The 69671-nt window shown below is 48.8% G+C and overlaps 3 protein-coding genes and 1 pseudogene across 8 annotated transcripts; 3 read left to right on the top strand and 1 right to left on the bottom strand.

The window, feature by feature from the left end:
* The first annotated feature begins 17938 nt into the window (after positions 1-17938).
* On the top strand, positions 17939-18656 carry LOC100583217 (annotated as a pseudogene).
* Positions 18657-26668: 8012 nt separating this feature from the next.
* Positions 26669-43552, top strand: UBE2L6 (ubiquitin conjugating enzyme E2 L6). 2 transcript variants are annotated; one of them, XM_003275314.3, is made up of 4 exons: positions 26669-27149; positions 34578-34673; positions 40577-40763; positions 42696-43552. In XM_003275314.3, exons 3-4 carry the CDS (start codon positions 40652-40654, stop codon positions 42845-42847), a joined length of 264 nt encoding a protein of 87 aa, XP_003275362.1. In that variant the 5' UTR covers positions 26669-27149; positions 34578-34673; positions 40577-40651; the 3' UTR covers positions 42848-43552. The 2 variants fall into 2 exon arrangements, with proteins under 2 accessions (XP_003275362.1, XP_003275361.1); XM_003275313.3 differs by lacking the exon at positions 26669-27149 and adding an exon at positions 27156-27408.
* A 497-nt stretch (positions 43553-44049) lies between these two features.
* On the bottom strand, positions 44050-52833 carry SMTNL1 (smoothelin like 1). The gene is made up of 7 exons (XM_003275315.4): positions 51749-52833; positions 51376-51508; positions 51212-51263; positions 49126-49281; positions 48815-48929; positions 48510-48661; positions 44050-45213 (listed from the first exon to the last, which is right to left on the bottom strand). The coding sequence occupies exons 1-7, from the start codon at positions 52532-52534 to the stop codon at positions 45069-45071; spliced, it is 1539 nt and encodes a 512-aa protein (XP_003275363.3). The 5' UTR covers positions 52535-52833; the 3' UTR covers positions 44050-45068.
* An 8285-nt stretch (positions 52834-61118) lies between these two features.
* TIMM10 (translocase of inner mitochondrial membrane 10) lies at positions 61119-66500 on the top strand. Of its 5 annotated transcripts, none has more exons than XM_030810831.1 (4): positions 61119-61157; positions 63547-64483; positions 64907-65022; positions 66215-66500. In XM_030810831.1, the coding sequence occupies exons 3-4, from the start codon at positions 64952-64954 to the stop codon at positions 66414-66416; spliced, it is 273 nt and encodes a 90-aa protein (XP_030666691.1). In that variant the 5' UTR covers positions 61119-61157; positions 63547-64483; positions 64907-64951; the 3' UTR covers positions 66417-66500. The 5 variants fall into 5 exon arrangements, with proteins under 5 accessions (XP_030666691.1, XP_003275360.2, XP_030666692.1 ...); XM_030810832.1 differs by lacking the exon at positions 61119-61157 and having other exon boundaries at positions 62805-63843; positions 64129-64483; XM_003275312.3 differs by lacking the exon at positions 61119-61157 and having other exon boundaries at positions 62802-64483; positions 64848-65022.
* Positions 66501-69671: the final 3171 nt, after the last annotated feature.

Raw genomic sequence — 69671 nt, 5'->3', positions numbered from 1 at the left:
GTTCTGAAGTAGTTTTCTCCGAGAGTCTTCTGGGAAGCCAACTGCCTAGGCCTGGGTCTTGGCAAGGGCAGGCTGTGGGGTAACTTGGGAGCTTCCCGCATCACTGTGGAGTTGGTCCCTGGCTGCTAGGGACAGATCGTCTCATTCCCAGGAATGTGCTGGGGGGAGCTGCAAAGTGTCCTGAAGGGTCTGGACAGCCTAGGAATTTCTGTCCTGCCTCTACAAGGTGTTATATCCCTAGACCTCAGTCTCTTCTCCTCTGTAAAATGAAGGGCTTTCATTTTTGCCATATTATTACCACCCCATGTACTATTATTTAGCTACATGTTGTTTAATGGACTCATTTTTGTTTAATTGAATACACATAAAAAGGAAACGACATCTCCTCTATAAATGGAGAACTGGCAGCACTCTCCATAAATAGAACGGATCAGGGCCAACCAGGCACAGGACCTTGAGTCTGTTGGCTTTTCGGGAACCAATGGAAATGTTATAATTGTAATTTCTTTTCAAATTAGGAGGAAAAAATAAATATAATAGCAATGCATAAATAATAAGGTCTGGTGCTGTGGCTCACACCTGTAATCCCAGCACTTTGGGAGGCCAAGGGCATCGACCACTTGAGGTCAGGAGTTTGAGATCAGCCTGGCCAACATGATGAAACCCTGTCTCTACTAAAAATACAAAAATTAGCCAGACGTTGTGGTGGGCGTCTGTAATCCCAGCTACTCGGAAGGCTGAGGCACGAGAATTGCTTGAACCTGGGAGGTGAAGGTTGCAGTGAGCCGAGATCATGCTGCTGCACTCCAGCCTGGGCAACAGAGTGAGACTTTGTCTCAAAAAAAACAAAAAACAAACAAACAAACAAAATGCCGGGAATGGTGGCTCACACCTGTAATCCTGGCACTTTGGGAGGCTGAAGGGGGTGGATCACTTGAAGGCAGGAGTTCAAAACCAGCCTGGCCAACATGGTGAAGCCCCGTCTCTACTAAAAATACAAAAAATTAGCCGGGCATGATGGTGGACGCCTGTAATCTCAGCTACTCAGGACGCTGAGGCAGGAGAATCACTTGAACCTAGGAGGCGGAGGTTGCAGTGAGCTGAGATCGCACCACTGCACTCCAGCCTGGGCGACAGAGCGAGACTTTGTCTAAAATAGTAATAATAATAATAATAATAATAATAATAATAATGAATCTAGCCAGGATTGTATTCTTATTTATACCAATGCAATCATAAGATATAATTTAAAAAAAGTTTTTTGGCTGGGCACGGTGGTTTATGCCTGTAATCCCAGCACTTTGGGAGGCCGAGGCGGGCAGGTCACCTGAGGTCAGGAGTTTGAAACCAACCTGGCCAATATGGTGAAACCTCGTCTCTACTAAAAATACAAAAATTAGCTGGGGGTGGAGCCAAGATGGCCGAATAGGAACAGCTCCAGTCTACAGCTCCCAGCCTGAGTGATACAGAAGACGGGTGATTTCTGCATTTCTGTTTGAGGTACCGGTTTCATCTCACTAGGGAGTGCCAAACAGTGGGTGCAGGACAGTTGGTGAAGCGCACTGTGCGCGAGCCAAAGCAGGGTGAGGCATTGCCTCACTCGGGAAGCGCAAGGGGTCGGGGAGTTCCCTTTCCTAGTCAAAGAAAGGGGTAATAGACGGCACCTGGAAAATCAGGTCAGTCCCACCCTAATACTGCGCTTTTCCAACAGGCCTGGAAAACGGCACACTAGGAGATTGTGTTCTGCACCTGGCTCGGAGGGTCCTATGCCCATGGAGTCTTGCTGATTGCTAGCACAGCAGTCTGAGATCAAACTGCAAGGCAGCAGCGAGGCTGGGGGAGGGGCGCCCGCCATTGCCCAGGCTTGCTTAGGTAAACAAAGCAGCCAGGAAGCTCGAACTGGGTGGAGCCCACCACAGCTCAAGGAGGCCTGCCTGCCTCTGTAGGCTCCACCTCTGGGGGCAGGGCACAGACAAACAAAAATTCAGCAGGAATCTCTGCAGACTTAAATGTCCCTGTCTGACTGACAGCTATGAAGAGAGTAGTGGTTCCCCCAGCACGCAGCTGGAGATCTGAGAATGGACAGACTGCCTCCTAAAGTGGGTCCCTCACCCCTGAGCAGCCTAACTGGGAGGCACCCCCCAGTAGGGACAGACTGACACCTCACTCGGCTGGGTACTCCTCTGAGACAAAACTTTCAGAGGAACTATCAGACAGCTGAATTTGTGGTCTCACGAAAATCCACTGCTCTGCAGCCACTGGTGCTGACACTCAGCCAAACAGGGTCTGGAGTGGACCCCTAGCAAACTCCAACAGACCTGCAGCTGAGGGTCCTGTCTGGTAGAAGGAAAACTAACAAACAGAAAGGACATCCACACCAAAAACCCATCTGTACATCACCATCATCAAAGACCAAAAGTAGATAAAACCACAAAGATGGGGAAAAAACAGAGCAGAAAAACTGGAAACTCTAAAAAGCAGAGCACCTCTCCTCCTCCAAAGGAACGCAGTTCCTCACCAGCAACGGAACAAAGCTGGATGGAGGATGACTTTGATGAGTTGAGAGAAGAAGGCTTCAGACGATCGAACTACTCTGAGCTACGGGAGGAAATTCAAAACAATAGCAAAGAAGTTAAAAACTTTGAAAAAAAAACTAGACGAATGGATAACTAGAATAACCAATGGAGAGAAGGGCTTAAAGGAGCTGATGGAGCTGAAAGCCAAGTATCGAAAACTACGCGAAGAGTGCAGAAGCCTCGGTAGCAGATGCGACCAACTGGAAGGAAGGGTATTGCTGATGGAAGATGAAATGAATGAAATGAAGCAAGAAGGGAAGTTTAGAGAAAAAAGAATAAAAAGAAATGAACAAAGCCTCCAAGAAATTTGGGACTATGTGAAAAGACCAAACCTACGTCTGACTGGTGAACCTGAAAATGACAGGGAAAATGGAACCAAGTTGGAAAACACTCTGCAAGATATTATCCAAGAGAACTTCCCCAATCTAGCAAGGCAGGCCAACATTCAGATTCAGGAAATACAGAGAACGCCACAAAGATACTCCTCGAGAAGAGCAACTCCAAGACACATAATTGTCAGATTCACCAAAGTTGAAATGAAGGAAAAACTGAGCTTCCTTCCTTCCTTCCTTCCTTCCTTCCTTCCTTCCCTTTCCCTCTGCGGCCCAGGCTGCAACCTACTCAGCTCGCTGCTGCCCGCGCCGCGGACTGCCTGGGACTGCCGCCGCGCGCCACCGCTGCCTGCTTTTTCTCGTTTGGCTGCAGGCGCGCGGTCGCCATGTTGGCCACGCTGCTCACCAGCTCCTGACGCCCAGTGCTCTGCCCGCCTCAGCCTCCTGAGCCCCTGCCCGGCCACTGCCCCGTCTGGGAGGTGGGGAGCGCCTCTGCCCGGCCGCCCCGTCCGGGAAGAAGTGAGGAGCGCCTCTGCCCGGCCGCCCCGTCCGGGAAGTGAGGAGCGCCTCTGCCCGGCCGCCCCGTCTGGGAAGTGAGGAGCGCCTCTGCCCGGCCGCCCCATCCGGGAAGAAGTGAGGAGCGCCTCTGCCCGGCCGCCCGTCTGGGAAGTGAGGAGCGCCTCTGCCCGGCGCCCCATCTGGGAAGTGAGGAGCACCTCTGCCCGGCCACCCATCGTCTGGGAAGTGAGGAGCGCCTCTGCCCGGCCGTCCCGTCTGGGAAGTGAGGAGTGCCTCGCCCCCACCGTCTGGGAAGTGAGGAGCGCCTCTGCCCGGCCACCACCGTCTGGGAAGTGAGGAGCGCCTCTGACCGGCCGCCCATCTGGGAAGTGAGGAGCGCCTCTGCCTGGCCACCTATCGTCTGGGAGGTGAGGAGCGCCTCTGCCCGGCCGCCCTATCCGGGAGGAAGTGAGGAGCGCCTCTGCCCGGCCGCCCCATCTGGGAGGAAGTGAGGAGAGCCTTTGCTCAGCTGCCCCGTCGGGGAGGAAGTGAGGAGCGCCTTTGCCCGGGTGCCCCGTCCGGGAAGAAGTGAGGAGCGCCTCTGCCCAGCCGTCCCGTCTGGGAAGTGAGGAGCGCCTCTGCCCGGCCACCCACCGTCTGGGAAGTGAGGAGCGCCTCTGCCCGGCCACCCACCATCTGGGAAGTGAGGACCGCCTCTGCCCGGCCACCCACCGTCTGGGAAGTGAGGAGCGCCTCTGCCCGGCCGCCCTGTCCGGGAGGAAGTGAGGAGCGCCTCTGCCGGCCGCCCCGTCTGGGAGGTGAGGAGAACCTCTGCCCGGCCACCCATCGTCTGGGAGGTGAGGAGCGCCTCTGCCCGGCCGCCCCGTCTGGGAAGTGAGGAGCGCCTCTGCCCGGCCGCCCCGTCTGGGAAGTGAGGAGCGCCTCTGCCCGGCCACCCCGTCTGGGAGGTGAGGAGCGCCTCTGCCCGCCCGTCTGGAAGTGAGGAGCGCCTCTGCCCGGCCACCCCGTCTGGGAAGTGAGGAGCGCCTCTGCCCGGCCACCCACCGTCTGGGAAGTGAGGACGCCTCTGCCCGGCCACCCACCGTCTGGGAAGTGAGGAGCGCCTCTGCCCGGCCACCCACCGTCTGGGAAGTGAGGAGCGCCTCTGCCCGGCCCCCCCCTGAGCCCTCCCCCCCCCCGTCGGGAAGTGAGGAGCGCCTCTGCCCGGCCGCCCCGCCTGGGAAGTGAGGAGCGCCTCTGCCCGGCCACCCACCGTCTGGGAAGTCTGGCGGCTGGGAAGTGAGGAGCGCCTCTGCCCGGCCGCCCCGTCTGGGAAGTGAGGAGAGCCTCTGCCCGGCCACCCCGTCTGGGAAGTGAGGAGCGCCTCTGCCCGGCCACCCCGTCTGGGAAGTGAGGAGCGCCTCTGCCCAGCCGCCCCGTCTGGGAAGTGAGGAGTGCCTCTGCCCGGCCACCCATCGTCTGGGAAGTGAGGAGCGCCTCTGCCCGGCCGCCCCATCAGGGAAGTGAGGAGCGCCTCTGCCCGGCCACCCACCGTCTGGGAAGTGAGGAGCGCCTCTGCCCGGCCGCCCCATCTGTGAAATGAGGAGCGCCTCTGCCCGGCCACCTATTGTCTGGGAGGTGAGGAGCGCCTCTGCCCAGCCGCCCCGTCGGGAAGAAGTGAGGAGCGCCTCTGCCCGGCCGCCCCGTCCGGGAGGAAGTGAGGAGAGCCTTTGCTCGGCCGCCCCGTCGGGGAGGAAGTGAGGAGCGCCTTTGCCCGGGCGCCCCGTCCGGGAAGAAGTGAGGAGCGCCTCTGCCCGGCTGCCCCGTCTGGGAGGTGAGGAGAACCTCTGCCCGGCCACCCATCGTCTGGGAGGTGAGGAGCGCCTCTGCCCGGCCGCCCCGTCTGGGAAGTGAGGAGCGCCTCTGCCCGGCCGCCCCGTCTGGGAAGTGAGGAGCGCCTCTGCCCGGCCACCCCGTCTGGGAGGAGAGGAGCGCCTCTGCCCGGCCGTCCCGTCTGGGAAGTGAGGAGCGCCTCTGCCCGGCCACCCACCGTCTGGGAAGTGAGGAGCGCCTCTGCCCGGCCACCCACCGTCTGGGAAGTGAGGACTGCCTCTGCCCGGCCACCCACCGTCTGGGAAGTGAGGAGCGCCTCTGCCCGGCCACCCACCGTCTGGGAAGTGAGGAGCGCCTCTGCCCGGCCACCCACCGTCTGGGAAGTGAGGAGCGCCTCTGCCCGGCCACCCCGTCTGGGAAGTGAGGAGCGCCTCTGCCCAGCCGCCCCGTCTGGGAAGTGAGGAGCGCCTCTGCCCGGCCACCCATCGTCTGGGAAGTGAGGAGCGCCTCTGCCCGGCCCCACGCCCCACCCGTCTGGGAAGTGAGGAGCGCCTCTGCCCGGCCACCCCGTCTGGGAAGTGAGGAGCGCCTCTGCCCGGCCACCCCGTCTGGGAAGTGAGGAGAGCCTCTGCCCGGCCACCCATCGTCTGGGAAGTGAGGAGCGCCTCTGCCCGGCCACCCCGTCTGGGAAGTGAGGAGCGCCTCTGCCCGGCCACCCATCGTCTGGGAAGTGAGGAGCGCCTCTGCCCGGCCGCCCCGTCAGGGAAGTGAGGAGCGCCTCTGCCCGGCCACCCTGTCTGGGAAGTGAGGAGCGCCTCTGCCCGGCCGCCCCATCTGTGAAATGAGGAGCGCCTCTGCCCGGCCACCTATCGTCTGGGAGGTGAGGAGCGCCTCTGCCCAGCCGCCCCGTCCGGGAAGAAGTGAGGAGCGCCTCTGCCCGGCCGCCCCGTCCGGGAAGAAGTGAGGAGCGCCTCTGCCCGGCCGCCCCGTCCGGGAGGAAGTGAGGAGCGCCTCTGCCCGGCCGCCCCGTCTGGGAAGAAGTGAGGAGCGCCTCTGCCCGGCCGCCCCGTCCGGGAAGAAGTGAGGAGGGCCTCTGCCCGGCCGCCCCGTCTGGGAAGTGAGGAGGGCCTCTGCCCGGCCGCCCCGTCTGGGAAGTGAGGAGCCCCTCTGCCCGGCCGCCCCGTCCAGGAAGAAGTGAGGAGCGCCTCGGCCCGGCCGCCCCATCCGGGAAGAAGTGAGGAGCGCCTCTGCCCGGCCGCCCCGTCTGGGAAGTGAGGAGCGCCTCTGCCTGGCCACCCCGTCCGGGAAGAAGTGAGGAGCGCCTCTGCCCGGCCGCCCCGTCCGGGAAGAAGTGAGGAGCGCCTCTGCCCGGCCGCCCCATCTGGGAAGTGAGGAGCGCCTCTGCCCGGCCGCCCCGTCCGGGGAGAAGTGAGGAGCGCCTCTGCCCGGCCGCCCCGTCCAGGAAGAAGTGAGGAGCGCCTCTGCCCGGCCGCCCCGTCTGGGAAGTGAGGAGCGTCTCGGCCCAGCTGCCCCGTCTGGGAAGTGAGGAGCGCCTCTGCCCGGCCGCCCCGTCTGGGAAGTGAGGAGCACCTCTGCCCGGCCACCCATCGTCTGGGAAGTGAGGAGCGCCTCTGCCCGGCCACCCATTGTCTGGGAAGTGAGGGGCGCCTCTGCCCGGCCACCTATCGTCTGGGAAGAAGTGAAGAGCGTCTCTGCCTGGCCGCCCCGTCTGGGAAGTGAGGAGCACCTCTGCCCAGCCGCCCCGTGTCTGGGAAGAAGTGAGGAGCGCCTCTGCCCAGCCGCTCCTTCTGGGAGGTCTACCATGGAGGCCAGAAGCAATGTGGGGGATGGATGTTGTGGCTCACGCCTGTGGTCCCGGCACTCTGGGGGGCGAGGCAGGTTGATCACTTCGGGCTACGAGTTCGAGACCAGTCTGGCCAACTTGGCGAAACATGAAAAATACAACAGACAAACCAACCAACCAACCAACTCAGTGACAACAAAACAGGTCTACCCTGGAGTCATACTCTAATTTTTTCTATTTTCCTCCCTTTCTGATCCTTTATCCCACTTTCTTTTTCTTCCTCTTCCTTCTCCCTCTTCTTTGTCAAATAGAGGATTGAGTTATTATCACTGATCCACATAAAGTCCCTCTCTACCTTATTTTAACTCCCACCCCCCATTTCTATTCCCCGACTTCCAAAAAAAAAAAAAAACTGTTAAGGGCAGCCAGAGAGAAAGGTCAGGTTACCCACAAAGGGCAGCTCATCAGACTAACAGCTGATCTCTCGGCAGAAACTCTACAAGCCGGAAGAGAGTGGGGGCCGATATTCAACTTTCTTAAAGAAAAGAATTTTCAACCCAGAATTTCAAATCCAGCCAAACTAAGCTTCATAAGTGAAGGAGAAATAAAATACTTTACAGACAAGCAAACGCTGAGTGATTTTGTCACCACCAGGCCTGCCCTAAAGGAGCTCCTGAAGGAAGCACTAAACATGGAAAGGAACAACCGGTACCAGCCCCTGCAAAAACATGCCAAATTGTAAAGACCAAAGCTAGGAAGAAACTGCATCAACTAACTAGCAAAATAACTAACTAACATCATAATGACAGGATCAGATTCACACATAACAATATTAACTTTAAATGTAAATGGGCTAAATGCTCCAATTAAAAGACTCAGACTGGCAAACTGGATAAGGAGTCAGGACCCATCAGTGTGCTGTATTCAGGAAACCCATCTCACGTGCAGAGACACACATAGACTCAAAATAAAGGGATGGAGGAAGATCTATCAAGCAAATGGAAAACAAAAAAAGGCAGGGGTTGCAATCCTAGTCTCTGATAAAATAGACTTTAAACCAACAAAGATCAAAAGCGACAAAGAAGGCCATTACATAATGGTAAAGGGATCAGTTCAACAAGAAGAGCTAACTATCCTAAATATATATGCACCCAACACAGGAGCACTCAGATTCATAAAGCAAGTCCTGAGTGACCTACAAAGGGACTTAAACTCCCACACAATAATAATGGGAGATTTTAACACCCCACTGTCAGCATTAGACAGATCAACGAGACAGAAAGTTAACAAGAATATCCAGGATTTGAACGCAGCTCTGCACCAAGTGGACCTAATAGACATCTACAGAACTCTCCACCCCAAATCAACAGAATATACATTTTTTTCAGCACCACACCACACCTATTCCAAAATTGACCACATAGTTGGAAGTAAAGCTCTCCTCAGCAAAAGTAAAAGAACAGAAATTATAACAAACTGTCTCTCAGACCACAGTGCAATCAAACTAGAACTCAGGATTAAGAAACTCACTCAAAACTGCTCAACTACATGGAAACTGAACAACCTGCTCCTGAATGACTATTGGGTACATAATGGAATGAAGGCAGAAATAAAGATGTTCTTTGAAACCAACGAGAACAAAGACACAACATACCAGAATCTCTGGGACACATTCAAAGCAGTGTGTTCAGGGAAATTTATAGCACTAAATGCCCACAAGAGAAAGCAGGAAAGATCCAAAATTGACACCCTAACATCACAATTAAAAGATCTAGAAAAGCAAGAGCAAACACATTCAAAAGCTAGCAGAAGGCTAGAAATAACTAAAATCAGAGCAGAAGTGAAGGAAATAGAGACACAAAAAACCCTTCAAAAAATTAATGAATCCAGGAGCTGGTTTTTTGGAAAGATCAAGAAAATTGATAGACCGCTAGCAAGACTAATAAAGAAGAAAAGAGAGAAGAATCAAATAGATGCAATAAAAAATGAAAAAGGGGATATCACCACTCATCCCACAGAAATACAATTTACCATCAAAGAATACTACAAACACCTCTATGCAAATAAACTAGAAAATCTAGAAGAAATGGATAAATTCTTCAACAAATACACCCTCCCAAGACTAAACCAGGAAGAAGTTGAATCTCTGAATTGACCAATAACGGGTTCTGAAATTGTGGCAATAATCAAGAGCTTACCAACCAAAAAGAGTCCAGGACCTGATGGACTCACAGCCAAATTCTACCAGAGGTACAAGGAGGAACTGGTACCATTCCTTCTGAAACTGTTCCAATTGATAGAAAAAGAGGGAATCCTCCCTAACACATTTTATGAAGCCAGCATCGTCCTGATACCAAAGCCTGGCAGAGACATAACCAAAAAAGAGAATTTCAGACCAATATCCTTGATGAACATTGATGCAAAAATCCTCAATAAAATACTGGCAAACCGAATCCAGCAGCACATCAAAAAGCTTATACACCATGATCAAGTGGGCTTCATCCCTGGGACGCAAGGCTGGTTCAACATACACAAATCAATAAATGTAATCCAGCATATAAACAGAACCAAAGACAAAAACCACATGATTATCTCCATAGACACAGAAAAGGCCTTTGAGAAAATTCAACAATGCTTCATGCTAAAAAGTCTCAATAAATTAGGTATTGATGGGACATATCTCAAAATAATAAGAGCTATCTGTGACAAACCCACAGCCAATATCATACTGAATGGGCAAAAACTGGAAGCATTCCCTTTGAAAACTGGCACAAGACAAGGATGCCCTCTCTCACCACTCCTATTCAACATAGTGTTGGAAGTTCTGGCCAGAGCAATCAGGCAGGAGAAGGAAATAAAGGGTATTCAATTAGGAAAAGAGGAAGTCAAATTGTCCCTGTTTGCAGATGACATGATTGTATATCTAGAAAACCCCATTGTCTCAGCCCAAAATCTCCTTAAGCTGATTAGCAACTTCAGCAAAGTCTCAGGATACAAAATCAATGTACAAAAATCACAAGCATTCTTGTACACCAATCACAGACAAACAGAGAGCCAAATCATGAGTGAACTCCCATTCACAATTGCTTCAAAGAGAATAAAATACCTAGGAATCCAACTTATGAGGGATGTGAAGGACCTCTTCAAGGAGAACTACAAACCACTGCTCAATGAAATAAAAGAGGATACAAACAAATGGAAGAACATTCCATGCTCATGGGTTGGAAGAATCAATATTGTGAAAATGGCCATACTGCCCAAGGTAATTTATAGATTCAATGCCATCCCCATCAAGCTACCAATGACTTTCTTCACAGAATTGGAAAAAACTACTTTAAAGTTCATATGGAACCAAAAAAGAGCCCGCATCGCCAAGTCAATCCTAAGCCAAAAGAACAAAGCTGGAGGCATCACGCTACCTGACTTCAAACTATACTACAAGGCTACAGTAACCAAAACAGCATGGTACTGGTACCACAACAGAGACATAGATCAATGGAACAGAACAGAGTCCTCAGAAATGATGCCACATATCTACAACCATCTGATCTTTGACAAACCTGACAAAAACAAGAAATGGGGAAAGGATTCCCTGTTTAATAAATGGTGCTGGGAAAACTGGCTAGCCATATGTAGAAAGCTGAAACTGGATCCCTTCCTTACACCTTATACAAAAATTAATTCAAGATGGATTAAAGACTTAAATGTTAGACCTAAAACCATTAAAATCCTACAAGAAAACCTAGGCAATACCATTCAGGACATAGGCGTGGGCAAGGACTTCATGTCTAAAACACCAAAAGCAATGGCAACAAAAGCCAAAATTGACAAATGGGATCTAATTAAACTAAAGAGCTTCTGCACAGCAAAAGAAACCACCATCAGAGTGAACAGGCAACCTACAGAATGGGAGAAAATTTTTGCAACCTACTCATCTGACAAAGGGCTAATATCCAGAATCTACAATGAACTCAAACAAATTTACAAGAAAAAAACAACCCCATCAAAAAGTGGGTGAAGGACATGAACAGACACTTCTCAAAAGATGACATTTATGCAGCCAAAAAACACATGAAAAAATGCTCATCATCACTGGCCATCAGAGAAATGCAAATCAAAGCCACAAGGAGATACCATCTCACACCAGTTAGAATGGCCATCATTAAAAAGTCAGGAAACAACAGGTGCTGGAGAGGATGTGGAGAAATAGGAACACTTTTACACTGTTGGTGGGACTGTAAACTAGTTCAACCATTGTGGAAGTCAGTGTGGCGATTCCTCAGGGATCTAGAACTAGAAATACCATTTGACCCAGCCATCCTATTACTGGGTATATACCCAAAGGACTATAAATCATGCTGCTATAAAGACACATGCACACGTATGTTTATTGTGGCACTATTCACAATAGCAAAGACTTGGAACCAACCCAAATGTCCAACAACAATAGACTGGATTAAGAAAACGTGGCACATATACACCATGGAATACTATGCAGCCATAAAAAATGATGAGTTCATATCCTTTGTAGGGACATGGATGTAACTGGAAAACATCATTCTTAGTAAACTGTCGCAAGGACAAAAAACCAAACACCGCATGTTCTCACTCATAGGTGGGAATTGAACAATGAGAACTCATGGACACAGGAAGGGGAACATCACACTCCAGGGACTGTCGTGGGGTGGGGGGAGGGGGGAGGGACAGCATTAGGAGATATACCTAATTCTAAATGACGAGTTAATGGGTGCAGCAAAACAACATGGCACATGGATACATATGTAACAAACCTGCACATTGTGCACATGTACCCTAAAACCTAAAGTATAATAATAATAAATAAATAAATAATTAAAAAAGAATACAAAAAAAAAAAGCACACTGCTGGGTAACAAAGAATAAAAAAAAAAAATTAGCTGAGCGTGGTGATGCACACCTGTAATCTCAGCTACTCAGGATAGGAGGCTGAGGCAGGAGAATCGTGTGAACCTGGGAGGCAGAGGTTGGAGCAAGCTGAGATCACACCACTGCACTCCAGACTGGGCAACAGAGTGAGATTCCATCTCAAAAAAAAATTTTTTTTTTTAGGCATTGTCTCACTCTGTTGCTCAGGCTGGAGTGCAGTAGCACAATCACAGCTTACTGCAGCCTCGACCTCCTGGGCTCAAGCAATCCTCTTGCTTCAGCCTCCTGAGTAGCTGGGACTACAGGCACATGCCACCACACACAGTTTCTAAATTTTTTTTTTAGAGATAGAGTCTCACTATGGAGAAAGAGATTCACCAAGGCAAAAGTGCTTAGGGCCCATGAAAGTCCAAATGCAGCCCTGGAATGAATGCACCTGTAAAATAAACGCAGCGAAAACAGAATGGTGTTACTAAATTCTAGCTGATTCTGCCTGCTGACATCTCTGTAGTAAAGCTTCCTCCTTCCGTGTTAAAAATGGAGTTAGCATGTGTTAGGTATTAAAGAATGGAGAGCATTAAACTGACACTTAGTCCTTGAGAAATCAAGGAGGATCCAAAGAAACTGGAAAAGAAAAAACATTCTCAATCTGTGATTTTTTTGTTATTTAATACCACCTAAAATTGCTTGACACCCCTTTGGTGGATCCACCCTCTACTTGGGAGACACAGGATTTGATGATGTTGACAATGACAATTATGTCTATTATATGATTGTGGTCCAGGTTTGATGTGAGTGTTTACTATATGCCAGGCCCTGGGCTGAAAAATTTAATATGCAAATCTCATTTTATCCTCACAGTGACATTGGAAACAAGGTACCATTATCTCCACTTAACAAATAAACTACAGCTTAAAGAGGTTAAGTAACTTGCCCAAAGTCACTCAGAAAATGTCAGACCTTTAGGGCCAGGCACGATGGCTCACACCTGTAATCCCAGCACTTTGGGAGGCCAAGGCAGGTGGATCACTTGAGGTCAGGAGTTCGAGACCAGCCTGGCCAACATGGTGAAACCCCATCTCTACTAGAAATAAAAAAATTAGCCGGGCGTGGTGGTGGGTGCCTGTAATCCCAGTTACCTGGGAGGCTGAGGCAGGAGAACTGCTTGAACCTGGGAGGAGGAGGTTGTGGTGAGTCGAGATTGCCCACTGCACTCCAGCCTGGGCAACAAGAGCGAAACTCTGTCCTCCACCAAAAAAGAAAGAAAATGTCAGAGCCTTAAATCCAACTTTGGTTGACCTTAAATCCCATGTTTTTACTCACTAGGTTATAGTTCCTATTTTTAGTTTCCTCTTTTCAATTAGTTTTCTTTTCAATTACTTCTTTGAAAAAAAGAATACAAAAATTGTACTTGTTTATAGTTTTGAATGGATACTTATTCTATTGAAAATTTCTATTCAAATTTTTGCCCGGTGCAGTGGCTTATACCTGTAATCCCAGCGCTTTGGGAGGCCGAGGCAGGCAGATCACTTGAGGTCAGGAGTTTGAGACCAGCCTGGCCAACGTGATGAAACCCTGTCTCTACTAAAAATACAAAAATTAGCTGGGCTTAGTGGCCTGGGCCTGTAATTCCAGCTACTCAGGAGGCTGAGGTGGGAGAATTGCTTGAATCACTTGAATCTGGGAGGCGGAGGTTGCAGTGAGCTGAGATGCCACCACTGCCTTCCAGTCTGGGCGACAGAGCAAGACTCCTTCTCAAAAAAAAAAGAAAAGAAAAGAAAAAGAAAATTTCTATTTAAATTTTGTGGTATGAAAAATTTACAGTAGAAAGTAAGTCTCCTTTCTACTCCATCCCTAGACACCTGGTTTCCCTCTTCAAACTGATAAATCACTCTTATCCATTTCTTAAGCATCCGACCAAGTTAGACCATAATTGTTCAAAGATAAGTTTCAGAAAAAGGTAAAATAATGACTCTCATATAGATACAATACAGACACGCGTTAAAGATTTCATTCTACTCTTTTATCAATGAGAGAACCAGACAAATGTTAGAATCAAAGAGATGTTAGAATCAAAAGAGATTCTGAAAACAGACACATTTATAGATTAAGAGTATTGAAATGAATACATAAATAAAGGCAAACTGGTTCTTCCATGGGGTGAGGGGAAGGAAGTCAATGAAGCCTCTGTAATAACTCAAAGACAGTGAAAGGCAGACAAAGTGAAAGGATATGCTGTATGTAGACAAAATTGTTTTCCTCCCAAATCGATAACCACTCTGTCAGATGTTTATGTATCTTTCCTAACATGCAAACATAAATGTATATATGGTAGGGTGTTTGTTGTTGTTGTTGTTTATTTTTTTGAGATGGAGTCTCGCTCTGTCGCCAGGCTGGAGTGCAGTGGGGCAATCTTGGCTCACTGAAACCTCTACCTCCTGGGTCCCGGTTCAAGCAGTTCTCTTGCCTCAGCCTCCTGAGTAGCTGGGATTACAGGCACGTGCCACCACACCCAGCTAATTTTTGTATTTTTAGTAGAGATGGGTTTCACCATGTTGGCCAGGCTGGTCTTGAACTCCTGAACTCATGATCTGCCCGCCTCGGCCTCCCAAAGTGCTGGGATTACAAGCGCGAGCAACTGCGCCCGGGCTTGTTCTGTTTTTTGAAACAAGGGCCTGCTCTGTCACCCCATCTGGAGTACGGTGACACGATTACGGCAACACGATTACGGCAGACTGCAGCCTCAACCTCCCAGGATCAAGTGATCCTCTCACCTCAGCCTCTCAAATAGCTGGGACTATAGGCACGTGCCACTATACCTGGCTAGATTTTAAATTTTTTTAGAGCCAGGGTCTCACTGTGTTGCCTTAGCTGGTCTGGAACTCTTGGCCTCAAGCAATCCTCCTGCCTCGACCTCTCAAAGTGCTGGGATTATAGGTATGAGCCATTGTGCCCAGCCTGTGCTGTTGTCTTTAAACACACAGGTATGGTGCCATGCCATCTACAGTGTCTGAAAAGCCATTTTCCCCCCATTTATTAATATATTTCTTGACTTTTTTAGAAAGTCTCTAAGATCCTAACTCTGTAATTCAGCCTCCTCCAACCCAGATAGAGCTGTCAAAAAAGATGTTTATAGCCAGGCACGGTGGTCCACACTTGTAGTCCCAGTTATCCTGGAGGCTAAGGCAGGTGGATTGCTTGAGGCCAAGAGTTCAAGGCTGTAGGGTGCTTTGGTTATGCCTGTGTGCCTGTGAATAGCTGCTGCACTCCAGCCTGGGCAACACAGTGAGACCCCACCTCAAAAAAAAAAGTTTGTCTGGCCGGGCGCAGTGGCTCACGCTTGTAATCCCAGCACTTAGGGAGGCCGAGGCGGGTGAATCACGAGGTCAGGAGATCGACACCACGGTGAAACCCCGTCTCTACTAAAAAATATAAAAAATTAGCCGGGCATGGTGGCGGGCACCTGTAGTCCCAGCTACTCGGAGAGGCTGAGGCAGGAGAATGGCGTGAACCCGGGAGGCGGAGCTTGCAATGAGCCAAGATCGCGCCACTGAACTCCAGCCTGGGCGACAGAGCGAGACACTGTCTCAAAAAAAAAAAAAAAAAAAAGTTTGTCCCATTCAAGTGTGGTAGATGACAATAATTCTCCCCCATGAAGTACCTGAGAGAGACCTGAGCAGCAACCAGGCACTGCCGCACCTTCTAGGACAGGTGCACAACTATGCCTGCAAAGGCCACAGATGTTGTGGAGCATAAGAAACCCTGACCCTAAGGAAAGGAAAGAATCAGAGGTAGGAGGTTAACAAGTGAAAAGAGACTCCAGAACACCTGTTACCTTACAAGGCCAAATGACTAAAAAAAGCAGGTGATGCTGGCCAGGCCAGGAAAAATAGGAGGTGATGAAGACTGTGGCATACAGGGGTATGCATTCCTGGTGTAGAGGGGCAGCCCTGCTGAGCTCCAGCCAAGCTCTGCCCTGAGGGAATGTTGGCCTTGTATTGCCAAGATCCTCATGTTTTGTTTGTTTGTTTTTGAGACAGGATTTTGATCTGTTCTCCAGGCTGGTGTGCAGCGGCACAATCATGGCTCACTGCAGCCTGCAACTCCTGGGCTCAAGCAATCCTCCTACCTCAGCCTCCCAAGTAGCTAGAAATATAGGCATGTGCCTCCGTGCCTGGCTAATTTTTTTTATTAATTTTGTAGAGACAGGGTCTCTATATATTACCCAGGCTGGTCTCGAACTCCTGGCCTCAAGCCGTCTTCCCGCCTTGGCCTCCCAAAGCACTGGGAATATAGATTGGCATGAACCACCACACCTGGACTTAATTTTTCAAGAGAAGCCAGAAATAAATATTTTACTTTCTTTTAAAAAATGTTTTTCTTTTTAGGATAGCAAAGAAATAAACATTTTAATGCAAAAATCTTTTAGGTTAAAAAAGAGAGAATCTTTATTATTTAATTGAAATGTTATCTTTTTTTTTTTTTTTTTGAGACAGAGTCTTACTCTCTCGCTCAGCACAGTCTCTGCTCACTGCAACCTCTGCCTCCCAGGCTCAAGCAACTCTCCTGCCTCAGCCTCCCGAGTAGTTTGAATTACAGTCACACGCCACTACCACCCAGCTAATTTTTGTATTTTTAGTAAAGACGGGTTTTCACCATGTTGGTCAGGCTGGTCTTGAATGTCTGACCTTAAATAATCCATCCGCCTTGGCCTCTCAAAGTGCTGGGTTTAGAGGCGTGAGCCACCGTGCCTGACCGAAATGTTATCCATTTTTAAAGAGATAGTTCATTCACATTATTCCAAAAATTAAAGGAAATAGGATATAAAGTAAAAAATCCCCTCCATCTCCTCCAACCCGATCACCGAGTTACCCTCTCCAGAAGTCATCACTGTCACCAGTATCTTGTATTCTTCCAGAAATGTTCTAAGCGTATGAGGCAAATGTTATTTTTCCTTTATTCACACAGATTATAACATACTTTTCACAGGATACTATATTTTGTCTTTTCCCCTTAAAATTTATCTTTTTTTTTTTTTGAGATGGAGTCTCGCTCTGTTGCCCAGGCTGGAGTGCAGTAGCACTATCTCTGCTCACTGCAAGCTCTGCCTCGTGGGTTCTCGCCATTCTCCTGCCTCAGCCCCCCAAGTAGCTGGGACTACAGGTGTCCGCCACCACGCCCAGCTAATTTTTTGTATTTTTGGTAGAGACAGGGTTTCATTGTGTTAGCCAAGATGGTCTTGATCTCCTGACCTCGTGATTCGCCCGCCCTGGCCTCCCAAAGTGCTGGGATTACAGGAGTGGGCCACCGTGCCCGGCCTAAACTTTATCTTAAGAGCCTTCTCTATCAATACATAAACAGATTCCTCATTCTTGCTTACAGCTGCCTGATATTTATTTATTTTTATTTTATTAAAAAAATAGAAAAAATAAAAATAAAATAAATAGACCCGGGGTTTCACTATGTTGCTCAAGCTGGCCTTGAACTCCTGGGCTCAAGGGATCCTCCAGCCTCAGACTCCCAAAGTGGTAGGATTACAGGCTTGAGCCACTGCTGGCATGCCTGATATTTCTTTGTATGAACGTACCATCATTATTTAGCCAGACCCCTTTTGATAGACGTAGAGATTGCTTCCAAAGTTTTGCTATAATAAACAGACATATTTATAGTATTTCACACATTGATAATATATCTATTGGACAAAATGCCTAGAGGCAAAACTGATAGGTCAAAGGAATGCATAGTTATGATTTTGATAGATACTGACAATTTACTCATCATAGAGATTGTACACACGTACATTTCCTTTTTTTTTTTTTTTTTTGAGACAGAGTCTAGCTCTGTCACCCAGGCTGGAGTGCAATGGTGCAATCTCATTTACATTTCTATCAGTAATATATGAGAGTGACTGTTTTCCCACACTCTCCCAAAGATATGCATTATCAAACTTAAAAAAACCTCTTTTTTTTCTTTCCGTGCCTAATGCAGCCATGGCTCATGGTCGCAAGAAGCATCTGAACCACGACAGCAACTCCCAAACACTGGATGCTGCATAAATTGACCAGTGTGTTTGCTCCTTGTCTATCCACCAGTGTCCACAAGTTGAGAGAGTGTCTCCCCTTCATCATTTTCCTAAGGAGCAGACTTAAGTATGCCCTGACAGGAGATGAAGTAAAGATTTGCATGCAGCGGTTCATTAAGATTGATGGCAAGGTCCGAACTGACATAACCTACCCTGCTGGATTCATGGATGTTATCAGCATTGGCAAGGCAGGAGGGAATTTCTGTCTGATCTATGACACCAAGGGTTGCTTTGCTGTACATCATATTACACATGAGGAGGCCAAGTACAAGTGGTGCAAAGTGAGAAAAATCTTTGCGGACACCAAAGGAATCCCTCATCTGGGGACTCATGATGCTCGCACCATCTGCTACCCTGATCCCCTCATCAAGGTGAATGATAGCATTCAGATTGATTTGGAGACTGGCAAGATTACTGATTTCATCAAGTTCGACACTGGTAACCTGTGTATGGTGACTGGAGGTGCTAACCCGGGAAGAATTGGTGTGATCACCAACAGAGAGAGGCACCCTGGATCTTTTGACGTGGTTCATGTGAAAGATGCCAGTGGCAACAGCTTTGCTACTCGACTTTTCAACATTTTTGTTATTGGCAAGGGCAACAAACCATGGATTTCTCTTCCCTGAGGAAAGGGTATCCGCCTCACCATTGCTGAAGAGAGACAAGAGACTGGTGGCCAAACAGAGCAGTGGGTGAAATGGTCCCTGGGTGACATGTTAGATCTTTGTACGTAATTAAAAATAATGTGGCATGATTAATTAACATTTTTTTGTCAGTCTGGTGAAAAATGGTACTTTGGTGTGTTTTTCATGTGTATTTCTCCTATTATGAGCATAATTGATCTTTTCACACATTTAGGAAAAATTAATATGTTCTTTTCATTGAATTATCTTTTACATGCTTTGTTTTCTTTTTTTTTTTTTTTTTTTTTGAGACAGTCTTGCTCTGTTGTCCAGGCTGGAGTGCAGTGGCGTAATCTCAGCTCAGTGCAACCTCTGCCCCCTGGGTTCAAGCAATTCTCCTGCCTCAGCCTCCCAAGTAGCTGGGACTACAGGCATGTGCTACCACACCCAGCTAATTTTTGTATTTTTAGTAGAGATGGAGTTTCACCACGTTGGCCAGGCTGGTCTTGAACTCCTGACCTCAGGTGATCTGCCCACCTCGGCCTCCCAAAGTGCTGGGATTACAGGCATGAGCCACCACCCACGGCTCTGTTTTTTTTTGAGACAGTCTTGCTCTGTCTCCAGGCTGGAGTACAGTGGTGTGATTTCCGCTCACTGCAACCTCTGCCTTCTGGGTTCAAGCAATTCCCCTGCCTCAGCCTCCTGAGTAGGTGGGACTACAGGCATGCACCACCACACCCAGCTAATTTTTGTATTTTTAGTAGAGACTGGGTTTCTCCACGTTGGCCAGGCTGGTCTGAAACTCCTGACCTCAGATGATCCACCCACGTTGGCCTCCAAGAGCTATTGATATTTTTATTCATTTGTAGGTGCTCTTTATATATTAGGGAGATTAATCCTTTGCTTGGATTAAGTTTCCTAGTTTGGTACTTCAGTTTTTTTTTTTGTTTTTTTTTTTTAAAGAGATGTGGTTTCACTTTGTCACTGAGGGTAGAGTGAGGTGGCATGATCATGGCTCACTGCAGTCTCAACCTCCCAGGCTCAAGCGATCCTCCCATGTTAGCCTCCAGAATAGCTAGGACTACAGGTATGCACCACTGCTCATGGCTAATTTTTTTTTTGAGATGGAGTCTCACTCTGTTGCCCAGGCTGGAGTGCAGAGGCATGATCTCGGCTCACTGCAGCCTCCACCTCCTGGGTTCAAGCGAGTTTTGTGCCTCAGCCTCTTGAGTAGTTGGGATTATAGGCGTGTGCCAGCATGCCCGGCTAATTTTTGTATTTTCAGTAGAGACGGGGCTTCACCGTGTTGCCCAGGCTGGTCTCGAACTCCTGACCTTAAGTGATCCACTTACCTCAGCCTCCCAAAGTGCTGGGATTACAGGCGTGAGCCACTGCACCCAGCCAAATTTTTAAAAGAAATTTTTGTAGAGCTAGGATTACAAGCATGAGCCACTATGCCTGACCAGTTCTCTCATTTTTAAAAATGTTGCATTTATGGGGTTCAAGATATGCTACTCTAATATGACCAGAATATGTCATCCCCAAATACGCTTGTCTATCACTGGAAACTCTCATAAAGAGAAAAAGCAGGGACTCAAATCTGCATAACAAATCTTACCCTTGTTTATGGTGTTTTTCCTGGCCACCTCACTTTTCTTCTTTGCTTCAGCAGGCAAAGGTATTTAGGGCACCTCTTGGAGATTTACTCATTTCCCTCAGCATCTCCCATGTGTTCATAAGGTGTATATGTTAATAAACTTGTTTTTCTCTTAATCTGTCGTTTGTTACAGGGGTCTGCCCCAACAAAGAACGATGAAGGGTAGTGAAAAAGGTACTTTTGTTCCTCTATGACATCATATTTTAAAACATGTATAAGCCACATAGAGCCTGCAAAATCAAACTTGTTTCTGGGCCACCAGTTTGCCACCTGTACTTGCTAATCGTAGGAAAATAGATGGGAAAACCAAGGCAGGGAGGATATAAATTGCATGGGCCAGAGTCATGCAGCTGTGACCATGGAACTCACCATATCCTGGTTCAGGACAAGGGGATGCTTCCTGAATGCCAGCTGTTCCTGATGGCAATCCAGCAGTGAGGTGGAACCCCGCTGCTCCCACCAAATGGCCCAATTTGGAAAAATTCATGGACTAGACTGAGGCTGAGCCTGTTGGGAAGAACCTGCAGAGCAGTAAGTAGACCAGGACTAAGTTCCCCTGAGTTCTAATCCATGACCTGGGGCAAGGCATTTCCCCTATCTGGGCACCTGTTTTCTTATCCCACCCAGTGGGATGTGGTGGGGAGTGGTTATATAACACTGCAGTTGACCCTTGAACGTGGGCTTGAACTGTGCAGGTTCACTTACAGGTAGATTTCCTGATGCCTCTGCCACTCCTGAGACTGCAAGACCAACCCTTCCTTTTCCCCCTTCTCCTGAGCCTTCTCAGCATGAAGACAACAAACATGGAAAACGTGATGATCCACTTCCACCTAATGAACAGTAAATATATTTCATCTTCCCTATAATTTCCTTAATAACATTTTCTTTTCTCCAGCTTACTTTAAGAATACAGTATATAATCTCTATAACATACAAAATATATGTCAATCAACTTTATGTTCTCAGTAAGGCTTCTGTTCAACAGTAGGCTATTAGTAGTTAAGTTCTGGGGGAGTGAAAAGTTATCTGTGGATTTTCAACTGAGCACGGGGGTCAATGCCCCCAACCCCTGCATTGTTCAAGCGTCAACTGTAGATGATCTCAAAGCTCCCTTCCAGTTCTGAGATTAAGGAGGGCTAATCTGAATGTCCTGGGGCAGCCACATTTTAGAACACTTCTATCGGATATTTTCTGCTTAAGGAAAACAACTTATATGTGCACATCACTTTGCAGGAATCAAAGTCTTCCAGGTAAAACCCCACATGAAGTAGACAGGGCACAGATTCTCACCAATTTTTTTTTTTTTTTTTTTTTTTGAGACGGAGTTTCATTCTTGTTGTCCAAGCGTGAGTGAAATGGTGCAATCTTGGCTCACTGCAACCTCCACCTCCCAGGTTCAGGCGATTCTCCTGCCTCAGCCTCCCAAGTAGCTAGGACTACAGGTAGGCGCCCCCACGACTGGCTAATGTTTTTGTATTTTTAGTAGAAACAGGGTTTCACCATGTTGGCCAGGCTGGTCTCAAACTCTTGACCTCAGATGATCTGCCCGCCTTGGCCTCCCAAAATGCTGGGATTACAGGTGTGAGCCACTGCGCCCGGCCTTGTCACCCTCATTTTTAACATGAAGAACTTAAGGCCCAGACAGACATGGCAGTTAATAAGCAGGAAGTCAGTAGTTCTGGGTTTAAGTTCCATCTTAGAGAGTGTGTGACCTTGGGTCAGTAGTCACCTAGCCTCAGTTTCTTTACCTATAAAATGGAGACAAGGCTGGGTACAGTGGCTCATGCCTGTAATCCCAGCACTTTGGGAGGCCAAGGCAGGAGGATCAATTGAGTCCAGGGGTTTGAGAACAGCCTGAGCAACACGGTGAAACTCCGTGCCTACAAAAATACAAAAATTAGCCAGGCATGGTGGTACATGCCTGTAGTCCCAGCTACTTGGGGGACTGAGCTGAAAGGATCGCTGAAGTCTGTGAGGTTGAGGCTGTGGAGAGTAGCGATCATGTCACTGCACTCCAGCTTGGGTGACAGAGTAAGATTCTGTTTCAAAAAAATCTGGTAACAATAAAAGAACCTATTTTAGGAAGTTAGAGAGAAAAGTAAGCAAGCATTATCGAATGGATCAATTAATGATACTGCATGTCAAGCACTTAGCACAAACCTATGTTATGGAATAAATGTTTGTGTCCCTCAAAATTCACATGTTGAAGCTGTAACCTCCAGTGTGGTTGTATTTGGACATGGGGCCTCTAAAGAGTAATTAAGATTAAATGAAGTCATCAGGGTGGGGCCCCAATCAGACAGAATTCATGTCCATGTGCAAAGAGACACTGGAGAGCTCACTTTCTCTAATACTCACATTGCCTGCACAAGCACCTGAGGAAAGGCCATGTGAGGACATAGCAAGAAGGCAGCCGTCCACAAGCTGGGAAGACAGCCCTCATCAGAAATCAAATCAGTTAGTATCTTAATCTTGGACTTCCAGCCTCCAGAACTGTGAGAAAATAAAACCTGTTGTTAAAGCCATTTGGCCTGTGGTATTTTGTGATGGCAACCCAAGCTGCTGATACATCCTTGCACATCCAATATACATTAGTTATTGTTGTTATCTGTTGTTACTGTTACTTCTCATGTCCAAAGTCCCACAACAAGGAAGTCGGTGAGTGGTTGAGCCCGGCTAAGGAAGCAGGTCCCTCACTCATTAGGCCACCTTCCTGCTCTTGTGGCAAGAATACCCCCAGCTCCCTTCCTGGGACTCCCTGACTCCATGATTGCCTCTATCCATCCCTCCACCTCAACCACAAGGGCAGGGCTTATGGTACACGAGGGGTGTGTGTGTGTGTGGGTGTGTGTGTGTGTGTGACTAACCCAGAGGAAGGGGGGGTGTGGGGTAAGCAGGAGGAGGTTCCTTCCCTGATCAAAAGAAGCAGGAAATTCTCTTCTGTCTCTGGTTCCTGGGAACTTCTTCTTTTTCTTTTCTTTTTTTTTTTTTTGAGATGGTATTTCCCTCTTGTTGCCAGGGCTGGAGTGCAAATGGCTCAATCTCAGCTCACTGCAACCTCTGCCTCCCAGGTTCAAGTGATTCTCCTGCCCCAGCCTCCCGAGTAGCTCGGATCACAGGCATGCGCCGCCACACCTGGCTAATTTTGTATTTTTAGTAGAGACCGGGGTTTCTCCATATTGGTCAGGCTGGTCTCGAACTCCCCACCTCAGATGATCCGCCTGCCTTGGCCTCCCAAAGTGCTGGGATTATAGGCATGAGCCACTGCACCTGGCCCAGGAAATTCTTTAAGCTCTAGGAAGATGGGGAGAGCTGGGGTAGTTCTGAGATTAACCGTCCCTACTCCAAATAGGAACAAGCCCAAGGAATGGGCATGGAAGGAAATCAACTGATCATTCCTGATCCAAATTCTTCCCTCAAAGATGCACTGAAGGTTCTTGGAGACATTTGAAAAACCTGAACCTCTTGCCCAGAACTCTAGAGGCATTATAAATAGATAACACACTTTCACACCTACAAGGTGTCTCCTCACATACACCATCTCATTTTATCCTCATAAGAGACTGGCAAGCCTTACAGCTGGCAGAGCTCAGTCTTGGAAGAGACATACCTCATATGTGCACATCACTTAAGAGGCCTTTCTCCTACCACCTTTTGTCATCACGCAGATGTGTGTCTCTTCCTCTCAATGGTGAAGACGGGCCAGTCTAACCCGTGCCTGAATCCCACAGAGTACCCCATACAGGGCCTTGTATAAGTAGGTGCTCAATAAATTTTGTAGACGGATGAATAAATGCCAGTGACCAGATCAGAGAGAAGTAAAACAGGGTCTCCTATTGGAGAAGATAGTGTTGCTATTGTTCTAAGGGAGCAAGCTCAGGCATCTGTTCCTACAGCCTGGGACATTCACTCCTAGGCAGGCACCTGACATCATTTTAATATTTATTATGTTATCATTAATATAACTGTCACTTATTGTCCACCATTCAAAGTTAAGTTCTTTGCAAATATCAACTCATTGTTTCTCACATCCACTATTATGAGCTCCATTTAACAGATGAGGAAATGGAGGTGCAGACAGGTTAAGTAATGTGCCCAAGGTTATTTAGCCAAAAATAGTGGAGCTGGGATTCAAACCTGATTGTTTATATCCTGGACTTACAATTTTCTTGTTTTTCTTTTTGAGACGGAGTTTTGCTCTTGTTGTCCAGGCTGGAGTGCAATGGCGCTGTCTCGGCTCACTGCAACCTCTGCCTCCCGGGTTCAAGTGATTCTCCTGCCTCAGCCTCCCCAGTAGCTGGGATTACAGGCGCATGCCACTACACCCGGTTAATTTTTGTATTTTTAGTAGAGACGAGGTATCGCCATGTTAGCCAGGCTGGTCTCGAACTCCTGACCTCAGGTAATCCTCCTGCCTCGGCCTCCCAAAGTGCTGGGATTATAGGCGTGAGCCACCATGCCCAGCCTTGGACTTAGAATTTTCTTTTCTTTTTTTCTTTGAGACGGAGTCTTGCTCTGTCCCCCAGGCTGGAGTGCAATGGTGTGATCTTGGCTCACTACAACTTCTGCCTCCTGGGTTCAAGCGATTCTCCTGCCTCAGCCTCCTGACTAGCTGAGATTACAGGCACCCGCCACCATGCCCGGCTGATTTTTGTATCTTTAGTAGAGATGGGGTTTCACCATATTGGTCAGGCTGGTCTGGAACTCCTGACCTCAAGTGATCTGCCTGCTTCGGCCTCCCAAAGTGCTGGGATTACACGCGTGAGCCACTGCGCCCGGCGACTTACAGTTTTCAAAGTTCCTCCACTTCCCTCAGCTTAGCCTCACAATGGTCCTGGGAAGCAGATAGGAGTTTCCGCCGACCACCCAAGACCATACTGCACGTGGGGGCAGATGTGGAACTAGAACCCAGGTCTCCCTGGGGCTTGTTCTGACACACAAAGGTCTGCATTGTGAAAGGACAAGAAAGTCACACCTGTGGGCTGCCCCACTGTGTGGGGACTTAGGACCCAGCTATATCCATGAATGTGAATTCACCTCGGGATGCAGCGCTCCTGTAAGAAAAGAAAAGGAGAGCTACGATACGTGGACAGAGGCTTTTGCTCCAGTTTCCACAGACACTGCCCAATTTGCTCATGCTGTTCCCTCTTGTTAGAACATCTTCATCCCACGCTCTTACTCTCGCTGACTCATCATGTTTCACAATACACTTGGATTTTTCTCTCTTCCAGGAAATCTCTGCCCCTCCCTGAAGAGGGATAAAGTGACCCTCCTCATACTCCCAGAGTATCAGGTGATTATCTATCGCATTATCATTAAAAATCAGGGGCTGCATTCTCTCTCTCTGTCCCAGCAGTCTGGGAACTAACTCCTCAGGAGCAGGGACTCCCCTTTCTCATCCTGGTGTTTCCTGTTGGCAATGCCTGCCACTCAGTAGTAGGCGCTTGTCGACTGAGACTGTAGATCACAGGCAGGTTCGAATGTCTTTGTTCCCTCATCTCTACCCCTGTTAAGGGATTACATAGTGTCCTATTCATTTCGGGCATATAGAAGATGCTGTTAAAGTTCACTGAATTGAATGAAACAATTAATCGTTCTGCAAAATCTGAGCAGAGAAGTCATTTGGTTTCAAAATACTTGGATAAAAACATTACGGTGGCTCTCGCCTGTAATTCCAACACTTGGGGAAGCCAAGGCGGGTGGATTACTTAAAACCAGGAGCTGGAGACCCTGACTCTACTAAAAATACAAAAATGAGCCGGTCGTGGCGGCGCGAGCCTGTAAATCTCAGGTACTCAGGAGGCTGAGGCACGAGAACAGCTTGAACAGGGAGGCAGAGGTTGCAGTGAGCCGATATCGCCACTGAACTCCAGTCAGGGCGACAGTGAAACTCTCAGAAAAACAAGAAACAAAAAAACTGTGAGGTACTGAGATCACAAACTGGTGCTCAAAATATACTGATTTCCTTTCTCGTCTGGACTAAACGGAGGTAGGGAAGGGTGAGAAGGAGGGGATCGGCCCTCCCAACAAGTCTCATCTTCCCCAGATGCTGCTCGGTGCTCAGGGGCTGCAACTACTTTGTCCTTGCACAGAGGGGTGGGGACTCCAGCTGTGCATGGGGGCACACATTAGGCCCACAGCTTGTAATGGACCAGTAGTAAAGTAAGGGAGGGGAAGCAGACTCTCTCTCGGAAAGGAGGCTCCTGAGTCCGTCTTGGGGCTTCCCCCACCGTTTCCCAAACCAGCATACAGTAGGCACTTAGTAAATACTAAACCTAGTAAAGGACTGAATGATGGTAGACCGAACCTCCGAAGCAAAAGAGAAAGGGTCCAACAGCGCCTCCTTGCGGTGCTCTGCCCCAAGCCACGGGGAGAAACGCAGCCCGCGCCGAACGCCGGGCAGCACAAAGGATCCCCGACTGCCGGGGAGCGGTGCTCGGAGAGCACAGGTCTAAGCCGTCCCCCACGCAGTTTCGGAGATGGAGCGCTGAGCCCATGGAGGGAAAGCAGCAGGCTCAGCGACTCCGGAAGCTCGCTGGGGCAGGGGCTCAAGGCGGTGGTCTGATGGTGGAGGCCGCCAAGAACTGGCACGGTGCTGCGTCTGCACAGCGAGCATCCCTTATTTATTCAGGGCGAGTGTGTATTTGGGGCGGCGTGCAGGGGGCTGACAAAGACCGGAGAGCTCCCGGTGCGGCCGCCGGCGGAGCGAAGACTGGAACCCGTATGAGCGCCCCCCAGCGACCCTGAGCGCTCGCCACCGGTGCACGGCGCCCCCCGCGGGAGGCAGGGATCAGCAGACCGCGCGCCCCGAGGCCCGCCCCCGTCTCCGCACAAAGACCGTGAGTCTCAGGTCCGAGCCTTCCGCGCGGGGATCGGGCGGTTGCCCGGCGGGTAGTCCCTCGGCGGCCTCCTGGCCTCGCCGGAGCGGGTGCAGGGAGGCCCACGCAGCGACTGCGGGAGGAGGGGTGGGAGGGGCTGCCGGGGGTGGGGTCCCCGGGGCGGGGCGCGCTGTGTCGCGGGTCGGAGCTCGGTCCTGCTGGAGGCCGCCGGTGCCACACACTCGGTCCCGAGATGACGGCGAGCGTGCGAGTGGCGAAGGTAACCGCGTATAGGATGACCCCTTTCTCTTGGCTCCCCTCGCCCTCCGCATTCCCTCCTCCCTGCATCCCCTCCGCGGCTCTCCGAGCACATTTATTTATTTGTCTGGGCACCAGGGCTGGCTGAATCCCTGTCCTCCCCGCCCTCTACTCAGAGGAGGACTGGCCTGCAAGAGTGGCCAGAGCTGGGGTTTTAGGGGTTTGGAGGCCTCTGCTTGAGCTGTTTGCGTGGTGAAGATGAGCCGGCTCCCCCAAAACTGGTTTCAATTTCGCTTTTCCTGCCTGAAACTTGTGGTAACAACTGAGTGCATCTCCAGTGCAGGAAACATCCTTGGCATCTTGGTGCCAGGCATTCTGCTACTGCTGGTGGGGGGTTATGAACAGATGACCATTCCTTGCCTTGGAATAAGCCGTGGCCCATCCCATAATTTGATGCCTGTATTACTAGAGTCCTGAGAAACACGGAATGCTGATTAGAATTTGGGGCAAAGTTCCCTGGGTATTCTCTGGAGGAAAAGATGCGGAGGTGGACCTGGAAGGCCTCCTGGAGTAGGTGGCTTGCATTCGTGAGTTCTACAAGTGTTGAATGCCTACATGTGCTGGCCCTGTTCTAGGAGGTGGGGAGTGGGGCGGACAGAGATGAACACAAATCCGTCTCTTGTTGAATTTTATTCCTATCAGGGACACAATTTGAAATAAGATCTGGAAGGATGGGGAGAGGGCAGTTTCCTCCAGAAGGTGGGAAAACCCAGGGTGTTTGGAGATGGATTAGGGAGGAAGGTGATCCTGGTGAAGTGAATCTGGCACCCCAAGTCTTTCAGAAGTGCCCCTTCCAGTCTGCAGGGTGGAGGGGCAGGCTCTAGGGGAGGAAGAGGGTACCTGCTACCCTCAGCCTCTGAGAAGAAAATGGCCTCAGACTGGGATGCCCAGAGCAGGCTTGGTCTAGGTACTAAATCTGGAGGTTGGCAGCAAAATGAGGCAGAGGGTCTTTCCAGCCAAGTGGAAGAGAGATGGGAGCCAGAATTTATTGCACTGTAACCATTACATGCCAAACAGTTGACGTGGTTATTTCATCTAATTCTCACAGCAGTTCTGTGAGATAAGTAATATATATCCGCATTTTACAAATGAGGAAATTGAGGCGCAGAGAAAATAACTTGCTTGTCCGGAGTCTTTCAGTAAGGAGCAATGGGACTGGAATATGAAACCAGGTCCACAGGCCTCCAGCCTGCAGGCTCTCTTAATGGCCTTTCTACTTTCATTTTCTGTTCCTCTGAGTCAGGTGATTTCCTAGTAGGCAGTAGGAAAGAACTGTGTGTTTTAGGTTGGGTTTCAACTTCCTCAGGCTTTGGGAAAGTTTTGGCAGAACTCATCCTAAACAGATAAAGTCCAAGTGTGCCCAGTTATAGTAAAGTCAGGAAAATGCCTATTCCAGATCTTCTCTGGTCAGCCCTGGGCTTTGTTCTTGCCAAAGAGTCACAGATGATAGAGAAACTCTTACAAGTGCAGATACTTCTAATTTGGGGTAAAGATAAATGAGGGGCCATTGACTCTGGGTGGAAGGCACCAGAAGCAGCTTATTGGTTGAACAGAAATAGAACATAGGCTGAGAGATAGGAGGGGGGCATGGGATGTATTTATATTATATGTTGGGGGTGGGGGGAAGGCAGAGAAAGTTCAAATGGTCCACAGTGTTAAAGGACCCCTCCCCACTTGTGGACTGGGTTTGGAGGGCTTCAGTTTCTCAACCTCATCATTATTGACATTTTGGGTCACATAACTCTTATGTATCCATTGTATGCTTTTAGATTTGAGGTTACTACAAGGTTTGTAAATAATATCTCATAACCTGTTATTTTAAACTGATGACAAGTTAACACTGATTGCATAAACAAACAAGCAAAATGAAAACTAATAAAGGCCAGGCGTGGTGTCTCACTCCTGTAATATGAGCACTTTGGGAGGCTGAGGTTTGCGGATTGCGTGAGCCCAGGAGTTTGAGACCAGCCTGGGTAACACGGCCAAACCCCATCTCTACAAAAAGTACCAAAATTAGCCGGGATGGTAGCACACTGCTGTAGTCCCAGCTACTTGGGAGGCTGAGGTGGCAGGATCACCTGAGCCCAGGAGGTTGAGGCTGCAGTGAGCTGTAATTGTGCCACGGGACTCCAATCTGGGTGACAGAGTGAGACACTGTCTCAAAAAAACAAAAAACAAAAAACAAAAAAAAACCTATTACAAACTGTATACTTTAATTTCGTCTTTCCGCTTTTTAACTTTTTGTTGTTTCTATTTCTTTCCTTCTTTCTTTCTCTCTCCTTCCTTCCTTCCTTCCTTCAAGATGGAGTTTCGCTCTTGTTGCCCAGGCTGGAGTGCAATGGTGCCATCTCAGCTCACCGCAACCTCTGCCTCCCGGGTTCAGGTGATTCTCCTGCCTCAGCCTCCTGAGTAGCTGAGATTACAGGCAGGCACCATCATGCCTGGCTAATTTTGTATTTTTAGTAGAGACAGGGTTTCTCCATGTTGGTCAGGCTAGTCTCGAACTCCTGACCTCAGGTGATCCACCCACCTCAGCCTCCCAAAGTGCTGAGATTACTTACATGAGCCATTGCGCCCGGCCATTTCTATTTATTTCTTATTGTACTGTCTACCTCTTGAAAAATTGTTGTAGTTATTATATTTAATTGGTCATATTTTCCTCTTTCTACTTAAGATGAGTAGTGTACACACCATAAATACAGTGTTATATTAATCTGTGTTTTTCTTTCTTTCTTTTTTTTTGAGACAGAATTTTGCTCTTGTTGCCCAGGCTGGAGTGCAATGGCACGATCTCAGCTCACTGCAACCTCTGCCTCCCGGGTTCAAGTGATTCTCCTACCTCAGCCTGCCGAGTAGCTGGGGTTACAGGCACCCGCCACCACGCCCAGCTAATTTTTGTATTTTTAGTAGAGATGTGGTTTCACCATGTTAGCCAGGCTGGTCTCGAACTCCTGACCTCAGGTGATCCACCGGCTTTGGCCTCCCAAAGTGCTGGGATTACAGGCTTGAGCCACCATGCCCAGCCCAGATGATTTTTTATTGCTCATTAAAATTCTTTTAAATTTCTGATTGAAGAACTCCTTTTTAGCATTTCTTATAGGACAGCTCTGGTGTTGATGACATCTCTCAGCTTTTGTTTGTCTGGGAAAGTCTTTATTTCTCCTTCATGTTTGAAGGATATTTTCACTGGATATACTATTCTAGGGTAAAAGATTTTTTCCCTCAGCCGTATTTCATTTAAATATGTCATGCCCCTCTCTCTTGGCCTGTAAGATTTCCACTGAAAAGTCTGCTGCCGGACATATTGGAGCTCCATTGTATGTTATTTGTTTATTTTCTCTTGCTGCTGTTAGGACCCTTTCTTTATCCCTGACATCTGGGTGATTGACTATTAAATGCCTTGAGGTAGTCTTCTTTGGGTTAAGTCTGCTTGGTGTTCTATAACCTTCTCATATTTGGATGTTGATATCTTTCTCTAGATTTGGGAAATTCTCTGTTACTATCCTTTTGAATAAACTTTCTAGCCCTGTCTGTCTCCCTACCTCCTATTTAACGCCAGTAACTCTTAGATTTGCCCTTTTGAGGCCATTGTCTAGATCCCATAGGCATACTTCATTCTTTGTTTATTTATTATTTTTATTTTTTGAGACGGCGTCTTGCTCTGTTGCCCAGGATGGAGTGCAGTGGCACAATCTTGGCTCACTGCAAGCTCTGCCTCCTGGGTCCATACCATTCTCCTGCCTCAGCCTCCCGAGTAGCTGGGACTACAGGCGCCCACCACCACGCCCAGCTAATTTTTTTTGTTTTTGTATTTTTAGTAGAGATGGGGTTTCACCGTGTTAGCGAGGAAGGTCTCGATCTCCTGATCTCGTGATCCACCCGCCTCGGCCTCCCAAAGTCTTTGTATATTCTTTTATTCTTTTGCTTCATCTGACTGTATTTTCAAATACCCTGTCTTTAAGCACTCTAGTTCTTCTGCTTGATCAATTCTGCTATTAAAAGACTGATGCGTTTCAGTACGTTAATTGCATCTTTTTCTTTTCTTTTTTTTTTTTTTTTTTTTGAGACAGAGTTCCACTCTTGTTGCCCAGGCTGGAGTGCAATGGCATGATCACGGCTCACTGCAACCTCTGCCTCTCCAATTCTCCTGCCTCAGCCTCCCAAGTAGCTGGGATTACAAGCATGCACCACCATGCCCGGCTAATTTTTGTATTTTTAGAAGAAACGGGAACTCACCATGTTGGCCAGGCTGGTCTCGAACTCCTGACCTCAGGTGATCTGCCCGCCTCGGCCTCCCAAAGTGCTGGGATTACAGGCATGAGCCACGACTGCACCCGGCCTCAACTGCATTTTTCGACTCCGGAATTTCTGCTTGATTCTTTTTAATTATTTCAATTTCTTTGTTAAATTTGTTGATGGAAAAAAAAATTTGCTGATGGCATTCTGAATTCCTTCTCTGTGGAGGAAATATTGAATTTCTTTGAGTTTCCTCAAAACAGCCATTTTGATTTCCCTGTCTGAAAGGTCACATATCTCTGTTTCTCTGGAATTGGCCCCACGTGCCTTATTTAGTTCGTTTGGTGAGGCTATGTTTTCCTGGACCGTCTTGAAGCTTGTGGATGTTTGTTGGTGTCTGGGCACCGAGGAGTTAGGTATTTATTATAGTCTTTGTAGTCTGGGCTTGTTCGTACTCATCCTTCTTGGGAAGGCTTTCTAGGTATTCAAAGGGGCTTAGCTGTTGTAGTCTAAGTTTTGGTCACTGCAGCCATGTCTACATTAGGGGGCACTCCAAGCCTAGTAACACTGTAGTTCTTGCAGACTCTTAGAGGTTACTACCTTGGTGGTTTTGGATAACGTCAGGAAGAATTCTCTGGATTACCAGGTAGAGACTCTCATTTTCTTCCCTTACTTTCTCCCAAACAAATGGAGTCTTACTCTCTGTGATGAGCTCCCTGGAACTGGGTGGGGTGTGACACAAGCATCCCCATGGTCACCAGAATTGGGACTGCACTGGGTCAGGCCTGAAACCAGCACAACACTGGGTCTTGCTCAAAGCCCGCTGTAATCACTACCTGGCTATGCCCTACGTTTGCCCAAGGCCCTAGGGCTCTACAATCAGCAGGTGGTGAAGTCAGCCAGGCTTGTGTCCTTCCCTTTAGGGCGGTTAGTTCCCTGCTGGGCCGCAGAGAGGTCCACAGTTGCTGTCCACGGGCCAGGGCCTGGAGTCGGAAACCTTAGAAATCTATCTAGTGCTCTGTTCTACTGCAGCTAAGCTGGCACTGAAACCACAGGGCACAGTCCTTCCCACTCTTCCCTCCCTTTTCCTCAGATATAGGAGTCTCTCCCCTTGTCCACCACCACCACGGGTCTATGAGGAGTACTGCCAGGGTACTACTGCTGATGTTCACCTAAGGCCCAAAGGCCCTTCAGTCAGCTTGTGGTGAAGGTGACCAGGCCTGAGACTCACCCTGCAGGGGGCAGCGGTCTCCCCTTTTGTTGGGCGAGATAATTCTTTGTTAGGATGTTTATCAGCATCTCTGGCCTCTACCCACTCTCCCGATTTATGACAACGGAACAATGTTCCCAGATATTACCAAATGTCCCTGGCTGGGTAAAATCGCCCCTGGTTGAGAACCACTGGTTTGTACTAATTCATTGTTCCAGAGGAATGTGACCTGCCCTTGACTATCTTTTTATCTTCTCCAACAAGAAAAGGCCTGTAGTCCCACAAGATGGACCCTAAAAGAGGGGCAGCATTCCTTTGTCAAATACGTTTGAGAAGTACTGCATGCCGTGGGCCCACAGCTTGGTCAATCACCATACACAATAGCATATTAAAGGCTCTGGAAAGTTCTCCAGTGAAGAAATATCTTTAGCCTAGATTTCCCAAATATACTTGACCTTGGAACCCTTTTCCTGTACTACCTATTCACCTTCTGCAGGACATACTGTACATATGTGCCCCATCTGGGCCCTCTGCCCTGGTGCTTCTCCCCTTCTCTGCATTATGGATTCCTGTTCATTCTGCATGGCCCAGCTCAGAGTGCACACTCTGTGAAGCCTTCCTTCTCCCCTCTCATCTCCTTCCCTACTGTATATCCATACACATTCACATAATCACATCCGTGTTTCATCCATTACTCTACTGAAATTCTTGAGGACTGGGTCCTGTCTCAGTTAAATGTCAGTAGAAGATGCTCAGTAATGGCTGTTGGGAGAATTCAAAAGGGATATTCAGGTGCTTGGGCCACAGTTCTGGGAAGATGAGTCACTCCTTGCCCCCTTGTTTCCCCGCTTGGTGTGTAGAGTTCTTCTCTGCTATGGTCTTCCGGAGTCATTTCCCTTCTCCAGCCCTGATCTGGCAGAGTTTGAAGCGGTGGGGTCATGTCTTTGCTGTAGATGCTCAGTCGATGCTTATGGAAGGAAGAAAGGAAGAGAGGAAGGGAATTAGAACCTAGGGACTTTCTAGGAAGAAGGCTAGAGAGCAGAGGTTAAGTACCCTGCTTTCAGGAGAAAAGCCTCCTAAGAGCACTTACTCCCAAGTTTTAATATCTGGGAGAAGTGATGTATTTTTCCCTGCACCTAGTACCTAGGTGTACCAGAGTTGTGGTGAGGCCACAGTCAGAAAATTTACTTAAAGCACCAGCACTGGCTGGGCGTGGTGGCTCACGTCTGTAATCCCAGCACTTTGGGAGGCTGAGGCGGGCGGATCACGAGGTCAGGAGATCAAGACCATCCTGGCTAACACGGTGAAACCCCGTCTCTACTAAAAATACAAAAAATTAGCCGGGCGTGGTGGCAGGCGTCTGTAGTCCCAGCTACTCGGGAGGCTGCGGCAGGAGAATGGCGTGAACCCAGGAGGCGGAGCTTGCAGTGAGCTGAGATCGCGCCACTGCATTCCAGCCTGGGCAACAGAGTGAGACTCTGTCTCAAAAAAAAAAAAAAAAGAAAAAGCACCAGCACCATGCCTGATACATACTAAGTGCTCAGTAAATGTAGGCTCTGACTTTACCGGCTTCTGCCCCTAAGATGGCCAGTTTTGAACTTGGGGCAGCTTGCTGCTGGGGCAGGGGGAGGGGGCTGAAATAGGGAGGACTAGGCCAACTGCCCACTCACTTGTGTCCCCTGCAGGAGCTAGAGGATCTTCAGAAGAAGCCTCCCCCGTACCTGCGGAACCTGTCCAGCGATGATGCCAATGTCCTGGTGTGGCACGCTCTCCTCCTACCCGTGAGTATCCATGGGGACCATGGCTTTGGATTGGGGCCAACTTAGGCCAGGGACATGGGCAGGGAGGGTTAGGACTAGGCAAGAATTTTCCCTGCTTGAGATCCTTTTACTGGAGGTTATCGTTGCTGGAGGGGGCCTCTCTGAATTGATTGCTTCTGAGATCCGGATACTTCTGAGGTTCATCTTCTGATAAAGATGCCAAAGGACTTTTGACTTAGTAGGAGACCCCTTCCTTAAACCAGTAGCCACCAAGCCCACCACAGAACTTCAGGAGACAACCAGCATCAAAAAGAAGAAGAAATGAAGATTTCTTGGACCTTTGTCAAGGGGTAGGGATAAACTTCCAGGCTTTCACAGTTGGTAGAATTTGCTCCTGCAAACCTAAATTGTATTTTGTTTTTCTTTAGTCTTATTTCAGAAAATTGTTACATATGAAAACACAAGTAGCTCATTTCTACTGTTCTTCTTTTTCTCTGTTTATTATTTGGTATTTTCTTGATAAAGTCTCTCTGAAAGCAGTATTCCAAAATAGTTTTCAGAGTGCAAGATCTCTCTTTTTTTCATCCGATTATTAGTGACTAAAGATACTTTGAGAAATCAATCTACACTTTTCATTACTTGGAAATAAAATTTAAGACATTGAACTTTTTGTTAGTCCAAGCTCTTTGGAATATCAAAGTAACAATTCATCTTATTATTTAGGATTTGGACTTTTTTTTTTTTTTTGAGACAGAGTCTCACTGTGTTGCCCAGGCTGCAGTGCAGTGGTACGATGTCGGTTTCCTGCAACCTCCACCTCTGGGGTTCAAGCGATTCTCCTGCCTCAGCCTCCTGAGTAGCTGTGACTACAGGCATGTGCCACTATGCCAGGCTAATTTTTGTATATTTAATGGAGACAGGGTTTTGCCATGTTGGCCAGGCTGGTCTCAAACTCCTGGCCTCAAGTAATCTGCCCACCTCGGCTTCCCAAAGTGCTGGGATTACAGGTGTGAGCCACCACACCCGGCACGATTTACTTTTTATTGACAATGCAGTGGCCTAGGTTGTGTCATCTTCTCTTTAGACTGACCTATAGTCCAGAAAAGTAGAGAAAGGCCTGAGTCAGGTCAACATGGGAACCTCTGTCAAGTCCCTTGGGTTACTGTGTTGAAACGATCCACTTACCTGGCTTAGAGTGAGGACACCTGTTCTAGGCCTCAGGTGCTGGGAGAAGATGCTCAAAGGAGCTCCAGGGACTGATTATACCTCCAAGGAGACCAACTTTGAGATGATGAAAGCGGGGGTGATAGGAAAACCTAGGAAAGGTCTGCTCTGGCAGAATACTATGAAATCAGAGGACCTCAATGGTTGGCAAGACCAAGGTGGTTAAGTGTGCCCCAGGAACTGGCCACAGACCTTCCAGCCATATAGGAGTCCTGAAGAAACATGATACTTGGGAGGAATCCCAGAGCTGGAGGACCAAGTCATCAGCTAAGGGGGCCTGAAGGTGCCTGGTGAGGCCATAAAGGAGGGGATGGTTGACTGGCAGAGGAAGGAGAACTGGGAAAGGTCTTTTGGAATAGCAGACAAATTCCTCCTCAAAGGCTCAGTCTCAGTTTATGTGTTCACCAAAGTGGCCCCACTTGTCATATCTTGGTCATGGAAGGATTCAGCTCGATGAGCCTGTTGAAGCTAATAGTAAGAATTCTCATTGCTTGAGAGTCTCCTGTGGACCAAGTGCTGTTTTAAGTACACGACATATGAGGTTATATTGAATCCTCTCAAACATCCAATGGGGAAGGTTGTCTTCCTCTTGAAATTGCAGAGATGGAAACCAAGGAGGTTAAGTAACTGGTCTGTGGTCAGTCAGAATAAGGTGGCAGGAGTGGAATTCAGCGGACTCCAGGGTCTTCTCTTTTAACCACTCCATGAAAAATGAATAGTTTTCAAAATTTTTTAAAAAGTAGCAGGCTGGGCACGGTGGCTTACACCTGTAATCCCAGCACTTTGAGAGGCTGAGGTGGGTGGATCACCGGAGGTCAGAAGTTTGAGACCAGCCTGGCCAACATGGTGAAACACTGTCTCTAGTAAAAATACAAAAATTAGCTGGGCGTGGTTGTGGGAGCCTATAATCCCAGCTACTCAGGAGGCTGAGGCATGAGAATCACTTGAACCTGGGAGGTGGAAGTTGCAGTGAGCTGAGATTGGGCCATTGCACTCCAGCCTGGATGACAAGAGCGAAACTCTGTCTCAAAAAAACAAAACCAAAAAAAGTAGCAAAATACTTTATTTAACCTAGAACTTAGAAGGTAGTGGGGCTTTCTCAACTGACTGTAAGATACAGCATGGAATCCTCTGGTCCAACTTCTCCCTTTTACAAATGAAGAAACTGATCCTCAGAGAAAGCTCAGTCATACAGCAAGCTCGAGGCAGAGCTGGGACAGGTCCCCGGAGCTCTCAGCTCCATGACTCTGCTACCTCCTTCCTCTGTTAAGTCCTACAAAGCCCAGAAAGAAGCCCCTTCAGGCAGGACACACTGATACCCCTGTCTTAGTCCATTTGTGTTGCTGTAAAGGAATACCCGAGGCTGCATAATGTATAAAGAAAAGAGGTTAATTTGGCTCAAGCTTCTGCAGGCTGTACAAGAAGCATGGCGCCGGGCTTGGTGGCTCACATCTATAATTCCATCTCTTTGGGAAGCCGAGGAGGGTGGATCACCTGAGGTCGGGAGTTCAAGACCAGCCTGACCAACATGGAGAAAACCCGTCTCTACTAAAAATAGAAAATTAGCTGGATGTGGTGGCGCGTGCCTGTAATCCCAACTAGTTGGGAGGCTGAGGCAGGAGAATCGCTTGAACCCGGGAGGCAGAGGTTGCGGTGAGCCAAGATCACGCCATTGCACTCCAGCCTGGGCAACAAAGTGAAACTCCATCTCAAAAAAAAAAAAAAAAAAGAAGCATGGCACCAGCATCTGCTTCCGGTGAGGCCTCAGGAAGCTTCCACTCACGGTGGAAGGCAAAGGGGAGCCACATGTACAGATCACATGTCAAGAGAAGAAGTGAAAGAGAGAGAATGAGCAGGTGCCAGGATCTTCTAAACAACCAGCTTTTTCAGTAAGTAATAGAGTAAGAACTCTCTTATTACTGTGAGGTTGGCACGGAGCCATTCATGGGAGATCTGCCCCCAGGACCCATACGCCTCCTACTAGGCCCCACCTCCAACATTGGGGATCAAATTTCTTTTCTTTTCTTTTCTTTCCTTTTTTTTTTTGGTGACAGAGTCTCACTCTGGAGTGAGTGCAGAGCGAGACTCACTGCAACCTCTGCCTCCCAGGTTCAAGCAATTCTCATGCCTCAGCCTCCTGAGTAGCTGGGACTACAGGCGCATGCTACCACGCCCAGCTACTTTTTTGTATTTTAGTGGAGGTGGGGTTTCATCATGTTGCCCAGGCTGATCTCAAACTCCTGAGCCCAGGCAATCCATCTGCCTCAGCCTCCCAAAGTGTTAGGATTACAGGCGTGAGCCACCGCCGCGCAGGCCTTGGGGATCAAATTTCAACCTGAGATTTGAGGAGACAGACATCCAACCACAGCACCCTCCCATCCTGCTCTGAGGCCTCAGCCGTTGGCCTTCTCTGACTGATAGGCGCAGCCTTTTCTTCTTACTGAGACCATAAAAAATGGGATATTTTCTTTATCTTCCTACTTTTTTTTACTCCATCTCTCTCTCTTTTTTTTTTTTTTTTGAGACGGAGTTTTGCTCTTGTTGCCCAGGCTGGAGTGCAAGGGTGTGATCTCTGCTCACCACAACGTCAGCCTCCCAGGTTCAATTTCCTCCTCTCAGTTCTTGCCTCAGCCTCCCGTGTAGCGGGTATTACAGGCATGCGTCACCATGCCCGGCTAATTTTGCATTTTTTTTTTTTTTTTTTTTTTTTTTTTTGAGACGGAATCTCGCTCTGTCGCCCAGGCTGGAGTGCAGTGGCGCGATCTCGGCTCATTGCAAGCTCCGCCTCCCGGGTTCACGCCATTCTCCTGCCTCAGCCTCTCCGAGTAGCTGGGACTACAGGTGCCCACCACCACGCCCGGCTAATTTTTTTGTGTTTTTAATAGAGACGGGGTTTCACCGTGATCTCGATCTCCTGACCTTGTGATCCGCCCGCCTCGGCCTCCCAAAGTGCTGGGATTACAAGCGTGAGCCACCGCACCCGGCCAATTTTGCATTTTTAATAGAGACAGGGTTTCTCCATGTTGGTCAGGCTTGTCTCGAACTCCCGACCTCAGGTGATCTGCCCACTTTGGACTCCCAAAGTGCGGGGATTCCAAACGTGAGCCACCGTGCCCTGTCTAGTTAGATCACGTGGCTAGTGAGTGTCAGAGTCGAATCACACCCAGGCAGGGTGGCTCCGGAGTCTGTGTGACCCCCATACTCTGTTGCACAGGCTAATGCATGTCAAGCCCTTAGCACAGGACAGCACAAATAGGTGCTCAGAAAAGTGTTCAGGTCGCTCAAAGTCTAGAGGGTCTTCTGCTGGCTCCTTGCAGCTCCCAACCCCTAGGTCACTCCAGCCCCTGAGTTTGTTGGTTTTTAATCATGGTAAAATACACATAACAAAATTTACCATCTTAACCATTTTTAAGTATATAGTTCAGTGTCATTAAATAGGATTAAATAGGATTACAGCTGGGCATGGTGGCTCATGCTTGTAATCCCAGTAATCTGGAGGCCAAAGCAAAAGGATTGCTCAAGGCCAGGAGTTCAAGACCAGCCCTGGCAACATAGTGAGACCCTATCAAAAAAAAATTTTTAATTAGCCAGGTATGGTAGTGGGCCCCTGTAGTACCAGCTACTCAGGAGGCTGAGGTGGGAGGATCACTTGAGCCCAGAAGTTGACATTACAGTGAGCAATGATAATGCCAGTGCACTCCAGCCTGGGTGACAGAGCGAGACCCTGCTTCAGTAAACAAACAAATATTGTTGCACAACCATCACCACCGTTCATCTCTAGAACTTTTTGTCTACCTGTACTGAAACTCTGTACCCCTTCAGTAACTCCCCATTCCTTTCTTTCCCCAGCACCTGGTGACCACTTTTGTATTTTGTTTCTATGAATTTGACTGTTCTAGGTACTGCACATAAGTGGTATCTTGCAATATCTGTCCTTTTTTTTGTCTAGCTTATTTCCCTTAGCATAATGTCTTCAAGGTTCATCCATGTTGTAGCATATATCAGAATTTCATTCCTTTTAGGGCTAAATAATACTCCATTGTGTGTATATGCCACGTTTTGTTGATTGATCCATTGATAGACACTTGGTTTGCTTTCACCATTTGGCTGCTAGAAACATTGGTATACAAATACCTGTTTGCTTTCAGTTCTTTGGGTTTCTACCCAGAAGTAGAACTGCTGGATCATATGGTAATTCTGTGTCTAATCTTTTGAGAAATGGCCATACTGTTTTCCATCACAGCTGCACCATTTTATTTTCCTAAGCTCCTGGGTTCTTAGGATTTCCTCATTTTCTCCATTTCCTCACCCCCATTCTAATGTTTTAAGAAAGGATGTCCCATCCTTTTCTTCCATAATCTCAGAAAGTCTTGAAAGCTGAGATGGTCCTTAGAGCTCATCTAGTCCATCTTTATCCACTTTTCAAATGAGGAAACTGAGGACTAGAGGTGGGAAGTGGCTCACCCATGGTCACACAGCAAAAGCCAGGATCAGACTTCTCTGCCTCCCAGGCCAGTGCTCTTTGGTGATTTCACATTTTCACTAATCCATGACTCAATTGTCAAATGAATGTAGGTGCTGTGTGTATCCTGGCTCATGATTCCTCCTGGGAGTGAAGCAGAGGATGTCTAGGACCCTCGGATGGGGGCAGGAAGGGAGGAAAACCAGACCAGAGCTTGACCCCTCTTCTCTCTGCACAGGACGAACCTCCCTACCACCTCAAAGCCTTCAACCTGTGCATCAGCTTCCCGCAGGAGTATCCGTTCAAGCCTCCCATGATCAAATTCACAACCAAGATCTACCACCCCAACGTGGACGAGAATGGTCAAGTTTGCCTGCCCATCATCAGCAATGAGAACTGGAAGCCTTGCACCAAGACTTGCCAAGGTGGGGCTGGGCTTTGCCTGGAGGAGGGACTGATACTGGGTAGAGATTACTGGAGAGGGGGTTCACAGCTTATTCTGAGCTTGAAAAGCCCCAAAGAGAGGAGATAAAAATTGTGAGTCTTGGCTGAACTTACTATGAGATAGAAGTTCAGTACTAGACAGACTGACCTCCTCCCGCCTCTGTTCTTATACCTGTGCAGTCGTGACAGAGGAGCATTGCTGCGGTTCATGGGAGAGGCAGCTTGGCTGCACAGGGAAGGGCTCGGGATAAGAAAGCCCGCTGTTCCCCCTGTGGACTTTGGGCAAGTTTTCATTCCTTTCCGGGACTCGGTGTCCTACATGACAGTGGAAGGAACTGGCCTCATAATGATAATACCTGTCACTTGACTGAGCACTTTCGGCACTGTGCTAAAAACATCACATGCCGACTTCATCTTTATTTCCTCCACAAGCCCGTGAGGTAGTGTTGTCATTAGCCTTGTTTAATAGACCCGGACATCTGAGGCATGTGAGAGGTGAAGTGGTTGCCTAAGGTTATACAGATGACAAACGGCGGCACTTGGCTGACTCGCAAGCCACATGTGGCTGTTGCAACTGAGGAACTCAATTCTTTTTCTTTTTTAAGACGGAGTCTCGCTCTGTCGCCTAGGCTGGAGTGCAGTGGCTCGATCTTGGCTCACTGCAACCTCCGCCTCCTGGGTTCAAGAGATTCTCCGGCCTCAGCTTCTCGAGTAGCTGGAATTACAGGCATATGACACCACACCCAGCTAATTTTGTATTTTTAGTAGAGAGGGGTTTTGCCATGTTAGCCAGGCTGGTCTCGAACTCCTGACCTCAGGTGATCCGCCTGCCTCAGCCTTCCAGAGTGCTGGGATTACAGGTGTGAGTCACCGCGCCTGGCCAGAACTCCATTCTTAATTGTACTTAATTTTAATCCTTTTTGTTTTTTCTATTGAGACACGTTCTGTCTCTGTTGCCCAGGCAGTTAGTTCAGTGATACAATCTTGGCTCACTGCAACCTCCACCTCCTGGGCTCAAGCCATCCTCCCACCTCAGCCTCCCGAGTAACTGGGACTACAGGAGCGTGCCACTACACCTGGCTAATTTTTGCATGCTTTGTAGAGACCAGGTTTTGCCATATTGCCCAGGCTGGTCTCAAACTTGTGAGTTCAAGCCATCCACCCATCTTGGCCTCCCAAAGTGCTGGGATTACAGGCGTGAGCCACCGTGCCCAGACTGATTTTAATTCATTTAAATTTAGATGCCTGCATGTGGCTAATGGCTACCGTATTGAACAATGCAGCTCTAGAGCCTGTGGCTGAATCAGTGTGCAATCCTCCACCTGGACCAGCTCAGGAGTTTTTAACTCAGGAAACGAAAGTCCTTAGGTTGGTGGGAGTAGGAGCAGGGAGGGGAGTGGTCCTTGGATGAGCGTTAGGGGGTCTGGGAACTGTTTTGCATGTGGATGTGCACATCTGTCTCGGGAGATGGGCTGCTGCCTTCACTAGGCTCCCAAAGGCATCTGTGAAAGATGAAGAGCCAGGGGGCAGTGGTGGTTTTCAGTCTTTAGCCTTAGACCCCTTTTGCCCAAGGAAAAGTTTATTTGGACTATCAATATAATGGAGGAAAACAATAGTTTTTGTTGAAATGGGGATAAGACCCAGAAACCTCACTTATCTCAGCGGCCCCCGTGATGAGGAGCTTCTCTGAAGCCATGAAATGTAGTTGTTTGAAAACCACTGATGTAATCAGTCAAGGCCTTGGGTGTCACCAACCAAGAATGAGCGGGGCATTTGATCTGGTCATAGAGTAATCCTAAGCCATGGAACCTTTCCCCCAAGGAGTGGGTGTGGAGTGTCAGGACATTGGGAGTGGGCAGCCATGACTCCCTTCCCTCTGCCCTGATGTCCTGATCTGGCCTGTCTCTCCCCAGTCCTGGAGGCCCTCAGTGTGCTGGTGAATAGACCGAATATCAAGGAACCCCTGCGGATGGACCTCGCTGACCTGCTGACACAGAATCCGGAGCTGTTCAGAAAGAATGCTGAAGAGTTCACCCTCCAATTCGGAGTGGACCGGCCCTCCTAACTCATGTTGTGACCCTCTGTGCACTGGATCCTCGGCATAGCGGATGGACACACCTCATGGACTAAGGCCAGAGCTCCCTGTGGCCCATTCCCCATTCATTTTTCCCTTCTTAGGTTGTTAGTCGTTAGTTTGTGTGTGTGTGTGGTGGAGGGAAGGGAGCTGTGAGTGTGTGTGTTGTGTATGGACTCACTGCCAGGTTCACTTGGCCACAGGTGCACCCTTCCCACACCCTTTGCATCCCCCAGAGCCAAGGGAGTTTAAGTTTGCAGAGTTACAGGCCAGTTCTCCAGCTCTCCATCTTAGAGAGACAGGTCACCTTGCAGGCCTGCTTGCAGGAAATGAATCCAGCAGCCAACTCGAATCCCCCTAGGGCTTAGGCACTGAAGGCCTGGGGACAGTGGAGCATATGGGTGGGAGACAGATGGAGGGTACCCTATTTACAACTGAGTCAGCCAAGCCACTGATGGGAATATACAGATTTAGGTGCTAAACTGTTTATTTTCCACGGATGAGTCACAATCTGAAGAATCAAACTTCCATCCTGAAAATCTATATGTTTCAAAACCCCTTGCCATCCTGTTAGATTGCCAGTTCCTGGGACGAGGCCTCAGACTGTGAAGTATGTGTCCTCCAGCATCCAGTCCAGGGAGAGCCACAGAAACCATGTTTTTGCTTAAGCCATTAAAGTCAGAGATGAATTCTGGAGTGCAACTGAGTCTTTGATGAGGGGATGGGGTGGTTTCATCAGGACCAGAGAGGACTAGGGATTTAAGCATAAATTTCTGACCTTGCTTCCCTTGGATGTTCCCCAAACATCATACGGAATGTTGGCCATGGAAAATTAGGCCATCCTTGGACAGAGGAGCTTTCAGAAGGTCCACAGGGATGATATCTCCATTTTATTTATTTATTTATTTATTTATTTATTTGAGACAGAATCTCACTCCGTCGCCCAGGCTAGAGTGCAGCAGTGCGATCTCAGCTCTCTGCAACCCCCGCCTCCTGACTTCAAGCGATTCTCCTGCCTCAGTCTCTTGAGTAGCTGAGATTACAGATGCCCGCCACCACGCCTGGCTAATTTTTGTATTTTTAGTAAAGACGGGGGTTCACCATATTAGCCAGGCTGGTCTCGAACTCCTGACCTCAGGTGATCCACCCGCCTTGGCCTCCCAAAGTGCTGGGATTATAGGTGTGAGCCACCATGCCCGGCCAACACCCCCATTTTAAAGATGAGGCAGTTGAGGCACAGAGCACTTCAGTGGATTGCTGGGGTCCACTCTGCCAATCCACACCCCTGCAGGTGAGCCAGGGTTATGGCTGGGGTGTGTTTTGTTTTCTGTATTTTTCATGAGCTGCTTTCATCAGCACACATGCCCCAAATGGCTGATAAAGCCAGACTGGATAGTTAGCAGGAAATTGTAATCAGCTCAGGGATTTGTATCTCATGAGCAATGGAAAAACAAACAAGCCAAAACTTCAGCCAAGTAGAGGGATTAACTTAACCCAGAAGAAGAACTTTCTGGTTGCAATTGTTGTAAGCTCCTGGAATACTGCTGGCTTTTCAGAGATAGAATATGGGGTGATTTGAGTCAAGGAAGTCACCCAGATCCCACTAGTTTCTAGAGAATCTTCTCCAGCTCCTGCCCTGGAGTCCCCTAACCTGAGAAGAAGTGTGGAAGGAGGGGAAGATAACCAGAAGTGCCACCAGAGTCAAAATGTAAGTTTGTTTTTTATTTTTGGCGACCACTTACTGAACACTTGAGTGGCAGGACTGGGCAAAGCTTTTTGCCCATTTCATTATCTCGTTTAACTCTCGCAACACCTTCATAAGGTTGGAACTCTCATTATCCCCTTTCAGACTGTAAACTGAGGCCCAGAGAGGTTAACTGTATGTGTCACACAGCTGGTTAGTGGTGGGACCCAGGCCATTGTCCTTTTCCAAACACCTTGCACAGTTATTGAGACCTCAGCAGGTGAGGAATCCCCTATGGCCAGAGTTTGTTATCCCAGAGTGCAGAGGTTCCTGGGCCAAGTATGGAGAGAGCACTGAGGGGCCAGACAGGATTTTACAAAAGTACTTTTAATGCAGTTAAAACCAACGCCACACACCCTTGCCTAAGCCCCTGGCTCTGGTGCCTCCATGGAGCAGAAGGGAGCCCCCAGGCCATGGCTGGTGAGCTGGGCACCCTGCCCATCTCTGCCCACAAAGCCAGTCACCTCCTCACTTCTTCTTGGTCTTCACCAGTCCTTTCTGCACGAGGCTGCGGTACAGTTCCTGGATGTAGGTGTAGACGCACTTGGAGTCGGGCACAGCCAACCGTACCATGTCATCCACGTCCAGCAGCTGAGCACAGTCAGCCAGTTTCCTAAGGAATGGGATGGAATGAGGAGCAGGTCAAAGGTGAAGGATATGGGAGCCAAGGGGATGGGTGCAGGCAGCCCAGCAACGACGAAGCCCATAGGATGGGCTGGGATGTTGGAGCTGGGAGATCATCTAAGCCAATCATCCCATTATATAGATGAGATAACTGAGGCCCCAACAGAGTTAAGACAAACCCAGGCCAGGTGCTGTGGCTTCCTTTAGGTAGGTCACAGGATGTAGACCGGTAACCCCAAAGCCAACACCAGTGAATACTTCAATAATGAGTTTTAGGCCAGGCACAGTGGCTCACACCTGTAATCCCAGCACTTTGGGAGGCCAAGGTGGGAGGATCCCTTGAGCTCAGTAGTTCGAGACCAGCCTGGACAACCTAGTGAGACCTTTTTGGAGAATGGGAGCTTCTCCAAAAAATAAAAACAAAACTTAAAATAAAAAAAGACTCAAACCCAGCTGGGTCTGATTCCAAAGCCCACATTTTCATTGCACTTATTGTCCTCACATGGGAGCAGGACCCTCTGGTCTCTAGTTCTACATTAACCCACCACTTTCACATGCGTGTGTATCTGTCCTCTGGAACCGGGGAGCTTCTGTTAGACCAGGCCCCTCAGGAAGAATTTAAAGGGGCCAGGTGCGGTGACTCATGCCTGTAGTCCCAGCACTTTGGGAGGCTGAAGCAGGTGGATCACCTGAGGTCAGGAGTTCAAGACCAGACTGGCCAACATGGTGAAATGCCATCTCTACTAAAAATACAAAAATTAGCCGGGCATGGTGGTAGGCACCTGTAATCCCAGTTATTCGGGAGGCTGAGGCATGAGAATCACTAGAACCCAGGAGGCGGAGGTTGCAGTGAGCTGAGATCACACCACTGCACTCCAGCCTGGGCGACAGAGTGACACTCTGTCTCAAAAAAAAAAAAAAGATAAAGGACAGAAACCAAATCCTAGCCAGAGTCCTGGGCTTGCAGCTGCAGCATCTCCAGGAGCATCACTCATTCAGTCTCTATGTATTTATCAGGAGCCTATTATGTGCCAGGCCCTCTTCCAGGCTCTGAGAATACATCAGTGAATAAAACCAAAACTTCTGCACTCTCATGGCATGGAAATTCTTGTGGCAGGAGACAGTAAGCAACACGCAAAGTAGATGGTACATCAGATGGTGAGAGGTGCTAAGGAGGAAAATAAATCAGGAAGGGAGACAGGGTATGTTCTTATGTTGGAGGAGATCTGGTATTTTTTATTTATTTTTAATGTATGTATATATTTATTTTTGAGACAGAGTCTTGCTCCGTTGCCCAGGCTGGAATGCAGTGATGTGATTTCGGCTCACTGCAACCTCTGCTTCCCAGATTCAAGTGATTCTCCTGCCTCAGCCTCCCAAGTAGCTGGGATTACAGGTGTGTGCCATCACACCCAGCTAATTTTTGTACTTTTAGTAGAGACAACGTTTCACCATGTTGGCCAGGCTGATCTCAAACTCCTGACCTCAAGTGATCCCCACGCCTCGGTCTCCTAAAGTGCTAGGATTACAGGTGTGAGCCACTGCACCCAGCTGTGGTATTTTTTAATAGGGTGCTCAGGGTAGGCCTCTTAGAGTAAGTCATGTGCACATCTGGGGAAAGGAGTCCAGGCAGAGGAAACAGCAGGTGCAAGGGCCCTGAGGCAGGAATGCTTGGTGTGTTTCAGGAGCTGCTGGCACTAAGCAACACGTCCTCTTTTTCTAACTTCGCAGCTGCCCTTTGGGGTTCTGTGACACCACTGGCTTTGCTGAGGCCGATAATCTGAGCTAATCAGTGTTGGGACCTCACGCCAACCTCATGCTTTATCAGATGCTTCCTCTTGGATGTTCTCATAGACTCCTCCCCTCCATCCTCAGCCAGCAGAAGAGGAAACGGAGACTCAGAGTGTTTTGGTGGTTTGCCCAAGGCCAAAGTGAGCAACACAACCCCAGGGGCTTGTCTGACACCTCTGGCACCCTTACTCTGAAGCTGGGTCTCAGCAGTCCCTGCCTACCAAAGCCAGCCGTAGGTGCTGGCATAGGAGAAACCAGGGCCCCAGAGGAAGTCCTCCCTTGGGGCTGAGACCGCAGGGCCAAAATCCACGCCAGACTGGGAGCCGTGGGAAGGACACACATTGGAGGATTTTGGAGAATGGGACAAGCTCCCTGCAACCAATGCAGTGCCCCATGGTTGTGGGTTAGGGTGCTGTCCCTCTATGTGGGAGAGGCAAAACCTTCATTCCCATTGAGCCTGGGGAGTGGGTGGGGAAGGGCTCCACCACTGGGGGCTTCAGCATTGGCCACTCCCTCCCCTCATCCCCGGACTCCATGGGAATCAGAGGAGAGTTCTGGAACGGGCAGTGGGGTGTGATGGATGTGGCAACACTCTTTCCTCTTCACACTTAATCTTCACAACAAGCCCTGTGATGTGGGGCCTCTAGAGAGGTTAAGCCAGCTGGCGAGGGTCACAGAGCTAGGGAGAAGGAGGCAGGGTTCAAACCCAGGCACCTCAGCTTCTATTCTCCTCTCTTCTTCTCCACACATCCCCATGATCTCCTGGGCATCTGCCTGATGCCTCCTGTCGGCCTGTCTTTGTCATCTGATGACGCCTCCCACCTTCCAGTGGCTCTTCCTGACTCAGAACCAGAGTCCAGGCAGCTGCAGGAGCAGGACAGTTGGTTCACAGCCTGCAGGTCAGGAGCACTTGGTGAGAGCAGAGCTGCCTGCCCTTCTGATATTCACTTGCAGCTGTAAGTCCAGACTGCAAGTTTCCCTTTCATTTTTTAAAATTGTAATTTTTTTTTTTAAAGACAAAGTCTTGCTGTGTCACCCAAGCTGGAGTGCAGTGACTCAATCATGGCTCACTGCAGCCTTGACTTCCTGAGCCCAAGTGATCCTCCCATCTCAGCCTCCCAAGTAGCTGGGACCACAGGTATCCACCACCATGTCCAGCTAATTTTTTGATTTTTTGTAGAGATGGGGGTCTCACTATGTTGCCCCGGCTGGTCTTGAACTCCTGGCCTCAAGCCATTCTCCTGCCTTGGCCTCCCAAAGTGCTGGGATTATACAAGTGAGCCACTGCGCTTGACTCAAGCAGAGATTTTTGTCTTTTTCACCCACTGCTGTATCCCCAGGGCCTGAAACAGTGCCTGGCCCTCAAAAAATGTCTGTTGGATACATGAATGTATGGCACTAGCATCAGTGTAACTGCCTCACTACTCAACCCCTGTGAATCCAGTCCTCGCCTAGGCTCCCATCCAGCTCTGCCAGCCCATGGCTGTGGCTTACTCTGCTGTGGAGAAGGCCAGGGTGAAGTTGTGCCGGCGCTTTGCAGGGTCCAGCTCTGCGTAGTCAAAGGCGTCGGGGAAGAACTTGTGAATGAGGGCACAGAAGGCCATGCCACTGCTCCAGCTGGAGGAGAAGTTCTGGATGTCCACGTGCTATGGCAGGCAGGGCACAGAGGAGGCCTCAGTGAGCCTCAGCCAGATGGCCTGGACTTGGCCCCCTTCCCACCCTCCCACCCTTTGGGGTTTGCACCACTCGGACCCTCCCTGGACCCCTGCCCCACCCATGCAGCTCTGTCCCATGCCCACCTCGTATTTTTTTGTCATGGCTCGGCACCACTCCAAGAGCATGTTCTTGACACCACCAATGGCTGCCCCGGCTGCCTTAGTGTTCCGGAACAGGGCCGTGGGGCCGGACGCTGCCCTGTGAGGGGAGAGGGGTGCAAGGCCAACCCAGAGAGGCAGGAGGCCATGAAGGGCTCCACTGGGAGGATCCCCAGCCCTCAGGTGTCAGCCCTCCTGCCTTGGCCTGGGCTGTTCCCACCGCCCCTGAGGCCACCCTCCCACCAACCCAGGGTTCCTATGGGAAAGCCCAGCCCAGCCCCTGGCCTGTGTCCTACCCGCCAAACTTGTCCACGATGGCTTTGCGGTTCTGTGCCCGGGGCCCCCGGGGCCGAGCAGGGGCTGATACCCTGCGCTCTGGTGCCTTCTCCTTCTTCTCCCCTGAGGGAGGGGACTCAGGGGGACTCTGGGGCACATCGCTGGGTGAAGACTCACTATATGGAGAAGTCCAAAGAAGTGTGAGAGAGGCTGGGACCAGCACTGCAGGACACAGGGAGGGGGCTGTGGGGCTGGAGGGTGAGAGAGAGGCTCTGCAGTCTAAAGGGGTGTGTGCAGCTGTGCCCAGCACTTCGAGGACATTGAGAAGGAATTGTGAGTCTCGGTCTAACTTGGGGGAGCATGTGGTCTGGTGAGGACATGTGGGTAGAGCTAGGACACCTCTGAGGTCTGACCTGAGTTTGGAACCTGGCTTTGCTTCTCTTTTTTTTTTGTGTGACGGAACTTTGCTCTTGTTGTCCAGGCTGGAGTGCAGTGGCGTGATCTTGGCTCACTGCAACCTCCGCCTCCTGGGTTCAAGCGATTCTCCTGCCTCAGCCTCCTGAGTAGCTGGGATTACAGGCACCCACCCAGCTAATTTTTGTATTATTAATAGAGATGGGATTGCACCATGTTGGCCAGGCTGGTCTCAAACTCCTGACCTCAGGTGATCTGCCCGCCTCAGCCTCCCAAAGTGCTGGGATTATAGGTGTGAGCCACTGGACTTGGCATGGCTTTGCCTCTTATTTGCTGTGTGATCTTGGGACTGTCACATCGTTTGAGCCTTAGCTTCCTCATCTGTAAAATGAGGACAAGAATACCTACCTGCCCTACGTAAGAAGGTGAATGTAAAGCATCCAGCTATGCCTGCTCAGTGACTTTCACTGGTTATCTTTCCCTAAGAAAGGGACAAGGAAGCCAGGCACAGTGGCTCATGCCTGTAATCCCAGCACTTTGGGAGGCCAAGGTGGGTGGATCACCTGAGATCAGGAGTTCAAAACCAGTCTGCCCAACATGGTGAAACCCCACCTCTAGTAAAAATACAAAAATAATCCCAGCTACTTGGAAGGCTGAGGCAGGAGAATCGCTTGAACCCGGGAGGCAGAAGTTGCAGTGACCTGAGATAGTGCCATTGCACTCCAGCCTGGGCGACAGCAAGACTCCATCTCAAAAAAAACAAAAAAAAACAAAAAAAAGGGAGGACAACGAGGCAGATTTCAGCTCCAGATAATCCTTCTAATGACTGAAGTTGTGCAATGGCAAGCATAAGCCTCTTATTTTATCCAGCACTTGCCACGGACCAGGCACTGGGCTAAAGTGCTTTGCACTTGTTACTCATTGAAGCCTGAGAATAATCCTACGAGGTAGATACAATTGCTACGCCCACTTCACAGATGAGAAGAGGTTCAGTGACATGGCCAAGGTCACACAGCTGGTACATGGCAGAACCATTGTCCCAACTCAGGCTTTCTGATCATGCTTTTTGGATGACTGGCACCATGGAAACATGTTCAGCTGAAAGATAAGGAGCTCCTGTGAAGTGTCAGGGATGCCACAGGGCAGACTTCAGCCATGGCATGGGAAGTGGACCAGGTATCCTTCGCGCTCCTTTTTGCCTCTGGTTTTTTGTTGTTGTTGTTGTTGTTGTTTTGAGAGGGAGTCTTGCTCTGTCACCCAGGCTGCAGTGCAATGGCGCGATCTTGGCTCACTGCAACCTCCACCTCCCGGGTTCAAGTAATTATCCTGCCTCAGCCTCCCAAGTAGATGGGATTACAGATGCCCACCACCACGCTCAGCTAATTTTTGTATTTTTGGTAGAGACGGGGTTTCACCATGTTGGCCAGGCTGGTCTCGAATTCACAACCTCAGGTAATCCACCCACTCGGCCTCCAAGAGTGCCAGGATTACAGGCGTGAGCCTCTGCGGCCGGCCATGCCTCTGGCTTCTTTTGTTTCCTGGGTTCTGCCCTGGGATAGGAAGCTGAATGCCAGGAATCCTGGAATATCTTGAAATCAGGTGCTGGGGGGGCCCAGACTGAGTTGATGGTGGTCACTAAGGGAAGCAGGAGGTAGGGGGAATTGGAGCTGGAGCCCCAGAGTTTGACATTACCTGGCTGAAGGACTAGTCTCTCCGGAAGCTACAGAGTCTGGACCCAGCCCATCTGGAGGAAAGTGAAAGGAGGGAGGGAAGCTGGGGCTATCCATGACATGCTCCTTGCGCCCCTCCCCCAGGTGGCCCCTGCAGCATCCCATGGGCTCTGAGCTGTCACTCACCTGTGCTGAGGTTGTGCCCCTCCCCAGTGGGGCTCTCAGGCCACTCCTCTGGGGAGCTGGGAATCACCCCTGCCCCTCCCTCTGGCTCTTTTTCCACGTCCTGCTCCTGCTCTTCGCTGGGACTGCCTGGCTCCTGGAATGTGCATGATCTGCATGAACTCATGGTCACACAGCACCTGCCCTGGCTGCATGAGGACTTCAGAAAGATCTGAAAGGCAGCCTGGGACTACGGTGCTGCACCCCTTGTCCCCCCTCCCCCACCCTGGGCTCTGGAAATCATCAGGAGGAAGACCGGACTTTCTCAACTGACTGAAGCAGAGGGGGCTTGCTTCCAGGAGCAGGAGACTACAGAGCCTCCTTGCCCCTTTCCTGCCTCACTCACTGCCTCCTCCGCCTCCTCCTTTGCATAAGCCTCCTCTTTTGCATCATGTTTGGCCTCCTCTTTCCCATCGGGCTCCTTGGGTTCAGCCTTAGCCTCATCCTCCACAAGAGCCTTCTTCTGCGATTCAGCTTTGGCCTCTTCGTCAGTAGCCTTCTCCTTGGGTTCAGTGCTGCGCTCCTTCCTCTGGCCTGTCTCCTCCTGAGAGGCTGTCTTGGCCTCCTCCTCCTCAACTGTTGCCTTAAGCTCAGGCTTGTCTCTGTCGTTGGCATCGGCTTTCTGCCCAGATTCAGGTTTGGCCTCTTTCTCCTCAGCCTTCTGCTTCTCAGAGGCCAGCGTGCTCTCCTCCTTTTCCTCAGCCTCCTTGGGTTCAGATTTGGTCTCTTCTTTCCTGCCAGTCGTCTCCTGAGAAGCCACAGTGGTCTCTTCCTTCTCACCATCGTCCTTTTTAAGTTCAGCCTCAGCGTCCTCTTTCCCACCAGCCTCCCTCTGAGATTCCACTTTGACCTCATCTAATCCATTTGCTTCCCCCTGGAGTTCCGCTGACATGCCATCCTCGGCTGGTGCCTTTTCCTGCTTTCCTGACTCAGCGGGAGGCCCCTCACTGATGGCCTTTCCAGCTGTGCCTTTGGTCTCCTTTGCAGGGGCTCCACCTCCTGATATCTCAGGGTTGCCTGCAGCTGGGGAGACGGTGGTCCCATCCCCAGAGGGCTTCCCTTCCTTCTGCTCCATCTCTGGAAAGAGAAGACAAGCAGACCTGGTCATGCCCCATCCCAGCATGAGGTGAAGACCCCACCCTCAGAGAGCTCTGGCCTGGGAGTCAGGAAGTCTGTGGTTCAGTCTTGGCTCCTACTTGGACACGGGGCCCAATCACGAAGGACAGAGAAGTGCTTCCCCAAAGCTGGGATGGTTGGGCTACATTGACATGATGTTAGATGGTGTTCACCTGATGCCCCTCTGTAGGTTCTGGCTTTGGCTTTAAAGAACATTGAATCACATAATGCCTTTTCAGTCATGTTGCCTCTTTTTGATTAAGCCACTGAGGTGGTCACAATTTTATTGTATTATTTATTTTTTGGGACAAGGTCTCACTCTGTCATCCAGGCTGGAGTGCAGGAGCACAGTCTCAGGTCTGCAACCTCTGCCTCCTGGGGTCAGGTGATCCTCCAACCTCAGCCTCCTGAGTAGCTGGGACTACAGGTGCTCACCACCACACCTGGCTAATTTTTGTGTCTGTGTGTGTGTGTTTTTTTTTTTTATAGAGATGGGATTTTGCCATGTTGCCCAGGCTGGTCTCAAACTCCTGAGCTCAAGCGATCCACCTGCCTCGGCCTCCCAAGGTTCTGGGATTGCAGGCATGAGCAGCGCCTTGTCACAGTTTTATACTGGCATCCTAGAACACCTATGGAACAATTGCTACTCTCCCCTGAGAGCCTAGGCAAGCAGAAGTATCTAGATAGAACTGAATAACACCATTTTGTTTCCATTGTGTTTATTTTTACAGTTATTTTCTATTTCTGGTAAGTGATATTGAGTTTCCATTTCCAACAGTGGTACAGTGTCTTTTAAAAATACATTTAATGAACTTAAAAACAAGTTGATTCAAAGGAAGTCATTCAGGAAACTGGAATACAGGTGGTGCAGATGTAGCAAAATCATAGAGGTGGTGTATAAAAATGGCTGAAATTTGGGAACCCCAGGGCCAACTGGTCTCTGGAGCTTTGCCAGCTCTGCCAGCCTGTGGTTTTTGGAAAAGGTGGGCCTGGGCAAGGAAGCGTTTCCTTGAGTGAAGAATGGAGCCGTACTCTCCCTGGCCTCTCCTGGGCAATCTGACTCTCCAACTGCCCCCGGGAGCATGGGGGTAGATTATGACATCTTAACTCGGAGTTTCCTATTTAAGTACTGTATATACTGGAGGATCTACAAAAACAGGTGTGTGGGGGCCCCGGGTTAGCCCCTGCCCTTCTTGGGGGGTGTAGTTACAAAGAAAACAATCCCCAAATAGGGCTCAGGGCATGACTCAGGCAGTAAGAAAAGTGGACACTCCTGTCACGCACTAAAAATACCCCCTGCCTTTGGCAGTACCATCTTTCTCAGTGACAGTACCGAGGGCACCTGGGTAATTGGGCAGAGGACAGGAGGCAAGAAGACAGGGACAGGGCTCTGTTCCCACCACCCACTCGGGTCTTACCCAGAGCCCTGGGGTTCCTGAATTCGATGCCCTCACTATTTCCTAAAAGTAGGCTGGGATTTGTAAAGATGCCCACACTGTCCTCTGATTCCTGCTAGAGCCCCTTTCTGGTTCAGCGGCTCCAGCAATGTCTTAAAGTAAGAGGGAAGATGATGCTGGGCATGGTGGCTCACGCCTGTAATCCCAGCACTTTGGGAGCCCGTGGTGGGCAGATCACAAAGTCAGGAGTTCGAGACCAGCCTGGCCAATGTGGTGAAACCCCATCTCTACTAAAAATACGAAAATTAGCTGGGTGTGGTGGCGGACGCCTGTAATCCCAGCTACTTGGGAGGCTGAGGCAGGAGAATTGCTTTAACCCGGGAGGTGGAAGTTGCAGTGAGCCGGGATCGCGTCACTGCACTCTAGCCTGGGCAACAAAGCAAGACTGTCTCAAAAAAAAAAAAAAAAAAAAAAGAGGGAAGATTAGCGGGGGGGATGGACGCACATCAGCAGAGATGCCGGGAGCTGGGAAGTTGTGGAGCTGGCTGTGACCTACATCTCCAGTCCCCACTGAGACCTGAGCAAGTCGTTTCCCCTCTCTGGGCCTCAGTTTCCACTGACAATGATGGGATTCATCTGGATCAGTTTCTCCACACTATGTTCTGTGGAAAACTAGGGTCTCCCGTGACATGGAGAGGGTTTTCTGTGGGGTTGGGAGAAAGAATATTCTCTGGCTAAGGTCGCTGCACAAAAAAGCCTACTCTTTACCCTCTTAGAGATATACAGTTTCAGCCAGGGGCAGTGGCTCACGCCTATAATCTTAGCATTTTGGGAAGCCGAGATGGGAGGATTACTTCAGCCCAAGAGTTCAAGACCAGCCTAGACAACATATTAAATTCTGTCTCTATAGTAAAGAAAATAAAATTAAACAAAACAAAACAAAACAAAAACAGATCTACAACTTCATTAGCATTTAAATAGATTTTAGAAAGCAGATAGTCAAGAAACCTAAACCTTGCTTAAACTTCATTTAACTCACTTTTCTCCAAACCTATTTGACCATGACTTTTTTTTTTCCTCCCTTTGTTTTCTTTTCTTTTTGCTTTGTTTTTCCTGAGGAGCATCTACCACTCTCTCTAGCAGCAGAAGAAAGCATGGCAAATGCTGGTCTACCACAATCCCTTCCCGTCTTGCTCTCTGCTCTTGTTTGGAAGGTGACATGGACTACTGGTGAAAATCATTGATTCTGGTGTCTTCCTGTGATGAGATCTCAGCTCTCATGGGTTGCTAATTGTGTTAACTTTGAGCAAGCTATCCATCCTCTCTGTGTTTTGATTTCTGCAGACAACAATAGGTCCCATCCCATAGGGATGGTGGAGGATTAAGGAAGCCCATGCTTAGAAAGTATTTGGAGCCAGGCGTGGAGGCACATGCCTGTGGTCCCAGCTACTCAGGAGGCTGAGGCAGGAGTATCACCTGAGGCCAGGAGGTCAAGCTTGCAGTGCACTATAGTGATGCCTATGAATAGCCACTACACTCCAGCCTGGGCAACAAAGTGAGACCTCAGCTCTTAAAAAAACAAAACAAAACAGGATTCAGAGGCATGCTTGGCATGAATGAGTACTCAGCACCCATCAGCTCGTATGGTGTGGGTTGGCTGTGCCCAGCCCTGTGCCAGGGCAAGGTCCTGACCCAGCCTTGAAGGCATTTATCAGTGAGTCAAGGCAGAGAGAACTGAATGCCAGCAAGATGATAACAAGCCCTTTTTATACCTCAAAGTGTGACACTACTTGGCTAAGACATAGCTGAGTGCTCCAGTCATCTTTTATTTTTAAGAGATAGGGTTTTACTCTGTTGCCCAGGCTGGAGTGCAGTGGCTCAATCATAACTCACTGTGACCTCTACCTCCTGGACTCAAAGGATCTTCCCATCTCAGCCTCCGGAGGAGCTGTGACCACAGGTGTGCGCCATCACACCTGGCTAATTTTTTTTTTTTTTTTATTTTTTTTATAGAGATGGGGTCTCACTATGTTTCCCAGGCTGGTCTCAAACTCTTGGCCTCAAGTGGTCCTCCTGCCTCGGCCTCCTAAAGTGCTGGGTTTATAGGTATGAGCCACTGAGGCTGGCCGCTCTAACCATCTTTCCTTCTGTCTACATCCTGCATACTTAGGGTGGTGGAGGGGAAGGGTAGGTGCACGCACACGCACACACACCTCGGCTATCTTGCGTGTTTATCACCTCAGCTTTCCACCCTCCAGGCTTGTCACAAATAGAAAAGGAGTGAAGATGCTCAGAATGCTGAGAAACCAGGACGCCACCACCCACCCCCAGCATTCACAACCCTACAGCAGTTTACAGCTTATGCTGCGGGGGCCCTGCTTTCTCTTGGTCGTTTCTTGCTCTGACCCTTCAGAATAGGTTATTGGGCCCATTAGGGAGCCAATAGGAATTTCAGGCTCAGGGAGTTGAAGTCCCTTGACTAAAGTTATAGGACAAATGGCCTGGCCCTATCTAGAATCCAAGTGTCCCAACTTCCACTCCAGAGCTCACAGCAAATATATGCTCCCACTAGCTCCTCAGCCCAGTGTCCCTCCAAAAGCCCTGGCCCAGAATGGGGGCACCCCACCAGTTGGGAAGGGCAGTCAGATTCAGCCAAGGAGTTCCTCTCTCTTTCTTCTAGGTGCACAGTAGGCCCTTCATGAAAGTTTCTCTGCCCCCACCTTCCTTTCTTACTCTCTCCTTTCCTTCCTCCTTCCTTCCCCAGGAAGTCTCCAAATCATCCCTGTTTTGTGTCCAAAGCAGCACTGCAGATATCTCCCCTCCCTCTCTCTTCCTGTTTCTTCTGGCAGACCAGGAGGAAAGGGACCTAGGAGCCCAAGATCCAAACCCCCAGTAGTATAAACACTGGATGTTCTGTGATGCGTCCGCCACCCGCTGCAGCCTTATCTGTCATCTGGTTGTCCTAAGGCTTCCACCTTCCCCACTCAGCTAGGGGCCCTCCCTTGAAGAGGTCGATCTCAATTGCTTAGACTAGGGGTGTCCAATCTTTTGGCTTCCCTAGGCCACACTGGTAGAAGTAGAAGTGTCTTGGGCCACATGTAAAATACGTTAACACTAACGATAGTGGATGAGCTAAAACAAAAATTGCAAAAAAAAATCTCATAATGTTTCAAGAAAGTTTATGAATTCATGTTGGGCCACATTCAAAGCCATCCTGGGCCACAGGTAGCCTGTGGGCTGGACAGGCTTGGCTTAGACAGTCTACCCCCCAACCCAGCTTGACTCTTGAGACTCTCAAGGTCCCCTCCCGTGCTCTGAGGCCTCCTCATGGATGGCCACTTGCAGTCTGCTCTGTAGGTGCTCTGGTGCAGGGCTGAGACCCCTGGCATCTAAAGAGAGTAGACATCGTGGTGGAGAGAATTAGAAAACAGCCTGGATTTCTCCAACTGGGGGGCCCTCCTGGGAGGCTCTGGCCCTTGAACAGTGGGAGTGAGAATTGGCAGATGGGAAGGGACCCTTAGAAAGGGCCCCAGGGCTTCTCCTACCTGTGGGGCTTCTGCCTGTGGCTCGGGAGCTGTCTCTCCTCCAGCTGAGTGGCCTCACTCCCAAGCTGCCTTTAAGCCCCAGTGGCCTCTAGCCCCCAGCTCTTTGGTCCCGCCTCCCCCTTTCCTCTCCCTCTTCCACCCCACCCCCACTTCAAGAGGCTTGGGCTGCCTGAAGAGCATTGTTTACTGGCCTGTTGGTACAACACTTTACCCTAGACTGGGAGGCTCGGATTTCCCGTGGAAGATCTGACAGGTGGCACCTTTCAATCACAGCACGTCCCTCCTGCCCTGAGCCTGGCAGCATCCGTCCTGTGGTCACCTTTCTCCCCAGTGGACTCTTCTAACCCTAGGGACCTTGACAAGCATCTTCAGGACCCATTTGGAACATGGCCCTGGCCTCCGCTGCTCATCCAGAGCCCAGGCGAGGCCTCCTGTGCTCCCTTCACACCCGCCCCTGCCACGTTCCTTACATAGCCCCTTTCCCTCATCCTCAGACAAACGCAGCTGCTTAAGGCTGGGCTAAGGAGGGGGCGAGTGTGGCAGCTGCCGACACAGGGGATGTGTCTTGGGGCTCACAGTTGACGGAGAGATTTGGAGGGGGAGGGGCAGAGAGGGCAAAAGTGATGGGACAAGCTGACAGATCACTGGACGGAGCCTGAAAAATACAAAACTCCTGAGTTCTATTTTGAGCTGAAGTGACAGGTACACAGTAGGCTCTGAACACATTTTTATACTGAACTGACATTTTGCTAAGAAAAAAAAACAAAACAAGCCTGGGCATGGTGGCTCATGCCTGTAATCCCCGCACTTTGGGCAGCCGAGGCGGGTGGATCACTTGAAGCCAGGAGTTAAAGAACAGCATGGTCAACAGGGTGAAACACTGTCTCTACTAAAAATACAAAAATTGGCCAGGCTTGGTGACGCATGCCTGTAATCTCAGCTACTTGGGAGGCTGAGGCACAAGAACCACTTGAACCCAGGATGCAGAGGTTGCAGCAAGTCACTGCACTCCAGCCTGGGTGACAGAGACTCCATCTCAAAGAAAAGTCTTCACTTTCTCTGTGTGTTTTACGATCTAAGAAAGGCACTGCTTTTGGAGAATGGTTGCAGGGGACACTCTTACTACTACGAAGCTTGGGACTCCCCAGTCCTCCTACCCTAAGCCCCACCACTGGGCCACACTGGCCTCCTTCCTATTCCTTAAATAAATCCATCCCTTTTCAGACTCAGGACTGGTTTTCCCTTCTACTCTTTGTAAGCCTGGCTCCCTCTCATTCTTCTGGACTCAGCTGAAATTTCATTCCCTCAGAGAGTTTTCCATGACCTTCAATTCCTCTCCATCATTTCAGCTGTTTTTATTGTCCTCATAATACTAAATCTAAAATTACCTTATTCATTTCCTTATTATCTGTCTCTCTCACTAGGCTTTAAGCTCCATGAGGGCAGGGATTTTATCTACCATGCTCATGGCTGTATGCCTAGAGCCTAGCAGAATTGCCTGGCTCATATTAGGTACTTGATAAATACATATTGAATGAAATAACTAATTAATTAACAGAAATATGACAGGAACTTGGAGGTCTTGCCCGGGATGATCTGAAAGAGAGATCTTTTTGTGCATCTAGGTTTGGGTACTAGTCATTAAATAGTCCAATATTAATGGTTGCCAGCCGGCTCTAGTAATACTTGAAGCCCGGCTGGGATTATAGGCATGAGCCACCATGCCCAGAGTATTTTGCTCTTTTCAATATCTAATGACAGTAGGATAAGAGAAATGAATTTAAACAAACCAGCAAGCCAGAGACAGATGTGGAAGAACTCACCAATCTTGGGCAGATACACTCTGGATGGGTGCTGTTTTGAGAATAAAGTGAAGAAGCATGGATAGAAGTGGGGAGAGCAGTCAGGAGACAAACTCAGTGACCCTGGTGCAGGATGGTGGTGGCTTGGACCAGAGTGTCAGCCATGGAGGTGAGAAGAAGTGATGGGAAACAGCAATAGTGCAGACAGTGATTAAGCCAGGGCCAGCTTTTTCTTCAAACGAATAGAATGACATAAGCCATTTCATCACAAGGGAGGTTACAGGAAACCTCTGTTTTTGTATTCTCCGCACCTCTCATGAGTGGTCAGTGCCCACTTGAAGTGATTCTAGGTGAAAACTCTGCATCTCTTCTTCTGGGGCTGGGGTCCCCCCCAAGAGGACAATACTGACCCATGATGAATGACAAATATACAACTCACCTTTGTGAGGTTGGGAAGGGGTAGAATGCAGGGTAGAATAAGGAGACAGAGTTTCAGCATGGTGTTGACAGAGATCAGTAGCTTTGGATGACACATCTGGAGTCTAAGGGTATCTTCAAAGTCTGAGGCTATCTAAACTGTCTTCTACAAGAAGCAACTCAACTGGGACCATTGGAAATTCCTACCTGTAGGTCCCCACGTAGAGGAAAGACACAGTCTCATAGTAAATAATCATAATAACAATAGCATCATCATCAATAAGAGCAATGGTTTTCCAGAGGCTGAATTGCTGGGGAGATGGGGAGTTGCTGTTCAATGGGTATAAAATTTCAGTTATACAGGATGAATAAGTTCTAGAAATCTGTGTACAATATGGTACATATAGTTAACAATACTATTTTGTGCACTTAAAAATTTGTTGGCCGGGTGCGGTGGCTCACGCCTGTAATCCCAGCACTTCGGGAGGCCAAGGCAGGTGGATCACGAGGTCAGGAGACTGAGACCATCCTGGCCAACATGGTGAAACCCCATCTCTACTAAAAACACAAAAATTAGCTGGGTGTGGTGGCGCGCGCCTGTAGTCCCAGCTACTTGGGAGGCTGAGGCAGGAGAATCCCTTGAACCTGGGAGGCAGAGGCTGTAGTGAGCGGAGATGGTGCCACTGTCCTCCAGTCTGGTGACAGAGCGAGACAAAAAAACAAAAAAAATTTTGTTAAGCAGGGCCCAGTGCGGTGACTCATGCCTGTAATGCCAGTGCTTTGGGAGGCTGAGGCAGGAGGATCGCTTGAGGCCAGGAGTTTGAAACCAGCCTGGACAACATAGCAAGACCCTATCTCTACAAAAAATTTTAAAAACCACTCAGGCATGGTGGCTTGTGCCTGTAGTCCTAGCTATTCAGGAGGCTGAGATGGGAGGATTGCTTGAGCCCGGGAGTTTAAGGTAACAGTGAGCTATGATTGGGCCTCGGCACTCCAGGCTGAGCGACAGAATGAGACCCTGTCTCAAGGAAAAAATAAATAAATAAAAGGGCTTTATCTGTTAGAGATAAAAATAGATGAAGAAAATATGGACAAATGTTAACAATTCCTAAGTCCTGGTGATGAATATATGGAAGCTCAATGTCCTGTTCTGTCTGCTTTTCTGTATGTTTTAAATACTCCATCTGGGCATGGGGTGGCTCATGCCTGTAATCCCAGCACTTTGGGAGGCCAAGACAGGAGGATTGTTTGAGCCCAGGAGTTTGAAACCAGCCTAGGAAACATAATGAGACCCTGTCTCTTAAAAGAAAAAATTAGCCAGGCGTGGTGGCTCACGCCTATAGTTCCAGCAACTTAGGAGGCTGAGGTAAGAGGATTGTTTGAGCCAAGGAGTTCGAGATTGCAGTGAGCACTGATCATACCACTGCACTCAAGCCTGGGTGACAAAGCAAGATCCTGCCTCAAAAATAGTAAGTAAAAATAAAAATAAATTTGCCCTAATGAAAGTCTAAAAATGAAAAAGAATGAAAACAATGATTTATTTTTATTGAGAATCTACCATGGACTAGGTACTTTACTTACACAATCTTTTATATAAATATTTTTCTTTCTTTATGGCCAGCTCTTACTCATACTTGTATAATCTTATTTGTTTTGTTTTTTGTAGAGATTTTTAAAACTTTTTATTTAGAAATAATTATAGGTTCACAGGAAGTTGCATTAATAGTACAAAGAGGTCCTGTACACCCTTTACCAACTTCCACTAAAGGTTAAATCTAACATAACTATATTCAATATCAAAGCCAGGTAATTTATATTGGTACAATGTGTGTGTGTAGTAGTTCTATGACTTTTTTTTTTTTTTTTTTTTTTTAGACCGAGTCTTGCTCTGTCGCCCAAGCTGGAGTGCAGTGGTGCGATCTTGGCTCACTGCAACTTCTGCCTCCCGCCTCCCAGGTTCAAGCGATTCTCCTGTCTCGCCCTCCCGAGTAGCTGGGACTATAGGCGCATGCCACCACACCCAACTGATTTTTTTAATTTTTAGTAGAGACGGGGTTTCACCTTGTTAACCAGGATGGTCTCGATCTCCTGACCTCGTGATCCACCCGCCTCGGCCTCCCAAAGTGCTGGGATTACAGGCATGAGCCACAGCGCCTGGCTTTTTTTTTTTTTTTTTTTTTTTTTTTTTTGAGACGGAGTCTCACTCTGTCGCCTGGGCTGGAGTGAAGTGGCACGATCTCGGCTCACTGCAACCTCCACCTCCCGGGTTCAAGCGATTCTCCTGCCTCAGGCTCCCGAGTAGCTGGGGTTACAGGTGCCCACCACTACACCCAGCTAATTTTTTGTATTTTTAGTAGAGACGGAGTTTCACCAACAAGGCTGGTCTCGAACTCCTACCCTTGTGATTCGCCCGCCTCGGCCTCCCACAGTGCTGGGATTACAGGCGTGAGCCACCGCGCCCTGCCAGTTCTATGACATCTTATCACCTGTATGGATTCTTGTAACCACCACCACAATCAGGATACAGAATTATCCATCAACACAAAGATCTCTCTTGTGCTACCCTTTATAGGTACACTTCTATCTCCCCATCAACCCTAACACTAGGCAATCAGAAATTTCTTCTCCATCTCTATAATTTTGTGATTTTGAGAATGTTACTTAAATGAAATCATACAGTATGCAACCTTTCATAAGGCCCAGTAAATATTGCAAGATTCCTCTTGTAAGAAACCATCTCCTTTTCCCACGCAGTTTCTTAACTTTCCATAATGTTTCTTTTTTGCGGGGGGGGGGGGGGGAGGGCGGGGGTCGGAATTTCACTCTTGTTGCCCAGGCTGGAGTGCCATGGTGCAATCTTGGCTCACTGCAACCTCTGCCTCCCGGGTTCAAGTGATTCTCCTGCCTTAACCTCCTGCTTAGCCTCCTGAGTAGCTGGGATTACAAGCACCCGCCACCACACTGGGCTACTTTTTTGTATTTTTGGTAGAGATGGGGTTTCACCAAGTTGGCCAGGCTGGTCTTGAACTCCTGACCTCAGGTGATCCACCCGCCTCAGGCTCCCAAAGTGCTGGGATTACAGGCGTGAGCCACAGCACGCGGCCAATGCTGACTGTATTTTCAAAGGCAAAAACCAAGGCAAGATATGTCCATCTGTACAAGAGTATCATAGCAGCATTATTGCATAATAGGCAAAAACTGGAAACAATCCAAACATCCATCAACGGGAGAATGGATAGATGAATTGTGGCATACTCATACAGTCAAACACTAGACAGCAATAAAACAGAAGGAATAACAGATGCACACAACAATATGGAGGAAATCTTACAAGTACATTGAGCTAAAGAAGTCAGGTACAAAATAGAAAATAATGTATAATTCCATTTACATGAAGTTCAAGAACAAGGAAAACTAATTGATGGTGATAGAGGTCAGAATAGTGGTTAACTTCGAGTGGGGGTATTGATGGGGAAGAAACACAAGATAACTTTTTGGGGTGCAGGAAGTATTTTATATCTTGATATGGGTGGCGGTTATACAAATGTACATATATATTTAATTAAGCTTAAGATTCATGTATTTTATGCACTTTATGAATGTTATACCTCAATCTTTAAAAATCAGGGCACAAGTTTGGCAAAGATGAGTCTTCAAAGCAGTAGAAAGGTCAATTGTTTAAAATCAGAATGGTCTTGGACAATTAGGGAAGCATATGACGAACACACATAAAATGTCTAGCCCAGCTTTTCCAATGGGCAATGTGCCCTTGCGTCATTAATTTACATCTTGTAAATTTATTTTACCAGGAAATCGTGTGACAAATCAAGGGACTGAGTGTTGTTTCCTTCTTTTTAGTGGGGAATGAGTGAATGGTGCAGTTTGAAGAATACATTAAGTCTTGAAAGTTGGAAAGTTCACCAGTACCCTCCTTTCCCTCACCCAAGATTAGCCCTGGTGGCAGCCAAAATTGCTTTTATTAATCTCTTTGTGGCTCAGGACCTCTAACTGTTGAAGAAAACATATTTTACACGTCTTGTCTTTCTGCGAGCAGGAAGCCTATCTCACTTATCTTTGCAACCCCAGACGGGGTGTGACCTACACACAGCAGTAATCGCACAACGTCCCGTGGAGCACTGCTTCTCAAATTTGGCTGTACGTACGAATCACCTGGGGAATTTTAAATTGTACTGCTGCCTGGGGAATTTTAAATTGTACTCCCAGAGATTGATGTAATTGAAATGAGGTGAGTCCTGGGCACTGGGATGTTTAAAAACGTTCCAGGTGGTTTTAACGCGAAACAAAAACAGAACCGCTGTTTGGGGGCGTTCTTCCTTTGGGGGCGTTCTGCCTTCTCCACGCCTGATTTGCACTCAGGAATCTGCTGTCTGGAACGGGGGTGAGGTTCACAGATATCTGTCGCCACGCCTCTTCCTACAGAACCAATAAACTGAAGCCGCTCGGTGACATCCCAAGGGCCTTGAATTCTGATCTGGCTGCAGACGCTCTGCACCCCGCCCAAGCCTCTATGGTACTTTGGCGTCCCCTCTAGCACTGGCAAGTCGCTTTCCTCTTCGCCCGGCGCCGGCCGCTCCCTCTCTATGATCGCCGAGTTCCCGGCGCCTTCTCGTTGGTATTTAATTCCGGAAGCGAGTTTGAATCAAAGAAGAGGCGGGACTTTCCTCCCGGAAGTAACCCACGTGCTTCCGCTGGAGCCTCTCGGGAGGCGGGTAACGTTATAGTATTTGTCGGAAGTTGGGGTCTCCGTGGGCCTTGTGATCCGTCCCAGGCAGTGGTAAGTGACACATGACCTCTGAATTCAATGTGGCCCTGATAATGGCGTCGCCATTTCAGAGGTGTAGCCTTTGGGCTGGGTCCCGGTCGCCTCTGTTCAGCGTATGATCTCATTCCCAGGGCCCTGGAGGTTCAGGTTCGTGGGTTAGAGCGTTCTCCTCCGGTCCTCGATCTCCTGAATAGAGGTGACCTCCAGGGACTGGGGCATCAGAGATCCGGGGCTCGATTTCCAGGCTCGCCATGGACGTCCTGTGCGACCTTGGGCTAGGCCTCGGTTTCCACATCCGTGAAATGGGGTGGTTAAGCTCACTGAAGTTAGTGGCCCGTGGTGGTCTGGCGCCCTGTGAGTCCTCTGTATCCTTTAGCCCCAGGGGTAGGAGAGTGAACGGCGGCGGTGGGTGCTGATGGTGATGTCTGCTCCCAGGATTAGGAGGCCAGAAGGAGATCCCTTCCACGGTGCTAGGCTGAGATGGATCCTCTCAGGGCCCAACAGCTGGCTGCGGAGCTGGAGGTGGAGATGATGGCCGATATGTACAACAGGTAAAGAGAACTATGTGCTACCCTGTCTTGGAAAATAAGTCTTGGTCACCCTTATCGAAGGTGAATGACTTATGACAAATTTCTTCCTGAATGTAGGGGAGCCTGAGGCCCATGCTTACCCTCCCCACACCCACCTTCAAGGTTGATCCTAATGTAGATGCAGTAAAGGGTCACTAGAATGAGTTAGGCATTTAGATGGGGATGGAACTGGCAATGCAGGAGCCAAGCAGGAAGAGAAACTCCAATCCAGGCTCTGGTTAGGTTCCAAGAAAAGCTGAGTATTTGCCTCTTGACAAATAGCACATAGCCAGCCCATTTAGTAGTTAACATTTTAAAACCCTTTATTCTGTGTCAGGCACTTGTTAATCTTCAGAATAATCCAGTGGGTTAATTTTATTAGTCCCATCTTAAAATGAGGAAATTGATGCTTCTAGAGGTTAAGTAACTTCCTTAGGGTCCGCAGCTGGTCAGTAACAATGCCAGAACTAGCACCTCAGTCTGATTCTGCAACTAGTGCTCATAACCATTTGGCAAATTTGGGAACAAATCCTGGCTCCACCAATCACCAGCAGTATACTTGGACATGTTACTTGCACTGTTTGACAATTGGTTTCCTCATTATGAAAAAGACATAATGATACCTACCTCATAGGACATCATAAATATTAAATCTAAAAATATATGAAAGCCCTTAGCCTCAAGCCCAACACTTAGTGAAATGTCTGCTATGTTTTTTGGCTTAAGCTCTCTTGATTGGTTGGTTTATCCTGAAGGCTATAAATTAGAAGGATTTTTAAGTGTAGACTGTAAGGTCAGATGACCTGGGTTCATATCCCAGCTCTGTGTGATCCTTAGAAAATTACTGAGCCTCTGCCTTAATTTCCTCATCTGTAAAATGGGGATACGTATCTCTTAGGGTTATTGTAAGCATTGCATAACAGAATGCAGGTAAAGCACTTAGCATGATGCCTGGCACATAGCCAGTCCTCAACAAATGGTTTCTACTTAGTCATATACATGGGCTTAGACAAGTTTCCTACTTGCAAGGACCTTCCAGTGGTTGAGGTGTGAACTGAGGATTTACACCGCTTTCTTGGGGAAGGTGAAATCAATATAGCAGGACTGGAATGGTCGAGGTTCCTGGGATGTCACAGGATGCTGCTGACATGACCTTGCCCCTCCCTCCCTCCAGAATGACCAGTGCCTGCCACCGGAAGTGTGTGCCTCCTCACTACAAGGAAGCAGAGCTCTCCAAGGGCGAGTCTGTGTGCCTGGACCGATGTGTCTCTAAGTACCTGGACATCCATGAGCGGATGGGCAAAAAGTTGACAGAGTTGTCTATGCAGGATGAAGAGCTGATGAAGAGGGTGCAGCAGAGCTCTGGGCCCGCATGAGGTCCCTGTCAGTATACAGCCTGGGGTACACCCCACCCCTTCCCACTTTAATAAACGTGCTCCCTGTTGGGTGTCATCTGTGAAGACTGCCAGGCCTAGGCTCTCTGTAGAGAGTCTTCAAGATCCCGGAGTGGTAGCTCTGTCTCCTGGTGAAGGAGTATTTGTCACACTGGAATGTGACTGTGTGTGTATTATGTGTATATATATATATATATATATATGATTTAAACTCTTCAATAGTTTGCTGTTGCCCTTAGTAGGAGAAAATCTAAACACCTTATCACAGCTCACCAAGCTCTTTTGGAGTGAAATCTGCCCAGCCTCCAAGCCTCATCTTCACCTCTCTTCACACGCAGCACTCCAGCCACACTGAAGCTGAAGCTCTCCTTTCCTGAATGCTCCACCTCCACACTATTGCTCCACAGCAAACTACTGAAGAGTTTAAATCGTATATGTGTGTGTATATATATATATATATATATATAAGTTTGTTGACATCTACTATGTGCAAAGCAGTGTGCTTGGCATTTGAGAGTAAAGAAAACAGACACAGCCCCTTCCAGCAGAGGGAGACTAATGTAGTGTTTAAAAGTAAGACGGGCCGGGCACGGTGGCTCATGCCTGTAATCCCAACAATTTGGGAGGCTGAGGTGGGTGGATCACTTGAGGTCAGGAGTTCAAGACCAGCCTGGCCAACATGGCAAAACCCCGTCTCTACTAAAAATACAAAAATTAGCTGGGTGTACTGGCAGGTGCCTGTAATCCCAGCTACTCAGGAGGCTGAGGCAGGAGAATCGCTTGAACCCAGGAGGCGGACGTTATATGAGCCGAGATTGTGCCACTGTACTCCAGCCTGGGCAACAGAGTGAGACTCCATCTCAAAAAAAAGTAAGACAGCTTAGGTTTGCCTGCTGTCTGCTGCTTTTTGTGTGGCCCTGCACCTGTCACTTTTGTGTGCTTTAGCTTCCACATCTGTAAAATAGGGTTAGCCCCCTGACTAATCCTGTTTTACAGATGAGGAAGCTGAGGATTTAAGAAGTAAGTTGCTTGCTGGAGGTCACACAAGCAGAACAATAACATGGAGGCCAGACCTGACTGCTGCATTTGCTGTCTCCAGATGGGACTGTGGTTGACACCAGTGCCACTGACAGCAGTACCTTCAAAGTGGGCCTTCCTGGTAGAAGTGTCTGGGATGTAACTAGGTCACTGGAGTAAAGGAGATAGAATAGAGGCAGTGAGTTTGGGGCTTGTGAGTGCAGGTTCAAGCCAGACTGCCTAACTTTGAGTTTCTACTGAAATTTTCTAGCAGTGTGATCTTGGGTGAGGCATTTTAACTGCTCTGTGCCTCAATTACCCCATCATAAAATGGCAGTAAGTTTACCCACCTCATTAGGTAGTTGCAAAAATTAATAACCAAAACACTTAGGAGAGTGCCTAGCATACACTGAGTATGCAATAACATTAGCTTTTTTCATTGCTAAGTTTGATGGGAGGTGAAGATACCTGAGTTACTGGAAAACTTAAAAGGGGTAGAAAGCAATAAAGCTCCTTTCCAGGTACTGAGTGCAGATTTTGGTCAACAGGTGGCGCCATCTGCTCATGGTCAGCGCTGCTGTGGACAATTCCGCACATTTTATCATTTGCCTATTCTCTGCTGGCATTGTTCTTGAAAGAGAGGACAGGTGAGGAGAATCAATATTGTGCATGCCCTCAGGTTTAGCAAGAAACATCAAAAATTCTCCATTAGCGCATAGCCAGAACATCTAGAAGGGGTGGTAGGAGTGGGGATTAGAGGTTCCAGCTGGAGGCAATGGCATTTGCAAAGGCTTTGTTGAAGTGGCGGTAAGTGTGGAGGTGGAGCATTCAGGAAAGGAGAGCTTCAGCTTCAATGTGGCTGGAGTGCTGCGTGTGAAGAGAGGTGAAGATGAGGCTTGGAGGCTGGGCAGATTTCACTCCAAAAGAGCTTGGTGAGCTGTGATAAGGTGTTTGGATTTTCTCCTACTAAGGGCAACAGCAAACTATTGAAGAGTTTAAATCGTTCAGTGACAATGACAAATTTGTGTTTTGGTGGTTTACTCGAGCTGCCAGCCAGGTAGACAGTGGCAGAAGATGGTAGATAAAGCACTAAAGGGTGATGAGGCAGGAAGCCAGTGAGGAGAGAAAGGGGATGATGTGAGTGACAGTAAATCATTTGTTGAGTTGCTATTGTGTGCTAAGCTCTGTGCTAAATTCTTCACATGTATTATTTCAGCTAATCCATCTAACAACTCTGTAAGGCAGGTACGATTGTCCCCAGCTGAAGAAGCTGAGGCTCTCAAAAGCCAGTAACTTGCCTGTTCATGCAGCATGCAAGATGTCCAGCCAGGATTCTAACTTAGACACCAGAGGCCACTTTTAACCACTGCTCTAGGACTGGGGGAAATGGTCCATAGTGAGACATGTGTCGAGTTTCATATTTCATTCGACAATATTGTTGGCCTGCTACATGCGAAGAGCTGTGGAAAGTGCCCAAAGTAGTTAGATCCCTATGAGCAAGTGGGATGGGGGTGGAGTGGACAGTAGGAGGGCTGGAACACACATAAAAGGGTATAAGAAATAACAATTAGGCCGGCCAGGGGTGGTGGCTCACACCTTTAATCCCAGCACTTTGGGAGGCCGAGGAGGGTGGATCACTTGAGGCCAGGAGTTTGAGACCAGCCCGGCCAACATGGTAAAACCCCATCTCTACTAAAAATGCAAAAATTAGCTGGGCTGGTGGTGCATGCCTGTAATCCCAGCTACTTGGGAGGCTGAGAGGCATGAGAATCACTTGAACCCAGGAGGCAGAGGTTACAGTGAACTGAGATTGCACCACTGTACTCCAGCCTGGGAGACAGAGTGTGACCCTGTCTCAAAAAAAGAAAACAAAACAAAACAATGAAGTAGGTACTTTCTGCCATAGGGAGGAATCAAACTGCTGGTCCTCAGGTGTATTTTTGCTTATCAGTTTTAAAAATCAGAGAATGTCTCAAAAAATTAGGATGTCGGCTTCTTTTGAAAATTTGGGCTGGAAGCGGTGGCTCATGCCTGTAATCCCAGTACTTTGGGAGGCTGAGGTGGGTAGATCACCCGAGGTCAGGAGTTGGAGACCAGCCTGACCAACATGGCGAAACCTCGTCTCTACTAAAAATATGAAAATCAGCTGGGCTGGTGGTGCATGCCTTTAATCCCAGCTACTCAGGAGGCTGAGGCATGAGAATCACTTGAACCCGGGAG

Source organism: Nomascus leucogenys, chromosome 4 (genome assembly GCF_006542625.1).
Source record: "Nomascus leucogenys isolate Asia chromosome 4, Asia_NLE_v1, whole genome shotgun sequence".
In the NCBI taxonomy this organism is placed as follows: Eukaryota; Metazoa; Chordata; class Mammalia; order Primates; family Hylobatidae; genus Nomascus; species Nomascus leucogenys.
Note: the sequence above shows the minus strand (reverse complement) of the source record. Positions and strands in the feature narration are given on the sequence as shown.

Excerpts from the sequence above, each read along its gene's own strand:
- UBE2L6 (XM_003275313.3), top strand. The coding sequence starts at position 27,382 with ATGACGGCGAGCGTGCGAGTGGCGAAG. Across the intron at positions 27,409-34,577 it reads CGAGCGTGCGAGTGGCGAAG|GAGCTAGAGGATCTTCAGAA; the intron begins GTAACCGCGTAT and ends TGTCCCCTGCAG. Across the intron at positions 34,674-40,576 it reads GGCACGCTCTCCTCCTACCC|GACGAACCTCCCTACCACCT; the intron begins GTGAGTATCCAT and ends CTCTCTGCACAG.
- SMTNL1 (XM_003275315.4), bottom strand. The coding sequence starts at position 52,534 with ATGCTGGGATGGGGCATGACCAGGTCTGCTTGTCTTCTCTTTCCAGAG. Across the intron at positions 51,264-51,375 it reads GGGGCACAACCTCAGCACAG|ATGGGCTGGGTCCAGACTCT; the intron begins GTGAGTGACAGC and ends ACTTTCCTCCAG. Across the intron at positions 48,930-49,125 it reads ATCGTGGACAAGTTTGGCGG|GGCAGCGTCCGGCCCCACGG; the intron begins GTAGGACACAGG and ends CTCCCCTCACAG.
- TIMM10 (XM_030810831.1), top strand. The coding sequence starts at position 64,952 with ATGGATCCTCTCAGGGCCCAACAGCTGGCTGCGGAGCTGGAGGTGGAG. Across the intron at positions 65,023-66,214 it reads ATGGCCGATATGTACAACAG|AATGACCAGTGCCTGCCACC; the intron begins GTAAAGAGAACT and ends CCCTCCCTCCAG.